At 50.2% G+C, this 68,618-nt stretch overlaps 4 protein-coding genes across 15 annotated transcripts in view; 2 read left to right on the forward strand and 2 right to left on the reverse strand.

Annotated features, from left to right (window-relative positions):
• Nucleotides 1-152, reverse strand: part of CACNA1F (calcium voltage-gated channel subunit alpha1 F) — a 25,777-nt gene extending 25,625 nt beyond the window's left edge. The window contains exon 1 of the mRNA XM_010350230.3: nt 20-152. The gene's annotated coding sequence lies outside the window, so the exon portion shown is untranslated. The remainder of the gene's footprint in view (nt 1-19) is intronic.
• A 3,991-nt stretch (nt 153-4,143) lies between these two features.
• On the forward strand, nt 4,144-19,974 carry CCDC22 (CCC complex scaffolding subunit CCDC22). Its single transcript, XM_039475528.2, has 17 exons — nt 4,144-4,359; nt 6,026-6,203; nt 10,358-10,490; nt 11,244-11,350; nt 11,476-11,542; nt 11,638-11,816; nt 16,012-16,206; nt 16,767-16,829; nt 16,921-17,040; nt 17,645-17,764; nt 17,861-17,977; nt 18,084-18,185; nt 18,268-18,375; nt 18,618-18,713; nt 18,959-19,018; nt 19,093-19,167; nt 19,599-19,974. Exons 1-17 carry the CDS (start codon nt 4,310-4,312, stop codon nt 19,710-19,712), a joined length of 1,884 nt encoding a protein of 627 aa, XP_039331462.1. The 5' UTR covers nt 4,144-4,309; the 3' UTR covers nt 19,713-19,974.
• On the reverse strand, nt 19,850-36,313 carry FOXP3 (forkhead box P3). 10 transcript variants are annotated; one of them, XM_010350237.3, is made up of 12 exons: nt 35,966-36,313; nt 34,949-35,816; nt 27,430-27,661; nt 26,799-26,903; nt 26,562-26,700; nt 25,886-26,147; nt 25,035-25,122; nt 24,742-24,822; nt 23,571-23,721; nt 22,797-22,873; nt 21,116-21,217; nt 19,850-20,950 (listed from the first exon to the last, which is right to left on the reverse strand). In XM_010350237.3, exons 3-12 carry the CDS (start codon nt 27,637-27,639, stop codon nt 20,801-20,803), a joined length of 1,365 nt encoding a protein of 454 aa, XP_010348539.1. In that variant the 5' UTR covers nt 27,640-27,661; nt 34,949-35,816; nt 35,966-36,313; the 3' UTR covers nt 19,850-20,800. The 10 variants fall into 10 exon arrangements, with proteins under 10 accessions (XP_010348539.1, XP_010348538.1, XP_010348536.1 ...); XM_010350236.3 differs by having other exon boundaries at nt 34,191-35,816; XM_010350234.3 differs by having other exon boundaries at nt 34,065-35,816.
• A 726-nt stretch (nt 36,314-37,039) lies between these two features.
• PPP1R3F (protein phosphatase 1 regulatory subunit 3F) lies at nt 37,040-57,349 on the forward strand. Of its 3 annotated transcripts, XM_074392287.1 has the most exons (5): nt 37,040-37,139; nt 37,559-37,784; nt 50,843-50,898; nt 51,422-51,501; nt 55,045-57,349. In XM_074392287.1, the coding sequence occupies exons 2-5, from the start codon at nt 37,741-37,743 to the stop codon at nt 56,299-56,301; spliced, it is 1,437 nt and encodes a 478-aa protein (XP_074248388.1). In that variant the 5' UTR covers nt 37,040-37,139; nt 37,559-37,740; the 3' UTR covers nt 56,302-57,349. The 3 variants fall into 3 exon arrangements, with proteins under 3 accessions (XP_074248388.1, XP_003939624.2, XP_039331421.1); XM_003939575.3 differs by lacking the exons at nt 37,040-37,139; nt 37,559-37,784 and adding an exon at nt 39,209-40,618; XM_039475487.2 differs by lacking the exons at nt 37,040-37,139; nt 37,559-37,784 and adding an exon at nt 39,211-40,618 and having other exon boundaries at nt 51,419-51,501.
• Nucleotides 57,350-68,618: the final 11,269 nt, after the last annotated feature.

A 68,618-nucleotide genomic window follows, 5' to 3' on the forward strand; every position in this document is an offset into this window, starting at 1 on the left:
GCCCCCCGCAGACGCGCACCCGACCACGACGATGATGAAGTCGAGTAGGTTCCAGCCATTGCGGATGTAGGCGCTGGGGTGGAGCACCAGCCCGTAGGCCACGATCTTGAGAACAGTCTCCACAGTGAAAATCACCAGGAATACATACTCTACCTGCTCCTGGGCAGAGGTGGGGGGTGGGGCGGGAAGGGGGCGGGGCGGGAAGTCGGGGAGTTATTTGAGGGCGGGGTTTGATTGGGGCGTGGGGAGCATAGTCGGGACTGAGGATGGGGCTGGGCCGGGCCGGGTCAACCGGGTCAGAGAGAGGGCGGGGTCTGGCTGGAAGGAGTGAGCTCTACCGGGGCTCTATCTGGCTGGGAACGGGCTAGGGCGGGGCAGGCCTTACTAGGTTGTGGTTGGCAGTGTTGGAGTCGTCCTCAGGGAAGGGGATGTAAACTCCCAGGGCCACGCAGTTGGCAAAGATGGTCAGCAGGATGAGGATGTCGAAGGGCCTCAGGTGGACACAGTCAAGGACCCTGGCAGAGTGGCATGGGAACCCCCTCACTCCCTTGGGGACCTCCCACCTAGTGCTGACCCTTGACACCCAAGGTGACAGGTCCTGACATTCTTGACTCCTGCCCTGATCAAGGCCTTGACTTTGACTCCCCTGGAAACCTTAACTATCCTCAACTCTTGCTGTGATTCACTCCTTGACTCTTGAACCCTGGTGACCTCAGCCCTCCTCCATTCCAGCCCTTACCCAATTTTTGACTCCTGGTACACTGATGACCCTTACCCCTGGGCCCCACCCCTGCTTTCCAGGATGCTTCCACTCCACGATGCTGATGCAGGACCGCCGCAGGGGATTGGCCAGAGTGAGGCAGAAGAGGGCCCGAGGTGACCGCTGGGCACTGGCCACTGCCACAGTCTTGTGCTTGCTGTGCTGGTTTCTTCGCTTCGGGGTCCCTAGGCCCGATGCCCCACTGCTTTCGCCTTCCACAGCTGGGGGCCCGGGGCACAACCCCCATTCGGGACCAGGGCCTGCCCCATTGGCTGGACTGGGCTCTGGGGTGGTGTCTGTATGGAGAAACTGAGTCAGGGAGGGACAGGGTATTGGGGCAATTGTGGCTGCTTCGTATCTGATCCTGTCCCTCTGTTTGAAGGAAGGAGAGAAGAGCGTGGAAAATCAGGGAGAGCTGGGAGTAGCTGGGTTAAGGACTGGGAAGTAAGAGTTGGTGTTCCAATTAAGATTAGGGCTAGAGTGAGACTTTACAGGGGAGTGAAGGTAAGATTACATTTCCAAGTGAAGTAGGATTGTTGTTTGAGTTTGGGGTAGAGTTTAAATTGCCATGAGGTGGGCCAATTTAAGGTTAAATTTGAGTGGTGGGGGCATGGGTTTAAATATAGGTAGGAGTGGAGCTTTGACTTAGGGTTAGGACTGGGTATTTGAATGAACTGGAATTAGGATTAGGATACAGGTTAGGGTCGAAGTTGAGTTTTGGGTGGGATTTGAATTTTGCATTGGGGTTTTCAGCTAAGGCCATTCCCAGATCCCATGGTCTTATTTTAGCCTCAGAGGGGCAGTAGATTGGCCTGGTTAAGATTCCCAGCTTTGGAGGAAACAAGCTGCCTGAGTTTAAATCCTGACTCTACCACTTGGTACTTCTGTGTTGCCTTGGGCAAAGCCTCAGTTTCCTTATCTGTATAATAAGGATGACAGTAAGAGTGCCTACAATATAGGTGTGTTGTGAGGATTAAATGATTTCAGAATGAAAAGAATCCCTGGCATATAGTATTATTCCCATTTTGCTGATGAGAAAATTGAGACGAAAAGGCTAAGTGACTTGATGAAGTGGCTGAATGGGGAGTCACACCAGGCAGACTAACTCTAGAGCCCTCATGGCTTACTATCTCTATCTCTCTCTCTCTCTCTCTCTCTCTCTCTCTCTCTCTCTCTCTCCCCTCTCCTAAAAAGCTCTGTGCACTTTCTGGAAAGTCAGAGACTGCACTCACTAACAGTACTGACATCCAAGTGTTGAGGCTGAGGTTAGGTGACTTTAGGTCTGTATCTGGGGTGGGGTTTGGACTCTGACAGATTTTTGCCTTCTGCATGGTAGAATTTGTGTTAGGTTTTGAGTGGGCGTTCAGATAGGGGTGAGAGCCAGGACTGAGGTTGGGCTTTCTTTGGGAACTAAGGCTGTGGATGAGGCTGAGAGGCCATGGGGGGGTGGTGTCTCAGTCAGGCTGAGCATTAGGGCTCTGGTGGCAGAGAGGCTGTTTGGGGCTGGCTGGGATGGGGAATAGAGTGACGTGGTTGTGGTCCCCTAGGGGCTCTCTGGGGGTGGGGTCTGGGTGGGCAGTAATGGGTGGGTCAGAGGGGCTGAGGGTGGAGCACAGCCCAGGCTTGCTCTGAGGGTCAGCAGGGGTGGAAGGATTCTCTCACCTTTCCCGCCTTCAGATTCCGACATCTTCCTTTCGAGATTGAAGGGCCATCTGCACACAACCCCCCTCACTTCCCCCAGCTTTGGAGGGATTAAGGCCACAGGGCGGGGCGATAACAGTGTCATATGGGCTGGTGGAGGGGGGCGCAAATGGGACATTTGTGGGCCAGAGTCTGACAACAGATGAAATGTTTACCAAATATATACCTACAGCAAACAGTCAAGCTAAAATAAGAAAATGATGTCATTTTCCAATAGTATATGGAATTCAAAGTATGTAGGAAAAACCTAATATATGTGTAATATCTCTACGGAAAGAAGATCATATTATCAATTATTATTATTGTTGTTGTTTTTAGAGACAGGGTCTTGCTCTCACCCAGGCTGGTGTGCAGTGGCACGATCATAGCTCACAGCAGTGTTGAATTCTTGGGCTCAAGTAATTCTCCACCCTCAGCCTGTTGAGTAGCTGGGACTATAGGCATACACCACCAGGCCCAACTAATATATATTTTTAAGAGATGGTGTCGCCGGGCGCGGTGGCTCAAGCCTGTAATCCCAGTACTTTGGGAGGCCGAGGCGGGTGGATCACGAGGTCGAGAGATCGAGACCATCCTGGTCAACATGGTGAAACCCCGTCTCTACTAAAAATACAAAAAACTAGCTGGGCGTGGTGGCGCGTGCCTGTAATCCCAGCTACTCAGGAGGCTGAGGCAGGAGAATTGCCTGAACCCAGGAGGCGGAGGTTGCGGTGAGCCGAGATCGCGCCATTGCACTCCAGCCTGGGTAACAAGAGCGAAACTCCGTCTCAAAAAAAAAAAAAAAAAAAAAAGAGATGGTGTCTTGCTGTATTTCCCATGCCAGTCTCAAACTCCTGGCCTCAAGTGATCCTCCCCCCTGGGCCTCCAAAACTGCTGGGATTACAGGTGAATGTCAATAAATAGTTACATATATTTTCTTTTTCTTTTTTTGAGACGGGATTCTCGCTCTGTTGCCCAAGCTGGAGTGCAACGGCGCAATCTCAGCTCACTGCCACCTTTGCCTCCTCAGTTCAAGTGATTCTCCTGCCTCAGCCTCCCGAGTATCTGGGACTACAGGCATGTGCCACCATATCTGGCTAATTTTTGTACTTTTAGTAGAGACAGGGTTTCACCATGTTGGCCAGGCTGGTCTTGAACTCCTGACTTCAGGTGATCTGCCCGACTCGGCCTCCCAAAGTGCTGGGATTACAAGTGTGAGCCACTGCACCCACACTGGTTACATAGATATTTGCCGTATATTCTTTGGAGTGTACAAATGTGTATCATATTAAAATAAAGCATTTTTGAATGCATAAATACTAGTAATTATAACTTACATAGTGTTTCCTTATCTTATGGGTCAGGCACATAGTACAACGTGCTTTATATAAATTAATTCTGTTTTAATCCTAAAAGCAGGTGCTGTCAATAGTCCCATTTTACAGATGAGGAGACTAAGACACAAGGAAGTAGTCGCTTTGTGCTAAAATTCTGCCCTTAATGGGTACACTTTATAGCCTAGAAGATGAACGCCGCCTTAAACGAATGACTCATGAAGACCCTCTCTGTCCAGCCCCTCCACTCCCCACCACACGGGTTGTTCCTTTTTCCCTTGGAAGAGTCCGCTTGACTGCAGGTCGAAGAACTACAACTCCCAGCAGCTGTTACAAGCTCAACCTCCGTGCACACTCACACCAGGCCTCACATCCGGCATGCGCCGTACTTGCTCACAGAACTACACTTCCCAGCTGTCCCCATAAGGCCCGTGACACTCTGGGACCGCGATCACAGAGCAGGGTTTCTACAGCTGCTCCCCACTTTCTCGGACCCGGTCCTGGACCCAGCCCCCAACTCCGACACGGCGCCACCATGGAGGAGGCCGACCGAATCCTCATCCATTCCCTGCGCCAGGCCGGCACGTAAGAACAGAGCCCCCGCCCACCCCCGAAGCCCACATCCGGGACTCCAAAGCCCAGGACCCCGTTTCCCCGGAACCTTAAAACCCTGGACCCTGATATTCAGGGATCCAACTCCAGGACCCTAAGACCCTCACCCCCTTACACACGCACACACGCCCACACCGCCCTCCCGGACACCGACATCAGGGGACTCCGAAATCCTTTTACTATCATATTTGGTGCACCCAAAACTCTGGGACCCAGACACCTTGAGACGTTACAATCTTGAAACCTCAAGACCCAGGACCCTGTAATCTGGGGATCTTGACATCAACACCCTGAGACCCCATTATTTGGAGACCCTAAGACACCTGTGCCCTGAGGACTAGGGAGCGTAAAACCCCAGGACCCTGGCACTCAGGGACTCCAAAAATCCCTGGACCTTCAAATTCCAGTTCCCCAAACACCTGGGGCTTTAAAAAATCCAGGATTGGCCGGGCGCGGTGGCTCACGCCTGTAATCCCAGCACTTTGGGAGGCCGAGGCGGGTGGATCACAAGGTCAAGAGATCGAGACCATCCCGGTCAACATGGTGAAACCCCGTCTCTACTAAAAATACAAAAAATTAGCTGGGCATGGTGGCACGTGCCTGTAATCCCAGCTACTCAGGAGGCTGAGGCAGGAGAATTGCCTGAACCCAGGAGGCGGAGGTTGTGATGAGCCGAGATCGTGCCATTGCACTCCAGCCTGGGTAACCAGAGTGAAACTCAGTCTCGAAAAAAAAAAAAAAAATCCAGGATTATTCCCCTGCTACCCCCCGCCCCCAACCCCGCCCAAGACGGAGTCTCACTCTGTCGCCTGGGCTGGAGTACAGTGGATCTCTGCTCTCTGCAATCTCCGCCTCCCGGGTTCAAGCGTTCTCCTGCCTCAGCCTCTCCAGTAGCTGAGATTACAGGTGCAGCCACCACACCTGGCTAATTTGTGTATTTTTAGTAGATACGGGGTTTCACCATGCTGGTCAGACTGTCTCCTACTCCTGGCATCAAATGATCTGCCCTTCTCGGCCTCCCAAAGTACTAGGATTACAAGCATGAGCCACCGAACCCGGCCAAAAAACCCCTCAGGATTCTAAAATCTGACGACATCAGCATTTGGTCATCCTGACTCATGAGGACTCGTCCGTTCAGGGGCCCTAAAAACCCAGTATGCCAACATCTAGGGAGTCTGATTTTTGTATTGTTTGAAACTAAGTTGTCTTGATATTTAGGGATCTTGATACTCAGGGTCCCTGACATTTGGAACTTCTGAAAATGGCAGCCTCATAAAATATAGTCTTCTCAAAATTCTAGCAGCTCAATATCTATGTAATGTGCTATCTGGGAACTGAGAAACACAGAGATTGTGCCACCTGGACTCTTTCACTTCCCAGACCCCCAAATTTTGATATTTTTCTAAACTCAGTTCTCTTTCATTCATTGTTCTCCTACTCCAAGGTCTTAGGACCTGAGGATTTCCCTAGTTCCTGGCTTTCCAAATGAAAGTCAGTCACCAACATCCAGGATCTGTTGAACTGCAGGCATCATCCCTGCCCCTATCTTGGTACTAGTGTTTCCAAAAGGCTGCAGGGCTCCGCCTGACCCTTGTTTGCTGACCAATTCCCCAATCAAGCCTGTCTCCTTCTTCTTCAGGGCAGTTCCTCCAGATGTGCAGACCTTGCGCGCCTTCACCACTGAGCTCGTTGTAGAGGCTGTGGTCCGTTGCCTGCGTGTGATCAACCCTGCTGTGGGCTCTGGCCTCAGCCCTTTGCTGCCTCTTGCCATGTCTGCCCGGTTCCGTCTGGCCATGAGCCTGGCTCAGGCCTGCATGGTGAGTGGCCCTCCTCCCAATGCACATATCCTCTTCCTTCCTCTTTTACAAAGTAACCAAGCGCCTTTGCAACATTTGCCTTTCCTCTGCTACTTTTCCTGCAGCTGAGCTTTCATTAGTGGTTAAGGTCAAACTGCCTGAGTAGTTCAGATCCTAGCCCCACCACTTTGTAACTGTGTGACCCTAACCCTTCTGGGTCCCAGTTTTCCTGTCCATGAAATGGAGATAAATGTGGGACTTTTATGAGGTGTAAATGAGTTTATACAGTTTGCTTATACAGTTTGCACCTGGGCTACTCCTGGCCTCTATGTTTAAAGCTTAGCTGCAAAATACCACCCCCACCCCATAGTATCCATTTCCCAGTTCCAGAAAACACCTTGTCTGGGTCCCATACTCACTCCTAATCACTGTGTGCTCTGACTGGCCCAGTCTGGATGACATGGTCATTTCTTTTCTTTTCTTTCTTTTTTTTTTGAGATGAAGTCTTGCTCTGTCACCCAGGCTGGAGTGCAGTGGAGAGATCTCGGCTCACTGCAACCTCCGCCTCCTGGATTCAAGCGATTCTCCTGCCTCTGCCTCCCAAGTAGCTAGGACTACAGGCGTGTGCCACCATGCCTGGTTAATTTTTGTATTTTTAGTAGAGATGGGGTTTCACCATGTTGGCCAGGCTGGTCTCGAACTCCTGACCTCGTGATCCACCTGCCTCAGCTTCACAAAATGGTGGGATTGCAGGTGTGAGCCTCCATGCCGGGCCAACATTGTCATTCCTATAGGACACTGCGATTAGCTGCTCCTTCAGGATCCTATGGAGTTGGGACAAGGATGGTTACCCAAAGGAAGGTATGCTGGTTACCTAAAAGAGTGTCTCTGCTTATTACCTCTGTGGCAACCACACATCCTGCGTCTCCTGAGAGCAATTCCAACTTTGTCTGTATGGGAGAATAAATAAAATACCTTTCTTTTTAAAAATATTTAAAAATTTTACTTTTTGTAGAGGTAAGGGTCTTGCTGTATTGCCCAGGCTGGTCTTGAACTCCTGACCTCAAGAGATCCTCCCACCTCAGCCCCACCAGTAGCTAGGACTATAGGCACGTGCCACCCTGCCAGAGAATCTTTAAATTTTTTGTAGGCATGGGGTCTTGCTTTTGTAGAGATGTTGCCCAGGCTGGTCTCAAGCTCCTGGCCTCAAGCAATCTTCCTGCCTTGACCTCCTGAGTAGTTGGGACTACAGATGTGCATCACTGTACCTGATAAAGAGCCATTCTGATGAAGCACTTACTCATCCCCGGTATAGAGCTGAGTCCAGTTCCTGTATTCAAGAGCTCCAAGTAATGCCACTCCTCCTGGCTCATTTGCTCTGTGACTTTGGGCCAGTCTCTTAACCTCTTGGAGGCTGTTTCCACATGTGTAAAATGGGTATAAGAATTCTAACTACCATATAGGGTTGCTGTGAGGATTAAACATGAGTTAATGTGTGAAAAGCTGGTTATAATAAGCTTTGCATAAATGGGATTACTATTAACGGATAGGTCTGATCTGGAACCTGTGGCTACGTAGTGAATGGGAACACTTTGAAATGACCCAGGAAGTATATGGTGGTGGAGGGACCATAGAGTAACTACTGTGAAAACTTTCATTTAGATGTAGGGGACTGGGTGAGTAGAGTTGTTAAATTTGAGCCTTGCTTGTGTAGTCTTTTAGCAACAGGCCTCAGAGCTCCATCCATCCCCTCGCTCTCAGGTGCACTCAGCTCTCAGGAGTTGTCACATTCTTCTCTCTGGGCTCTGGTGGCCTTATATGGCAGGCAGTCTGTCCCATGGCCCAGGACTGTATTCTTGAGGTCAGCACTTAATAAGGGGCAAGTTCTGTCTTCTGTGTGGGAGGAGAGTACACAGTGGGCGGTGTTGAGGTGGGGGCTCAGGCTTCCCACAGTTTCTGTTCCTCTCTCAGAGCTCTCTCTCTTGGATTTTGTTTACCTGCTTTTGCTTACACTGATCTTAGTGGGGGTTAATGATTATAGCTTTTCCAGTGGCCAAGAGGTACATGTGGGCTGGGCACCTTGGCTCTTGCATGTAATCCCACCACTTTGGGAGGCTTAGGTGGGAGGATCAGTTGAGCCCAGGAGCTTGAGATCAGCCTGGGCAACATAGTGAGACCCCCCCCCGCCATCTCTACCAAAAATTAGCTGGGCATGGTGGCACACAACTGTGATCTCAGCTACATGGGAGGCTGGGATAGGAGGATTGCTTGAGCCTGGAAGATCCAGGTTGCAGTGGGCTGTGACTGCGCCACTGCAGTCTAGCCTGGGAGACAGAGTGAAACCCTAACTCCAATAAATAAATAAATAAAAGGCCAGGCACAGTGGCTCATGTCTATAATCCCAGCACTTTGGGAGGGGGAGTAGATCACCAGAGGTCAGGAGTTTGAGACCAGCCTGGCCAACATGGTGAAACACCACCTCTACTAAAAATACAAAAATTAGCTGGGCATGGTGGCGCATGCTTGTAATCCCAGTTACTCGGGAGGCTGAGGCAGGAGAGTCACTTGAAACCAGGAGGCAGAGGTTGCAGTGAGCCAAGATCGTGCCACTGCACTCCAGCCTGGGCAACAGAGAAAGACTCCATCTCAAACAAACAAACAAGCAAACAAACAGAAGCTGGTACATGTGGCCGTTCGGCCCCCAGCAGCCTTGGCAAAAGGAGGCTCTCTTAACCCAGCTATGTGCTGTCCCTGTATCCCTCCTCAACTCAGCACTGCCGTGTTGTGGCATTTTCCTTTTAATATGCCCTTGTCCTGGCAACGGTTTCTGTACCTTAGCCACTTCCATATTTTGGCACCTTCCCCACTCCTGGAATGAGTGTTATCAGCCACAGCTCTTTGATTGCAGATGTTGGGAAAAATCCAAAGTAAAGTAGCTTAAAGCCAGTGTTTTTCATACTTGTTTGACCTTGAGCCTCCAAAATAAAAATACCTTGCATTGTGACCCAGTATACTCCTCAGTATAGAATAGTCATGGCTTCTAAGTGTACCCTGTGCCAGGCCCTGTGGTAAGTAACATGGTGTTAACTCATTTAATTCTCAGGACAACCTTCTGCTGTATGTACTATTGGTATCCGCTCTTTCAGGTGAAGAAAGTGAAGCACAGAGAGGTTAAGTGATCTGCCCGAGGTCGCATAGTTCGTAAGAGGCAAAGCTTGGTTTTGAATCCAGGAAGTGTGCTTTCAGAGTCTATGCAGCTCCAAAGCAGTGGCAATTCTGGAAGAAAAAGGCTTTCCTAGCCCGGGCGTGGTGATTCCCACCTGTAATCCCAGCACTTTGGGAGGCTGAGGTGGGAGGATTGCTTGAGCTCAGGAGTTTGAGTCCAGCCTGGCCGACATGGTGAAACCCTGTCTGTACTAAAAATACAAAAATTAGCCAGGTGTGGTGGTGTGCACCTGTAATCCCACCTACTTGGGAGGCTGAGTGGGAGGATTACTTGAGCCCAGGAGGCAGAGGTTCCAGTGAGCCAAGATCATGCCACTGCACTGCACTCCAGCCTGAGCAACAGAGCAAGACCCCGTCTCAAAAAAAAAAAAAAAAAAGAAGGAAAGAAAGAAGGAAAGAAAGAGAAAGAAAGAAAGGAAAAGAAACGAAAAGAAAGAAAGAGAAAGAGGCTTTCTTTCTCTCCTGGCCTGTTTCCCCAGTCCCCATCCAGAACCCTCGTGAGTCCTTTTGTTCTGAGCTATTGTGATTCTGGTCTTTTTTGCCTGTTTATTTTTAGGCACTCTTTCTATAATAGGTAGATTTGCTCTTCACCTATGATATGGGCTCCAAATATTTTTTCCTAACTTGTCATTAACTTTTGACTTTGCTTATTATATTTTTCTTTAAATATTTTCTTTCTTTTCATGTATTCAAAAATACCCATCTTTTCTTTTATGGCGTCCGGATTTGGAGTCATAGAAAGGCCAGAGCTTTAATCTTATTTCCTGTTCTCTGTATCGTTGACTGTCATCACTCTGTGGCTCCCTGGAGGGCCTGGAGGCCTTGGGGAGCTGGGGGAGGTTGGGAGGGTGGTGGTTAGTGAGAGAGAGAGAGAGTTTGCAGCATAGGCCCAAGTCTCCCAGGGCAGGAGGACCCTGTCTGCTGGCTGATGGCCCCCCCACCACCCTCAGGACCTTGGCTATCCCTTGGAGCTTGGCTATCAGAACTTCCTTTACCCCAGTGAGCCTGACCTCCGAGACCTGCTTCTCTTCTTGGCTGAGCGTCTGCCCACCGATGCCTCTGAGGACGCAGACCAGCCTGCAGGTACTGGGTGTCTGGGGTGCAGGCGGGGTGGGGGGGGCGGGGCGGTAAGGGGAGAGGAGGGCCTTCCAGGGCGCTGTAGGGGTTGAGAGAGGTAGAGGTGGTGAAAAGGTTGGTGGGTAGGGGTGGCAGTATGTGTCTTTAGGAGAGCTAGGCGGGAGGATGAGGCATCAGAGAGGGGCTACAGGGCAGCGGGCAGGGGGCTGAGGTTGAGCTGACCCCGGGTGGTACATTGGTGCTGGGAGGGGCCTCCTTGACTCAACCCCTGTGCCCTCTCTCTCTCTCATTCTGCTCTAACCAATTGGGCCCCCTGGGTGCTGCTCAAACACACCCCAGCACACTCCCACCTCCAGGCCTTTGTATCATGGGTTATCCTTCCCCTAGGTACCCTCATGGTTCACTCCCTTACCTCTTTGAGGTTAGCCTCCTCTCCACAGCCCCCTCCTGATCCCCGACTGGCTGCAGTCTGGATGGTACTCAGGATCCTATTCATGATCTCTCTCCTCTGCTAGCTTGCCGGCTCCCTGAGGGCAGGGACCTTTATCCAGTTTGTTCCACGAAGTAGCCCTAGTGTCTAGAACAGCGACCTGTACATAGTAGGTGATCAGTGTTTGTTGAATGACTGAACGTGAGAGCGCAAGCTGGATAAATGTGTATCTCTGGATGGGGGTCAGGAGTGGAGGCTGGTCTCCTAGGGAACGCCCTTTTGGATTTGCAGCATCGTCACCTGATTCACTTCCTCCCCAACCCCCATAGGTGACTCAGCTATTCTCCTCCGGGCTATCGGGAGCCAAATTCGGGACCAGCTGGCGCTGCCGTGGGTCCCGCCCCTCCTTCGCACTCCCAAGCTGCAGCACCTCCAGGTGGGACCCCCGACTCCAGTGGATCTTCTCTTGTCCCCATCTGGGTGCTCAGGGTTTTGACTCCCTCCCCCTGGCGACCCTCATCCCACTTCACCCTGGAGGTTCTGAGCCTGCTCTCCCACCAGGGCTCGACCTTCCAGAAGCCTTTCCATGCCAGCAGGCTGGTTGTGCCCGAATTGAGTTCTAGAGGCGGTGAGCATGAGGCTGTGGAGGGGTGAGGAGGAAGGTGGGGGAGACCCTCATAGCGTTGCCATGCAGCAGAGCCAGCTGACTCTTCTTGCCTCCAGAGCCACGGGAATTCCAGGCGAGTCCCCTGCTGCTTCCAGCCCCTACCCAGGTGCTCCAGCCTGTTGGAAGGGTGACCTCGCTCCTCGAACACCATACCCTGCAGCTCTGCCAGCAAACGGGCCGGGACGGGCCAGGGGATGAGGACTGGGTCCGCCGGGCATCCCGCCTCCCACCCCAGGTACAGCCGGATGCCTGGCTCCCTGCTGTCCAGGCTGCTGCTCAATGACATTCCCGCTGGTCCTCTGCCCCTCTCCTTTTCCACGTGGCCCCTCCGTTCCGTTGTTTTCCCTCTGTGTGCACTTACCCAGCTCCCCACCTGAAAGAACACTGGAGTCAGAAAAATGGAGAACCCGGGACAAGTCAATATCCCACCTCAGAACCTTGGTTTCCTGTGCTAAAAATCAGGTAGTAATACTGCTCTTCTCTCAGGGCAGTAGCTAGACTGGCTACTGTGCATGAGATTCCTGGCAACTGGAGCAATCCGGATTTGCTACCTGGCTCCTTTTTCTGTTTCCAAATTTTAAAAATTTAATTTATTATTATTATTTATTTATTTATTTTTGGAGGAGGAGTCTCTGTCACCCAGGCTGGAGTGCAGTGGCGTGATCTTGGCTCACTGCAACCTCCATCTCCCAGGTTCGAGCAATTTTCCTACCACAGCCTTCCCAGTAACTGGGATTACAGGCACCCACCACCATACCTGGCTAATTTGTGTAGTTTTAGTAGAGACAGGTTTTGCTGTGTTGGCCAAGTTGCTCTTGAACTCCTGACCTTAGGTGATCTACCTGCCTTGGCCTCCCAAAGTGCTGGGATTACAGGTGTGAGCCATCACGCCTGGCTTAATTTTTTTTTTAGAGAGTATCTCAGTCTGCCTCTAAGACTTGAGTACAGTGCTATGATCATAGCTCATCGCAGCCTCAAACTCATGGGCTCAAGTCATCTTCCCATCTCAGCTTCCTGAGTAGCGGCGACTACAGGCACATGCCACTAACTTTTTAATCTTTTGTAGAGATAGGTTCTTGCTGTGTTGTCTAGGCTGGTCTCAGACTCCCAGCCTAAAGTGATCCTCCTGCCTCAGCCTCCAAAAGCGCTGGGACTGCCGGCGTGAGCCACCATGCCTGGCTTTTTATTCTTGTTACCATGCCTTTCCTCCTGTCTCTGAGCCTCTTACTCTTTCTGTTTCTGCACTTGGCACTGATGTTCCTTTTTCCTGTTTCTAGGTTTTTGTACAATCTCTGCCTGTTCCCATCATTCTAGTTCTATGTTTTTGCTGCTCCTCTTTCTTGCCTCTCTGTCTCCTCATTTCTGTACTGAATTTCTCTCTCTCTGTCTGCTTCTCTATTTGTTCCCCCTTCTCCTCTGTCCACTTCTTTATCTATCCCCTTATTCTGTGTGCACCTGTGTATCTGTGTCCCCTTCTGCTCTGTCCACCTCTGTATCTGTCCCCTCTTCCTTGCTGTCCACCTATATATCTGTCACTCCTCTGCCTCTCTTTTTTTCTTCACCTCTCTCCTTTCTCTCTGTCCACCTCTGTATCTGTGGCCCCTTCCCCCTCCACTTCTTTATCTGTCCTTTCCTTCTCTCCGTCCACCTCTGTATTTGTCCCTCCTCCCCTTCTGTCCACCTCTTTATCTGCCCCCCCTCTTCTTCTCTCTCTTTTTTTTTTTTTTTTTTTGAGATGAAGTCTCGCTCTGTCGCCTAGCTGGAGTGCAGTGGTGCGATCTCGGCTCACTGCAACCTCCGCTTTCTGGGTTCAAGCAATTATCTTGCCTCAGCCTCCCAAGTAGCTGGGACTACAGGTGCACACTGCCACACCTAGCTAATTTTTTGTATTTTTTTTTTAGTGGGGATGGGGTTTCACTGTGTTGCTGAGGCTGGTCGTGAACACCTGAGCTGAGGTAATCTGCTCGCCTCGGCCTCCCAAAGTGTTGGGATTACAGGCGTGAGCCACTGTGCCTGGCACTCTCTCTCTCTCTCTCTCTCTTTTGAGACAGGGTCTTGCTCTGTCACCCAGGCTGGAATACAGTGGCATGATCGGGGCTCAAGGCAGCCTGAACTTCCCAGGCTCAAGCAGTCTTCCCACCTCAGGCACCTAAGTAGTTGGCATTATAGGTGTGCACCACCACATCTGGCTAATTTTTGTATTTTCTGTAGAGATGGGGTTTTGCCATGTTGGCCAGGCTGATCTCGAACTCCTGACCTGAAGCCATCCACTTGCCTTGGCCTCCCAAAGTGCTGTAATTACAGGCATGAGCCACTGTGCCCAGCCCCCTCTTCTTCTCTATCCACCTGTTTGTCCCCTCTTCTTCTCTATCCATTTCTGTGTCTGTCCCCTCTTCCCCTCTGTCCACTTCTTTATCTGTCCCCTCTTCCTTTCTGTCCCCCTCTGCATCTGTCCCCTCCTTCTTTCTACCTCTCTGTCACCTCTCTCCCTCTGTCCATTTCTTTATCCATCCCCTTTTCCTCTCTGTCCACTTCTCTTTCTGCCTCCCTCCGTTCTGCCCTCCTATTTCTATCCCCTCTTCCTCTGTGTCCACCCGGGTATCAGTCCCCCTCCCCTTCTGTCCACCCTTATATCTGTCCCCTCTTCCTCTCTGTCCACCTCTGTATTTGACCCCCCTCCCCTTCTGTCTGCCTCTTTATTTGCCCCTTCTTCCTCTGTGTCCACATCTCTGTCTGGCCCCTTTCTCTGTCTTCACCTCTGTGTTTTTCTTTTTGTTTTTTTTTTGAGACCAAGTCTCACTCTGTTACCAGGCTGGAATGCAGTGGCGTGATCTTGGCTCACTGCAACTTCAGCCTCCCGGGTTCAAGTGATTCTCCTGCCTCAGCCTCCCAAGTAGCTAAGACTACAGGTGCCCACTGCCATGCCTGACTAATTTTTGTATTTTTAGTCAAGACGGGATTTCACCATGTTGGCCAGGATGATCTCGATCTCTTGACCTCATGATCCGTCCACCTCAGCCTCCCAAAGTGTTAGGATTACAGGTGTGAGCCACCGTGCCTGGCCGTCTGTCTCTGTTTTTATAATCTATAGTAATTTTCACACATAAATGTGGAGAGAATATTCTAATGAATCCTATGTACCATTTTGCCAACTTTTTTTCATCTATTATCTCCCAACTTTTTCTTTGTTGCTGTATTATTTAATTTATTTATTTATTATTTATTTTTTTTTTATTTTTTTGAGACAGAGTTTCGCTCTTGTTACCCAGGCTGGAGTACAATGGCGCGATCTCGGCTCACCACAACCTCCGCCTCCTGGGTTCAGGCAATTCTCCTGCCTCAGCCTCCTGAGTAGCTGGGATTACAGGCACATGCCACCATGCCCAGCTAATTTTTTGCATTTTTAGTAGACACAGGGTTTTACCATGTTGACCAGGATGGTCTCGATCTCTTGACCTCGTGATCCACCCGCCTTGGCCTCTCAAAGTGCTGAGATTACAGGCTTGAGCCACTGTGCTTGGCCTTGCTGTATTATTTTAAAGCAAATCCCAGATATCATGTGATTTGAACTCTAAATACTTAGGACTACATCTCTTCACTCCTAAGGACTTTCAGTTTTCAAGGTAACCACTGGGCCATTTTCATGACTAATGAAGTTAACAGTATCTTTTTTTTTTTTTTTCTTTGAGACAGAGTCTCACTCTGTTGCCCAGGCTGCAGTGCAGTGGCATGATATCAGCTCACTGCAACCTCCACTTCCCGGGTTCAAGCTATTCTCTTGCCTCAGCCTCCCAAGTAGCTGGGATTATAGGTGCACACCACCGTGCCTGGTTAATTTTTATATTTTTAGGAGTTAGGGTTTCACTGTATTGGCCGGGCTGGTCTTAAACTCCTGACCTCAGGTGATCTGCCTACCTTGGCCTCCCAAAGTGCTGGGAATATAGGCATGAGCCCACTGTGCCTGGCCAACAATAATATCTTAATACCATCCGACACTGAGTTCGTAATCAGATTTTCCCAGTTATCTTGAAACTCTCTGTTCTTGTCCCTCTCTTGCCTCTCTCTCTCTGCCTCCTTTTGTGCCTGGCACCTTGGACTCCCCGTCTCTGCCCTGTCCCCTGATATCCTGTCTATGCTTCTCTTGGATTTGGGGGCTGTAGGCTCACTCTCCTCTCTTCCCACATCATTCTCCAGCATGGGAGCTAGTGGGTGGAGAGAAGTATGTCTGTGAGCAAGAGGAGACCCCTGTCCTCAGGGAGATCCCAGGCCGGTGGGGCAGGAGAGTAGGGCAGGGCCTGCTTTAGTGGGAGAGCTGGAGAGTGGGGGTGACTTGTCTGTAGCCCTTTGTCAGGGGGCCGTTGGAGGAGGCAGGGCCTTGGAGGCTAGGCAGGCCCCTACACTCTACTGCTTCCCCTGCCTTTTCTCCCCAGGAGGACACACGGGCTCAGCGACAGCGGCTGCAGAAGCAAATGACTGAGCATCTGCGCCAAAGCTGGGGTCCGCTTGGGGCCCCCACACAAGCCCGAGACTTGGGAGAGCTGCTGCAGGCCTGGGGTGCTGGGGCCAAGACTGGTGCTTCTAAGGGGTCCCGCTTCACACACTCTGAGAAATTCACCTTCCATCTGGTGGGTGCACCTGTGGACATGGGATATGCTGATGGGCGTGGCAGGCTTGGAGGGTGGCTTTTTGCATATGCACCACCCCTTTATCCACACGGGGTCCTGTGTTCTCACTGGACAGGCCCTCGCCCCACTGCGGGGTGGGTACCCAGAGGGGTCCCCTTGCTTTGCAGGGACTTGAGAAAATGTGGATAGGTGGGAACCATGCAAGGCTGTGAGGGCGTTCTTAGGGCAACATCCCCTTGCCCTAGGTAGTTTCCTCTGAGCGTATCTTCTCTCCTAAGATGTCCACTCTGAGGGGCCCCCGTCCTTCTCATGGGCATTTGAGGCTTGAGATATGGGGCAGGTAGGTAGGAGCTGTATCTGGGTCAGGGAGCTTATTCCACAAGCAAGCACTCCGGCCTGGGGTTGCAGATGGTGCCTTTACCCTCAGAGTCACAGGCCGCCATCAGTGGTTGAGTGGGCATGCATGCAGCACCAGGGACAGTTCTCAGGGGAGGCTGAGGCTGGGCCACATGAGGAAGGGCCTTCCCTGACAGCCAGGATGCCCCTTGTCACTCCCTCAGGAGCCCCAGGCCCAGGCCACTCAGGTGTCAGATGTGCCGGCCACCTCCCGGCAGCCTGAACAGGTGAGCAGATCGGGGTGGAGGGGTGGTGTCTCAGCCCCTTGCTTGTCTACTGAGCCTGATACCCCAACCCTGACTGGCCTGGGCCTCCCAGGACATGTGGGCAGCTCAGGAACAGGAGCTTGAGTCCCTTCGGGAGCAGCTAGAAGGAGTGAACTGCAGTATTGAGGAGGTTGAGGCTGACATGAAGACCCTGGCCATCAGCTTTATGCAGGTGAGGGGCGGGGCAGGGGCTGTGTGTTGGGGTAGGTCAGAAGGAGGGCCTCGGGGTGTGAGGGACTAGATGGGGCAAGAGGTGCTCTGTAGAGGTCTGCAAATGGCAGAAGGGTTCCTGGGAGCTGTTGGGGATCTGTGGGGCTCTTGAGGGTGGCTGTGAGAATCAGGCCAGGGTGAGGGTCTGTGAGCATCTGTGGGGCACTGTAGGCCTGCATGGGCAAGGGATTGGGGGGTCCTTGGAGGGTCTGTGGGCATCTGTGGAGCACTGTGGGCCTGCATGGGCAGGGGATTGGGGGGGTCCTTGGAGGGTCTGTGGGCATCCGTGGGGCACTGCGGGCCTGTGTGGGCAGGGGATTGGGGGGTCCTCGGAGGGTCTGTGGGCATCTGTGGAGTACTGCAGGCTGCATGGGCAGCAGATTGGGGGGTCCTCGGAGGGTCTGTGGGCATCTGTGGGGCACCACAGGTCTGCAAGAACAGGAGATTTGGGGGTCCTTGGCACCAGTGTGGAGCTGTTAGAGAGGGCTGTGGGGGCCACAGGGGTGTATAGTCATCTGTGGAGCTCCATGGGGGCTGTGGCGTGTGACCGGGTATCTGTGGGTCAGGCAGAGTCTGAGTGCCGGCAGAGTGAGCTCAGCACAGCGGAGCGTGAGCAGGCCCTGTGCCTGAAGAGCCGCGCAGTGGAGCTGCTGCCTGATGGGGCGGCCAACCTTGCGAAGCTGCAGGTGGGTTTGGGGCTGTGGCTGGGCAGGGAGGGGTAGGGTGGGGTGGGGCGGGGTTGGAGGGCCTAGCCTGTGTGACACATACCCACCCCCCACCAGCTTGTGGTGGAGAGTAGTGCCCAGCGGGTCATCCACTTGGCGGGTCAGTGGGAGAAGCACCGGGTCCCGCTTCTCGCTGAGTACCGCCACCTCCGAAAGCTGCAGGATTGCAGAGAGGTAAGCAGTGGGGCCCTGGGCTGTGGGTGGGCCAGGGCAGGCTCGGTCCCTCTTTAGAGGCCATCCCTGTGCTCTGCTCAGTCTTCTGCCTGTGGGCTTCTGGCAGCTGGAATCTTCTCGACGGCTGGCAGAGATCCAAGAACTGCACCAGAGTGTCCGGGCAGCTGCTGAAGAGGCCCGCAGGAAGGAAGAGGTCTATAAGCAGCTGGTACGGCCTGTGTGAGGGACCTGGGTGGCTTAGGAGGGTGAGGGGTGGGTCCTGGGGGAGTGCCTGCTATGTCCCTGCCTAGGTGTCAGAGCTGGAGACTCTGCCCAGAGATGTGTCCCGGCTGGCCTACACCCAGCGCATCCTAGAGATCGTGGGCAACATCCGGAAGCAGAAGGAAGAGATCACCAAGGTACACTGCCAGGGCCATGGAGGGTGGGTCATGTGGGCTGTCAGGCGTAGTGTGGCAGCACGGGGACCTCACACCCCCAGGTAGACAGAGCTGTCCAGCCACACCCTGACAGAACAGTCACACACAATCCATCCCAGTCACCCCTGATGATGACACAGTCCCTGTCTGCTGCACATGAGCACCCTCTACTGCCAGCCACCCTGCCCCAGGCAGGGGCTCATGGCTACGATGGTGTCTGCCAGATCTTGTCTGACACAAAGGAGCTTCAGAAGGAAATCAACTCCCTCTCTGGGAAGCTGGACCGGACATTTGCAGTGACTGATGAGCTTGTGTTCAAGGTGTGGGGCAGGCTGGGTGGGGGTGAGTGGGGTGAGGCTGGGCTGCTGCCTGTGCATCTGCTCACGGGCTGGCTGGGGTCCAGACCCGGGCCCTGTGCGAGGCTGGAGGTGCACTGATGCCCAGGGCTGGCTTTGTTCCATGGAGGATGAAGCTAGTGGGACTGTGGGAGAGGGTGGCCTTCTTGGGGCATAGAGATGGTCGGGGGCAGCCCACTGATACCTTCGAGGTCCCTGTGTCTGGTCAGGATGCCAAGAAGGATGATGCTGTTCGGAAGGCCTATAAGTATCTAGCTGCCCTGCACGAGGTGAGGGAAGTGTGCCTGGGGCGGGACCACTGGGGGTGGGTGGGGCTGGGTGCAAGCCTTTTTCCTGTCCCCAGAACTGCAGCCAGCTCATCCAGACCATCGAGGACACGGGCACCATCATGCGGGAGGTTCGAGACCTCGAGGAGCAGGTGAGGCCTGGGGGCAGGATAGGGAGCCAAGGCAGACCAGGGACAGTTCCTCAGGTTACGCTGAGAGAGGCCATGGAGTCAGACAGCCTACGGTCAGAAGCCCAGCCCTGCCCCCTAGTGCCTGTGCCTGTGACCTAGGACAGGCAAGTGGCCTACTGTGAGCCCCAGCTTCCACCCCAAGGGCCCTCCTGCCTGCTTCCCAGGGCCATGAGCAGAGGCTTCAGCTTGAAGACGTAGGGGGAATCCTGCCAGGTGGCGAAGGATGCTTTGGGTGGAGGGAACACCACGTGAGAAGGCCTGGGCATGGGACAGAGCAGGCTGTGGTTGGAGGCGGTGGGAGGGGCCCAGAGCAGGCTATGATGGGGGCTGGCGAGCAGGAGCTGGGAAAGGGGCTGTGTGTGCTGAAAGGGCATGTGTTCACGTTGCCTCAGATCGAGACAGAACTGGGCAAGAAGACCCTCAGCAACCTGGAGAAGATCCGGGAGGACTACCGAGCCCTCCGCCAGGAGAACGCTGGCCTCCTGGGCCGGGTCCGGGAGGCCTGAGGAGCCGCCGGCAGAGGTCTCTCCCCAGCCTCAGGCAGGGATTTGGGGTGCTGGAGGCAGTGGCCAAGCACTTGCCTTCGCTACTCCCTCTGCTGCCCAGTTCCTTCTGCTGCCGCCTTGGACCCAGACCCCTGCCCACTGACCACAGCCCTTATCTGGGGTGATAGTCCAGCATGTGGGGAGCTCAGCTGCAGTTTATTGGGGAGGGTACTGTGGGTTGGGGGCCTTGGATCCCAAATAAATGAGTTCCTCTGCAGTCTAAGCTGAGGCATGGATCAGGGCTCAGGGCATGGGAGTGAGGTGAGTGGCAGGGGAGACAGGGTATTTTTGGCAAGTCAGTGTGTGTGGCTATGTGTGTCTGCATGGGACTCAGACCCACTGGGGGGCTGTGTGTGTGCACATGTGTGAGATATGCAGGTGAGTTCTAACGGGCCATGTGTGTGACCGAGCATGTGTTGGGAGCTGCATGAGACCATGTATGAGCAATTATGTGTCTGTGTGGCTTTGTGGGACCTGAGATCCTGAGGGTACTGATGCTGCTTCTGTGTAGGCCTCTGGGCACACCCTTGTGTGACAGTGCCCCTGTGGGACCTGAGGCTGGCTGTGGGTGTGTGCCTTGGGGTATGTGGGTTGTCAGGGCCAGGCTTGTGTGTGATTGTGTGATGACGCAGCTTTGAGGTTGTTCGAGTGTACTGAGGCAGGCTCTCTGTATTTTGGGATTTGTGTTGAGTGAGGGACAGGATTGTGACATTTTGTGTGTCTGTGTGACTTTTCCAGCCCTGAAGTCATCTGTGCGAGCAGCTGAGGCAGGCTGTTTGGCTATAGGGCTCGACTGGGGGGTGTCTGGGGTAGAGGTGGGGGCTGGGGCTGGGACTGGAGCCCCTCTGACCAGCCTTGGGGCAAAGGATATGATGGGGGAGGGGGTGGCTGCCAACAGGGGAACAGGGGCCCTTGCAGGCAAGATGGTGGAAACCTCGCTTCTTGGTCCCTGTGGGCACATCCAGGGCCTGTCATCCCTGTCCCCACCACCTCTGCCTCCCACCAGTTTGGCCCCTGTTTTGTCCATCCTCTTTTCCTTGGTCCTGAGGTCAGGGGCCAGGTGTAGGGTTGGAACACCTGCTGGGCCTCTGGCTCCGTTTCTTGCGGAACTCCAGCTCATCCACGGTCCACACAGCCCCCTTCTCACTCTCCACTCGCACGAAGCACTTGTGCAGGCTCAGGTTGTGGCGAATGGCGTTCTGTGGAAGGCCGGGTGGGTGTCAACCTCTGAGGCCAGCAGCCGCCAACAACCCACCTCCCGATCCTCCCCAGTGTGCCTATCAGCCCAGCCCCAGGCCTGCTCACTTAGAGCTGTGGTGGCATTCGAGGCCATCCCAGCCACCACCACCTCCAGAGGAGCTCACCTTCCAGGTGGCAGGATGGTTTCTGAAGAAGGCGAACATGCGTGTGAACCAGTGGTAGATCTCATTGAGTGTCCGCTGCTTCTCTGGAGCCTCCAGGATGGCCTGGAAGTTGGGGGGTGGGGTAAGGGGCACGTTCCCCAAAGTTGGGGTTTAGAAGGGCTGTGGCCTACCCTGAGCCATCTGACATGGGGGTGGAATTGCAGGGACAGGTGATCAGGGACAGGACTAGATGTGGGGTAAAGCACGGAGTCAAAGATGGTGTTAGAAAAGGGGTAAAGTGTGGGGCCGGGCAGGGTTCGATGCAGGGTGTGGGTATGGTTGTCTGGGATTAGGTAAGGGATCGGGGCTGAGGTTGGGAGTGGGTCTTGTTCAGGGCTCAGGCTGGAGTGAGGTGAAAGGTCTGGGATGGAGTTGGAGCTGGGGTTCTCCATGGGGGTGACATTTTAGGGTTGGGGAAGGTAAAGGATCAGGAGTGGGGTCAAGGATTTGGAAGGGGTAAAGGGCCAGGCAGACTTAAAGGTCAGGGAAGAGGTGGGTTAAGAGTCAGGCTGGGAGTGGACTCAGGTGGGTCTAGGGCAGGCGTCCCCAAACTTTTTACACAGGGGGCCAGTTCACTGTCCCTCAGACCGTTGGAGGGCCGCCACATACTGTGCTCCTCTCACTGACCACCAATGAAAGAGGTGCCCCTTCCTGAAGTGCTGCGGGGGGGGTCGGATAAGTGGCCTCAGGGGGCCGCATGCGGCCCACGGGCCGTAGTTTGGGGATGCCTGGTCTAGGGGTTAAGGATGGGATGACGTGGCTTTAGGTCAGAAGCCAGAGATGGGTCGAATTATCGAGTATCTTACATGTCAGGGACATGGTTAGGTGGTTAGGCTTGGGGCAAGGATGAGGTTAGTTGTGGGGTTTGGTGTGGAGTGAGGCTGAGGGTCAGATAATTTGATCAGTTTGGATTCAGGAATGGGATTACAGAGTTAGCGATGATGATTGCGGTAAGGTCGTGAGCCAGGATGGGACTAGGTTAGGGCTTCAGTTCAGAGACAGTTGGGGAATGTCTGGTATCATGTAGGGGTTAGGATCAGGTTTGGGATTAGGTGTGGGGCTAGGATGAAGTTTCTGAGAAGGCACTGGGGAGGCTGAGATGAAGGAGTTGGGATGGGGTGATGAAGTTAAGGGTCAAATGGGTGTTATAAGGAAGGGTTGGGGATGGGGCCCAGCCGGGGGTATATTGACATACTGGGGCACATTGGGGCCAGGGAAGGAGATGGGGTTGGGTTGGCATAAAGGCAGGGGAAGGAGTTAGAGTAAGAGCTAGGGTATGTCTATGGCAAAGGGCAGAGATGGGGTTAGTTTGGGGCTATTTTATAGATCCAGAAGAGGGTTAGGTATGGGCCTGAGGTGGATATCTGGAAAGGGGTAGGTTTAGGGTCAGAATTTGGCGTGCTCTGGCCTGGATGGTGGTTTAGGTTTGGATTCGAGGACAGGATCCTCTGTGAATCACTGTTTAGGGTGAAGCCAGGAGGAGGGGTCACATTTGAGGCATGGCTTGGGGCTCCTTTGGGCTGGGGCTTGGAAATGGAGGAGCCCACTCTGAGGGCACTCAGAGAGAGACAGGAGTTCAGGAGTCAGGTCCCCCACCCTGTCCTTCTCTTCCTCCTCCTTGGGGCTGAGCTGTTCTGCTTACCCAGCGGATGAGCGTGGCGTAGGTGAAAGGGGGCCGCATGTTGTGGAACTTGAAGTAGTCCATGTTGTGGAGGAACTCTGGCAGAGGGTGGGGATGAATCAGGCCCCATGTAGGACCTCCTAGCTAGCTCCCTGTCCCCTCCCCCTACAAGGTGAGTCTACAGGCCTGAGATCCCACCATCAACACCTGTGTCCATGGGCACAGGTACTGTCTGCTGAGCACCTGACATAAGTTGTATATTTTTTTTGCACCACTTCCGCCAAAATAGTTCTTCCCAAGGTTGAAAAGAAGCGGAGTAATGTGGACACCAAAGGGATACAAGAGGTTAAATGGCAGAGCCGGGATGCCAGTCAAGGTCTCTGATCCCTGCTAAGCCCACAGGCCAGGCCTGGTGGAGAGCAGTGGATTGGTGAGCTTGGGTGAAGCCATCCCAATTTTCCTTAGTCAGGGGAGGAAAGGAGGTGTCCCTGTGATTCCTTAGCAGGGCCCTCCCTTCTGAGGACTGAATGGAGTAGCAGGAGTCCAGAGTGGGTGAGGCATGACCTCAATCCCCAACGGACACAGGGCTATGGCAGGACACTTGAGACTCTAAAAGGTCGCGGACATCCTGAGAGGAAGCTTTTGTGGGCGGATGCATTTTCCCAAAGACTGAGTGGTGGTAGCTGCGGTGGTGGTGGTGGGAAGGGGCAGTATGGAGCTCCTTTGCACCCTCCTCCCAGAGCCGGTCAGGATTAGGAGCTTGGGGACACTGTGTAGCGCAAGGACTATTCTTACCTGGGAATGTGCTGTTTCCATGGCTGCCCCACAGGTGCCTCCGCACAGCAAACAGGCTGTCGGGGGCCTCCCGGGGGCCAGACCAGGCTGGGACCATGCTGCCTTGGCTGCCAGCAGCTACAATGCAGCAGGAGGCCTTGTCAGATGATGCCTGGGAGGGGAAGAGGCTGGTGACCCAGAGGCTTAAACTTTCCACTTTTTAATTTTTTTTTTTTTTTTTTCTTGCTCTGATTGCCCAGGCTGGAGTGCAGTGGTGTGATCTCAGCTCACTGCAACCTCCGCCTCCCAGTTTCAAGCGATTATCCTGGCCTCAGCCTCCTGACTAGCTGGGATTACAGGCACCCACCACCACATCTGTCTGATTTTCGTATTTTTAGTAGAGCTGTGGTTTCACCATTTTGGCCAGACTGGTCTCGAACTCCTGGCCTCAGGTGATCCACCTACCTCGGCCTCCCAAAGTCCTGGGATTACAGACCTGAGCTATTTCGTCTGCCCCCACTTTATTTTTAAAACAGTGTTTTGCAAAGCAAGGACGCCCTCTTCTCAATTCCAGTCTGAGGTAGAATCCCACAAAACAGCATGAGCCGTATTTATTAGAGCAGGGGTGCGGACGCCATATGTGGCCACCGATGCTGGGACCATGAGCTGGGGTTGAATAGGGGTTTTTACCACCCAACTGGGACCTTGGGAAAGTCACCTAAACCTCCCTGCCCTCAATTTTCCTCATCTGTATATTGACATCCTGAGAAATAAATTACCACCAGCAAAGCGCTCAGAAACAGTGCCTGGCCCCCATGGCGGCTTCATGCGCATGTGACCTGTGTGGTTATGTGACACCCTGTGCTTTGTTTAATGCTCTGTGGTTGCCATCTTGAAATCTGAACAAGGGGCCCTGTAGGTTACATAGCTGGTCCTGCTGGCACACAGCCTGCGTCTTTGGCTATTTGCATTTGCTTTGACAACTCAGGATCACAGTGTTTGGGAATCTTGGGGTCAGAGGGTTTGTAAGTGGAGGGGGATAGATTTCTAGGTCCGGGCATGTTTGGAGCCGGGGACAGGGGCCCCTAGCTCTCAGGGCCTGCATGTGAGGTTAGGTTCCCTGCACCCTGCAGGCCTCCTCCCTGCCCCCCAGCAGTCTGAGTCTGCCACCAGCAGGCCTGGGGTTGCTCACCACAGATGGAGCCTTGGGCACTGCCATTTTCCCGGCCAGGTGGGCCTGCATAGCACTCAGCTTCTCCTTCTCCAGCACCAGCTGTGAAATGGCACAAACATGAGGCCTCAGCCTGGCCTTTCTCTGCCACATCTTTGCCCAGGCTATGGTCTTCCATGGGAGTGCCTGCTCCTCTTCCTTCCTTTATACTAGCCCTCGTCCCAGGTGAACTTGGTTTCTGGCACGTGGTGGACAGAAGGTTTTCCCCACTATCCCTATTCCCTGTCCCCTATCCCCCACTGACCCAGAATTACCTGTTGCTCCAGAGACTGTACCATCTCTCTCTGGAGGAGACATTGCGCCCTGCCCTTTTCATCCAGAAGATGGTCCTCCTGGCAGTGCCTAAGTAGGGAGAAGATTCTATGCAGGTGACCATGACAGGGCTGGCCTGGCTCAAGTGTGGTGAGCTGAGATGGGGCCAGGCAGGTGAGAGTGGGTAAGACACTCTGGGTGGAGGGGACAGCCTGTGCAAAGCCTGGCTGCAAGGACAGGACATTCGAGTTGCTGCTAAGGATCGTGTGTAGTGTGTGTGTGTGTGTGTGTGTGTGTGTGTGTGTGTGTGTGAGAGAGTGAGAGAGAGAGAGAGAGAGAGAGAGAGAGAGAGAGAGAGAGAGAGGGAGGGAGAGGGAGAGGAACTGAGAGGAGGCAGCAGCAGCCATCTGGAAGAGCTGGAACTTTGGGGACAGTGGAATAAGGCTGGCATGTTGGCATGAGGAGTAGCAGGGCAAAGCAGTTAGGAGTTCAGATTCTGGAGCCTGGCTGTGTGGGTTCAAATCCCAGCTCTGTCACTCAGGAGCTGGGAGATTTTGATCAAGACACTTAACCTCTTTGGCCTCAATCTCCTTGTCTGTAAAATGGAGATAAATAACAGCATAAATGTTTCTTATTACACATGAGGAAACTGAGGTCCGGAGAAGCTAAGTAACTTGTCCAAGGTCACACAGCTAGTGAGGGATGGAGCTGGGGTTTGAACCCACAGTCTCAGAGTTTACCTCTTTTGTCTTGCCCTCCCTTCTGATGGGATGAGGCCTGGGCTAGGATCTGCACCCCAGACCTCCCTCCACAAGCCAGGACTGGTGGACTGGCACAGGCCTGGGCCACTCACTTGAGGAAGTCCTCTGGCTCTTCGAAGACCTTCTCACATCCAGGCCACTTGCAGATGCCATTTGCCAGCAGTGGGTAGGAACTCTGGGGTGTGGCCGAAAGGGTGCTGGGGGAACAAAGGGTGTCAGGGGAGGGGATAGAAGGTCGAGGATCCTTCCCAGCCCTGTCCACTGACCTGTCCTTCCTGGGTGCACCGGGATTTGGGAAGGTGCAGAGCAGTGTCGGCTCCCTGGACAGCCACTCCACGCTGGCCACATTGATCCCTGTGGATGGGGACAGGGCACCTTTGGGGGCTGTGGGCTGGGCTCTGGAGCTTGGCCCACAAGGCCTCTCATTTTGAGCTTCCCACCCTCCTGAGCCTCGAAAACTCTGACTCCCAGGGGCTCTGCTGTCCCCAGATTCCCAGGCTTCTGGCAGAGAAGCTCAAAGACGGCCATTTGCAGGTGCTGACATTTTGACTAGCTTTGTAAAGCTCTGTGGTTTCGTAATTTTGACATTCGGCATCTTTAAGGTTCTGCACCTGACGTTTTTTGGAGGTTGGAGTTTCCAAGCCTCTGAGACCTGACACCTTTGACGTCCCAGAGGACTGCAATTCAGAATAGCCTACACTGCTCACGGCCAAGTATCTGGAAACTCGGGGGTTCTGTGAAGCCATGGGGTACGGGCTGGGGTGTTACCAGGTGGGAGGCCAGGCCGGGCCTTGAGGGAGAAGACCCCAGTGGTGGTGGTGGGCTGCGGGAGGCTGATCATGGCTGGGCTCTCCAGGGGGTGCACATGCAGCACAGGGGTCCGGGCGTGGGCATCCACTGTGGAGAGCTGGAGGGCACATGTGGGCTGTGGCTCAGCCTGACTTGGGGCCCCTCCCCACAGTTTTCCCACCTGCTCCCTCCTCCCTGCCCATTCATGGTCCATACCTGGTGCATGAAATGTGGCCTGTCCTGGAGGAGTGCCTGTAAGTGGGGCAAGGGGCCCAGCCGTGCCCCGGAGGGTGCCACCATGACTAAGGGCAGTGTGGGCAGCTGGGCAGAAAGGCAGGTGGGTGAGAGGTCATCCTCATCCTCACTGTTCTGTGCCTAGTTCATATACTCTGCACTGCAAGCCCACATGGTAGATACTATGATCGTCCCCCTTTTACACATGTGGAAACTGAGGCTCATGGAGATCGAGTGATTTTTTTTTAAGATCAAACAGCTAATAAATGGCAGAACTGGCCTCAACCCTGTCACCTCACCTCCTTGAGCCCCAGTCTTCTCTTCTCACATGGGGATGGGGACACATAGCGATGCCCATGGGACTATGATATGGTATCCTCCTCTCCTGAGACAGGGATTGGGAGGTCGGGGAGAGCCTCCGATCTCTGAGGCCTGGCAGGTGGGGACTTTCTTGGCCCTGCAACATCTGCATAAGTCACAGACTTGCCTGGGACCCAGAAACCACTTCCTGTGCCCCAGCCAACCCCCTCCCGCCTGGTGCCACAGTAAAGGTCGGCACCTGTAGGCCCAGGTACCCCACCCTGCCTGCCCCATCCTGGGCCCTGGGCCTCACCTGCAGCTGCGATGGTGGCATGGGATTCAAGGAGGAGGAGGAGGCATGGGCCCCGCCTCGAAGATCTCGGCCCTGGAGGGCTCCCCCTGGGCCCCGGGCTCCCAGCAGGTCTGAGGCTTTGGGTGCAGCCCTCCAGCTGGGTGAGGCTCCTGGGGATGGGCCAAGGGCCAAGGAAGGGGCTGAGGGCTTGACTGGCCTGGGGTTGGGCATCGAGTCCTTGTCCGAGAGCAGGCTGCATAGACATAAGGGAAAGGAGTCACACATGTGCCGGGGCAGTATGAAATACTTGACCACCTGAACCACGTGGACACCCCTCTGGTCAGAGTAGGCATTGGCTGGGACATGTCTCAAAGGGCCTCACAGCTGCACTCCAGCTCTGGACACACACACACACACGTGCGTCAGGAACATAGGTACACGTGGACACCCCTCTGGTCACAGCAGGCAATGGCTGGGACATGTCCCGAGGGGCCCCACAGCTGCATCCCAGCTCAGGACACACACACACACACACACACACCCCACACACGTGTGTCAGGAACATAGGTATACGTGGACACCCCTCTGGTCAGAGCAGGCATTGGCTGGGACATGTACCGAGGGGCCCCACAGCTGCACCCCACCTCAGGACACACACACACACACACACACACACACACACACACCCCCCACACACACGTGCGTCAGGAACATCGGTACACGTGGACACCCCTCTGGTCAGAGCAGGCATTGGCTGGGACATGTCCCGAGGGACCCCACAGCTGTACCCCAGCTCAGGACACACACACACACACACACGTCGGGAACCCAGGTACACGTGCATACCCACACACGCCCCACATGCACAGGTCCAGCACCTGGCTTGCCTGCCCATGCCAGCACAGCCCTGGTGTGTACAAGGGCAATGGTTGTTTCTCTTTCCACTTGAGAGCTGTCTTCAAGCCTCAGGTCTCCAGCCCTCCCTGCACCCTGCATAGGCTGCCTTTGCTTATCTTGCTGGACCTAGTCTCAGACTTTCTCCTGGGAGTCCTATTTTGCCCTGTGACTAAGCATGGACTCAAAAAATTCATCTGGGTGCTGTGAGTGGGGCTAGTGAGGAGGCTATTGCAACAGTCCTGGCAAGCGATGATGCTGGCACAGAACGGGCTGGTGGCAGTGGAGAAGGTGAGAAGTGGGTAGATTCTGAGACTAATCTGAAGCTGGATCGGGAGCAGTGCAGGCAGCTTGGATGTAGTGGGTAAGAGAGGGAGGGTCAAAGTGACATGGGTTTTAGCTTGAGTAGCTGGAAGGGCTGAGCGGACATTACCTGAGATGGGGGATATGGCAGGGAGTGGGGTTAGGGGTGAAAGTGCAGCTGTGGATGGACATGAAGAGTCTGGCATTAGATGTGTGAGTGGAGAGGCTGAGGGAGCAGCTGAATAAGGGAGTCTGGATCTCAGGGCAAGGAGGCGAGTCCAGAAGTGTGATCATGCATGGATCTAGCACGGCAGGTGCCAGAGAGGAGGAGAGATGGGCTTTTTTGAACTGGGGCCTGTGGAAACTCCTCAGCCCAGCCCCCATCAGAGTTCACCTCAATTTCTGGCCCTCAAGCCTGGCTCATGCTACTTGCCCTGCCTGGAATGCCCACTCCTTCTCCTCTTCCCCTGTCTAAGCCATGCAAGGCCTGCTCTTCTATTGTCTTCACCTTGAAAGCTCTCCACAATGGCTCCAGGTCCCTCTGCTGAACCCCAGAACATTCCACTTCCTGAGGGAAGCCTTGGCTTTTCGGGATCCTGTAATCCTGGCCTTAGAGGAAGCCAGGGCTGGAAGGGACTGCCTAGCCAACCCCATTTTACGGAAGGGGATGCTCAGATGCTGAGTTTCATAGTCTCACAGCGATTTGAGAACTCTACTTTCTTTAGGAAGTGTGTGTCCATGTGCACATTTTACAAACTCTCCGGTGTGTGTGTGTGTGTGTGTGTGTGTGTGTCTGTGTCTGTGTCTGTCTGTCTGTCTTGTCTCCCTGTCTCCCCGTTCCACCTCACAACACTGAGTTGGGCACACAGCTGCCGACAGCAGCCTGGGGGAGTATAGAAGGGTTGTGGGGTGGCAGTTGTCCCTTCCTTTCTTTGCTGTCACCCCCTGGGGGTTGTCAGAGCTGTGGTGCTGAGGGAGATGAGTGTGAGAATACAGGTATTAAGTTCTTACTCTCCTGGGGGCTTAGAACATTACTGTGTGAGAATCCAGACTGTGGGTGGAGGCTCCGAACAAGGGTCTGTGAGAGTACTGATGAGATGATGTGAGTGAATGTATGAGTGAATGAATGAAGCCAGAGATGGGGTGATGCTCCTTCAAGCCAAGGAATAACAAAGATCGCCATCAACGACCAGAAGCTGGGGGAGAGGCCTGGAACAGCTTCTCCCTCACGGCCCCCAGAAGGAATCAACCCTGCCAACACCTTGATCTTGGACTCCGGCCTCCAGTACTGTGAGATAATCAATTTCTGTTGCTGAAGCCACTCGGTTGTGGTACTTGGTTACAGCAGCCAGAACAAACTAATACCGATTTTGGTGCGAACGGATGTTTTCCATCATTCTGGTCTGGCCCACGCAGCTGGCCTGCGGTCACTTCTGAAGCTGCCTGGACATGTGGCCAGAGCTAAGAATTCTCCCCAACACATGTGGGATGGCCTGACTCAGCGAAGCATAGATACATTCTCAGACAAGGACATGGAGATGATCTGTCTGGGAGTAGGGGACCTGGAGGGTCGGGCTGGGCAGCTGGCTTCCTGCACTGTCTGTTGGGACGTCCCTTTCTGACTAGGTTTCTCAGAAGCTGAATGGGGGATGTTTCTGGGACACAGATCATGTTTTCATATCGGGGTCTGCATCTGGGGCCTGTTGTCACAGCCCTTGACTTGCCCAGATTTTTCCGCCATTGACGTCATGGCGGCCGGATGCGCTGGGCTTCATCGACACCACGGAGGAAGAGAAGAGGGCAGATACCCCACCCCATAGGTTTCGTTCCGAGAACTGTCTGCCCTGTCCTGTAGCAGGCTTGGCCCAGGTGGGGTGACGTGGGTGCTGGTGGATGTGGTAGGTGATGTCCATCTGGCCACTGTGACAACCCCCTGGCTCTGTAGGCCTGGCCCTTCTTGAGTTGTAGAGAGGATCCAGGTTTGAAGCTCTGAGAGTACCAGGCATGGGACCCCTGGGGTCTTCAAATAGTATAACACCAGGACCTCAGAATCATAAAACAGCATTCCTTCGATTTAAAGGATCCTAGAATCTCAAAACCACAGACTGTGGGGTCTACAGTCCTAACTTCTCAGTATGTATATAGGCCAGTGTCTCTGGTGTCCAAACTCCCTGGAACCACCTGAAGGTCAGGCAGCTCGCTGCTTCATAGGGCCTCTTGCCTACCAGGCCTGGAACCACGGCCAGCCTCCGCAGGGCCTGTCTCTCTGTCTACTCTGGAACAACATTCCCAAATTCATGGCCGTTCCGCCAGAGATGGCAACACGGGGAGGAGGAGGTTGAGGCTGGTGTGCCTTTGGCCTGGGCCTCACAGGGGGAGCTGGAAAAGCCTCCACCTTTGCCAATACAGAACCCACCACCAAACTCTCTGGACGGGCCCCACGATCAACATTCTCAGAGACCAGCACCAGCTCTGGGGACACAAAACCTGACTGACGGACACGCTTCCATCATCACCATACTCTGGTCAACTAGGCCTCCTGACCTATGGGGCCTGGGGCCTCACCTAGCCCAGCTCTTATGAGGCTGGGCCCCATGCTGTGATTGTGGATCATCTAGTCTGTGAGAAGTTAGGGTCCAACATGTGAGAAGGCAGAAGGGGGAATGGTGGCCCAGGTCCCCCTTCCCCTTATGGGTGCTGAGGGGTAAACAGGCCTGCAGTCGGGGAGAGAGCCAGAGCCAGGATCCTACCTAGAGTCGTGAGATCTAGGCTTGAGTTTCAACTCTGCCGCTGCATTTCAGTGAGGCCCTGGGCTTTCTGGTCCTCAATTTTCCCTTCTACAGTGAATGGGGAGCGGTGTGGGGTAGATGAGGGCCAGGGCCCTTCTATGCTGTGTCCGGGTAAGTCATTAGGTATCTTCAGGGATTCAAGTTGACAAGTGCCCCTCTATCTAGGGGACTGGTAGGGATACATAGAGATAAAGAGATACATACAAAGAGTGAGAGAGAACAAGAGATGGTGAGAGACATGGAGAGAAACAGAGACACGTAAGAGAGCAAGAGTGCACGAGTGCGAGAGGATTTCCTCAAATAACATTTTCTGGTCTCTGGCTGGTTCAACTGATGCTGCCTGAAATAATAACGAATAAAGAAAGGCAAGGTGCCAGGGGCACCCATAGTTGGGTGTTGAACTGTATTGCAAAGTAACAATCAGAAAAACAGTGTGGCCCTGGTGTAAGAACAGATACTAGGGAAGAGAACAGAATAGAAAGCTCGGACATGGACTCACATATGGAGAGAACTGAGTTTGTGCTGAATGTGGCACTTCAAACTGGAGAATCATAGAGGGTGGATTGTTTAACAAATGTGTCTGAGATAATTAGGGAGGAGATAAAGTTATTGACTGAATAATCAGTCCATTATCCCAACAACCCTTCCTTGCCCAGTTTGAAATGGCACATCATTATATACCCTAAAATACTCAGATCCATTCAAGATATACATTTTAATACCTAATGCTGATCTTGGGTTTATTGTGTGTCAGGCCTTGTGCTAAGTATTTACTGTGGTTAAAAATTTCAATCTATAACAAAGACTACTGAGGAAGGTACTATTATAATCATCACGGTACATATGAGGAAATGGAGGTAAGGAGAGGTTAAGTGCCTGGCTAAAAATCACACACAGGGTTTGGGGTGACGCTGAGTTTGTCCCAGACAGTCTGGCTCCAGTACCCACATTCTTAACCTCTACAGTAAATGGAAAAAATGAAGCCATAAAAGAGACTAGAAGCCAAAACAGGTGAACATTTATCTGATTTTCAAGTGGGAAAGGACTTTCTAAGCATAAAACCAGAGACAGAAGCCACAGGAAAAAAAGACTAACCTATTTGACTATATAAAACCATCATAAGCATCACAAAAAACACCATAAACAAATAGAATAAAACAGATGATGAATTGGGGAAAATATTTGCTATATATATGTATGGCTGATGAAAGGTTAATAACCATTCCAAATAAAGAGTTGTGGCAAATCAATAAGAGAAAAATAAGATGAACACACTATTGGGAGCAAAGACATAACCAGACAACCAAAAAAAGAAAAGAAAAAAAGGACAAATGGCTAATAAACAGTAAAAGTAATCAAAAGATGCAAATTTCAACAATGCGATAATGTGTTTTTCTTACATTATCTTATCATGGTGGGAAATAATTAAAAAAATAATACTCACCCAAGGTTAGCTAAGTAGAGGGAACATAAAATAGGATAACGTTTTGGAAGGACAATTTGCAGAGAGGGTCGTAAAGTTTAAAAATGCCCAACGCCTTTGCCCCAGAAACTCCCTTTTCAGGAATCCAAGGAAGCAGTCGGGGATGTTTATAGAAAAAAAACGAGAAACAACCGGAATGTCCAACAATTGGCACTTGGTCAAATTAATCAAAGTTCATGCTGATGTGAGGACAGTCTTGTCCATCATGAAAGATCACATGTTTAAACCATTATTGGTAAGTTTCAAAAACACTACTGTTAATTGAATAAAGCAGGAACAAAGCCAATATATAGGATGATTCTAATTTGGTTACAGAAATACTAATAGTTAACACTTCGCGAGCACTTACTGTGTGCCAAACGCTTTGCTAAGCCTGCAGAATCGAGCTCACCCCAGCCGTGAACAACCTGCTCGCTTCCTGAACATGGGCTCTGGTCACACACATGCAATCCTGGGGTAGGTCCACACAGCTAAACCACGGTTGACAATGGCGTGAAGTGCCCCCAGTCCCCCCACCCCCCACAGAGGATCTCCTCTAAAGTGATACAAGCAAAGTTCAGTTAAGTGCTCAGCTTGCCCCGGCACCTCGCAATCCTCCTGCTACCAGGGTGAACAGAACTGATGCTCACTCTCGTAAAATGTAAAGGTCCTCAGTGACATTACTATTATTAAGCGCCAGCTGTGTACAAAGCTCTAGGCTGGATGCTGGGTGAGAAGGCAGGCAGGGGAAGGCAAGAAAAGAGAGCGGGAAAGATGGAGGAAAGGAGATCGATGGAGTGTGGTCAAGATGGAGGAGACACAGACAGGGAGATGGTCAGAGGCCAGGAGAGATGCGGGGAAAGAGTGTCTAAGTGGAGCGACAGACAGATGGTGGGAGAAAGAGAGGTAGAGAAACATGTAAAAGAGCGAGACAGGGTGAGCATAGAGACAGAAGAAGGACGAGAGGCATCAAGAGCTAAGAGACAAAGAGATGGGAGAGATGCAGTTGAAATTTCCAGTCGCACCTGGACAGCATTTCAAGTTGTTCAAAGCTCTGAAATCCATAAAGACTGGCAGCTGATATATTTAAAAAAATCCTACCCATCTATGTATCAATTGATGAATTTATTTAGCTTTGCTCCTGATTAAGTACTTCAACTTTAAGTCTTCTGGCATTTATTCTATTATTATTTTCTTAAAGACCTTACCTGGCTGGAATCATGGTAGCTGGGTGCATCCCACTGTATCAGAGGGCCCTGACCCCGCAGTGCCTACCTCTCTGCCATCTCCTCCAATGGGGCCCACATCTGGTAGTGGAGAGCGGGGACACTCACCTTGATAAAGTGGACCGACAGAAAAGGATCAGCCTGGCTTGTGGGAAACTGTCACGTATCAAAAACAACTTTGCTTTTATACCGAGAAGAAAAACCACGGTGTGGAAGCCACAGACCTCTCTCTTCTAATAATCCAAATTTTTTTTCGATGAGTGTGTGCGCTGATAATCACGGGGGGGGGGGGATTCTCATAGTTCTCTCTCTCTCTCTCTCTCTCTCTCTGTTTCTCTTTTTCTTGATTATGAGACTTAAACGGAAATTTTCAAATTTTGGGTTTTTTCTTTGCCCTTTACGAGTCATCTGAAAATATGATTTCTTCCCTTCACCACAGAGGTGAGAGGTATCAATGAGATAACAGGGCTCTCATGAGAAACCACAGTTTTTAAAACAAAAGTGTGTAAAGTTTGAAAAAAAAAAAAAAAAAGCAACCAGGGAAAAGAACTAAAATAAATCACAGGGCCATCCTGAAGCAGGCAGAGACACCATTCTGTGAGTGAGAGGATATTTGAGGGTCTCTGGGGAAAGAGAGAAACTGAAGCCCTATGTGTGGATGGGAAATGCCAGGGAAAGGGACAGGACTAGGGCTGGGTTTCCATAGGCCTCGCCCTGCTCCAGGCCTCAGTTTCCCCATAGATGGAATTGGTATGGTCCCCATTGCTCTACCCAGAGAGGGGAGTTCTGGACCCTCCTGCAACAACTCTCCTACAGAGGGTGAGAGCCATGTAAGTTACTTCACAGAGGAGAAAGCGGGAGCCCACCGTCATCCCCTACAATTCACGGAATCGAAGAGTCGGAGAATCACTGGCTCCCAGAATCCACTGACAGTTACCGAATGAGGAAAGAGAGGAAAGTCTTGCCTCATCACGCTTTAGGGCTTGAGTGCCCTGACCTAGCCACCGCCCCACTGGGAAGATCCCCAGTATTAATGCGTCCGTCCTCACGAAGAAGCCCAGAGGCCCACTGGGATCCTGACCCTCTAGTTTCAGGAACATCATGGCCTGATGCTTCTGAGGCGCTCAGCCTTTGGGATCTTTTACTTCGAAAAGTCCTAGTTTCCAAGGATTTAGGATTCTATATATCCACCATCATCTCAGTAGCTGATGTTTATCTTGAATTTTCCGTGGGTCAGATACAGCGCTGAACACATCTCACAAGTGATCACGTTCAAACCTCACCATGGCCCCTTGAGCTCCATCTCATCATTATTGTATTGCTGTTATACAGATGAAGGAAATGGAGGCTTAAGTAGTCAAGCAACTTGCCCAAGATCACAGAGCTGACGAGTGTGGGTCCTGCTTTCTTTGGTGCCAGGTTTTGAAACCCCCAAGTTTTCTTGAAGTTGATGGTCTCAGGTTTTAAATTCTAGGATGTGATGACAGGGAGATTCTGGGATTTGGAGAGTCATTGGAGACTTGAAGCTTGTGAAGTTTTTAGGTTGTCCAGCAATTAGCGGCTACATTTCTTGACCTCAGCAGGCACAATCTCCAACCACTGGTCAGCATGGTAGACCAGCCCCCAGGGGCTTCTCCAGGCCATGATGGAGACTTCCAGCTCCCAGCACCCTGCAAAGCCCAGGGTTCTAGTTGTCCACGTCCACTCCAGCCCTTTACAACACTGGCTTCAGACCTGGGGAAGAGAAATTGGAAAAAGCTTTTTATTTACATGGTACAAATCTGGTAGCCAAGACCCACCCCTTCACGCTTTTGTCCCCTTTCCTCCCTCTACCTTCTAAGCCTTCATAAAAAGGAGGGCCTGCTTCCTCAACTCAGACTCACCCTTCTGGAAAAGCCCAGAGTGGGCCTGATGGCCTGGCTTTGTGAAGACAAGAAAAAAAAGCTCAAATAGAAAAAAAAAAAAAAAAAAAAAGACCTTAAAAAAATCAGCCAACAACAACAATTAAAAAAAAAAAAAAAAAACCCAACCCTCTCTACCATTAGTTCAAAACAAAACTTTCGCTGGTTGAGGCTTCTGAGTTGGTGGGACACATCTGAGATTCAAAAAATGGCATGTGTTCGATGTGTTGGACAGCTAGGGGAGGGACAAAGGTGGGATGAGGTCCCCTGCTTGGAGGCTTGCAGGGACCCTGTGAACAGCAGGTGTCTAACAGATGTCGCAGCATGTGGGAGGGAGCAAGGGAGGGGGTAAAGGGCATGCATGTCAGGAAGGAGACCTGGGGAGCTGACTCTAGTGATGCCCCCAAGGTTAATGACCCCTTGCAGTGATGTTCCCAAGGTTAATGACCTCTTGTTCCCTGCAGACTTGGGTCGGAATGTTCCCTACATGTCCTGTGTAATGATAAACCAGGCCAGTTCTATCAGCAGAAGCCTTGTTCCCTGCCCCCACACCTGTCCCTTCCTGGAAAAGGGGGCTAGTTTTCTCTCTCAGGATCAGAGGTGTGGGCTGCATCCTCCTTACCCCTTCTCCAGACCATCCATCCCTTACTGTCACTCACTCCATGAAAGAGAGTGGCCAGAGAGATAGGAGGCAAATGGAGTGAGGGTGGTGGCCCAGAATGTCGGCCGGCCCCTTGGGTAGGGCCCAGGGTGTGAGAAGGAGATGCTACTACCGTTGAAAGCCAGGATCCTTGCAGAATGGGGTCTGGGGGTTAGGACCTCCCCTCTATACTGGACTATATCCTCTTTCATGGAGGGCTTCTGGGCTAGGAGTTGGGGAAGAGTAGGAAGGACTAAACAGGTCAGGAAAAGTCCCCAGAGACAATGGGGGCCTCTGACAAAGACTTGAAGGAGATGAGGGAGGGAGCAGCTGGGTATCCGAGGAACTCCAAAGGAAACAGCCAGGGCAAAGGTTCTGAGGTGGGAGTGTACCTAATTTGTTCAAAGTCTTCAAGAAGGCTGGTGTGGTTAGTGTGGCGAGAACAAGAAGAGAAATTGGAGGTGAGGTCAGAGAGGGGACTCGGAGGTTGGACCATGCAGGACCTTGTAGGCCATGGTAAGGACTTTGGCTTCAACGCTGAGTGAGGAGGAAGGCATGAGAGGGTTGCAAGCATAGGAGAAACATGAACTGTGTTAGAATTTAACAGAAAGCCCCTGACTGCTGGGTGTCCAATGGGGTCTAGGGACTGAATGTGGAAGGAGGGGACCAGCAAGGAGCTGGCTACTGCAGTAGTCTAGGTGACTGGTGATAGTGCTGGCAGTGGAGGTGGTGAAAAGAGGGGGATTTGGGAAAAATTTCTGATAGAGAGCCAAAAGGATTTGTTGAAGACTGAGAGTCTTGGGGCCAGATCAGGACAGACAATACCCAAACCAGGTGGGCAGGGAGGAGTCCCCGGACTATTTGCCAGCTTGAATTTTTAGGTGAGAAAAAAATAAAGTTCTACCATTATTTTATGATTTTTCTGTTAATTGCAGCTGAACATATTCCTTTCTAACTCATGGACATCCTGGACATGGAGACCTGGGGAGAGGGGCTGCTGGAAAGATCACCTCCCTCCTAGGAAGCTGTGAGATTCCAATGAGATAACAGCAGGCTCAGAACCTGGCACTCAGTAGGTGTTCAGCACATCTTCCCAGGATGGAGGAGGAATGTATGAATGGATGTGTTCAGTGGACAAAAGCTACAGTTGAGTTCCCACAGGTGAGACTACAGAGGGGAGAGTAAAAGGAGTTTACAAGATGGAAGCAGCAGAAAGAACAGCACTCTTGGGAGAGGGAACAATAGGGGCAGAGAAAGGGGGGAAGTGAGGCCCCTGTGGGGTGTGGAGTGTCAGGTTGGGCAAAAGACAGGGCTTTGATTGTGATTCTATTAGTCGGAGGCTACCTATATGCCCAATGAACTTCTGGCAGCACAGTCAGGCTCAGTGTTTAATGACCTGAAATTTTAAAAAGTGAATCCTTCAGAAAGTTCAATTTCCTATTTGGCTATTCATTCAACAATCGTACCAAGTCCTGGAGAGTGCTTGGGGCTGACAATCAGGGGCATTTTTTTTTTTTTTTTTTTTTTTTTGAGACGGAGTCTCGCACTGTCGCCCGGGCTGGAGTGCAATGAAACAATCTCGACTCACTGCAACCTCTGCCTCCTGGGTTCACACGATTCTCCTGCCTCAGCCTCCGGAGTAACTGGGATTACAGGTGCACACCACCACACCCGGCTAATTTTTTAATTTTTTAGTAGAGATGGAGCTTCACTATATTGGCTAGACTGGTCTCGAACTCCTGTCCTCGTGATCTGCCCGCCTCGGCCTCCCAAAGTTCTGGGATTACAGTCGTGAGCTATGGCGCCCAGCCAACAATCAGGGACATTCTCGGCGTGTGGCACTGCTCAAGCAAAGGTTAGAGTTGGGCAGGGAGGACCCAGTAAGTAACTGCAACAGGATAGTCCTTTTCACTTTCTTAGGTCACACACCAGGGTGTAGTCTAGGCCTTCAGGGGCTCTGGGTATTCCTGGGGCAATAGGGAGTCACGGAGGGTTAGGGAGAGAGAGTAACCCCATCCCTGAGAGGCACATTTTTCCTAATCCGACCACCCAATAGCTCAGACTCTGCCTATACAGCATCCTCCTCTCTGGCCTTCTTATTGGCTACTCATGCCTCCCTCACACCACCTACACCATCCGCGCCGGCTTTGCTTTTTTCCCCGTCTCGCCTCCAAGCCCACCCTCCGTCCTACTACACCTTCTAGCCTCGGCATTGGTTCATGCCGTACTAGCACTGCCTTTTGAGGGCTCGCCGCCTTCACCCTGGCTCTCTCATTGGCTATCCGCCATCTCTCTTCCTCACTCCCGCCTTCAGCCTCCACCTCCATTGGCTCGGCCACCTATGGTCCCACTTCCGTGGCCGCTGACACACCCGCCTCTTGGGCTCTTTTTAGCTTTCATATTGGCTAGTTCCTCCTCGACACCGCCCCTTGAAGCCCTAGTGCACGCTCACAAGACTCCCAATTGGCTCGCTGTAGCCATTAGCGTCACTCCGCGCGCGGCTGTTCATTGGCTGTTCTCTGTCTCTAGCTTCCGTTCCACTGCCTACGCAACCCGCGGGATCTCCCACTTTTCGGGCCTCTGCGTTACTTCCCGGCTGCCCTCATCGCCTGTAGCCATTCCACTTTTCCCACCGCCCACATGTCGCTCTCGCTCAGACTTCCGCATTAGCTGCTCTGCTTTTGCTATCTTCATCCTGGATCCCGCACCACCCTATTCCGGCCTTTTCATTGATTCCCCGATCATCCCGCCCCCTACACCGCCCACTCCCGGGCATCCCCATTGGCTGCGTGCTTCTCCGGCTCTCAATTCACTGCTACGTCATCCGCGCGTGGCTGCCGATTGGTTCGCTGCTATACCTGTCTTCATCTCGCCGCCTACGCCCCCGTGAGCCGTATCCTCCCGCGCTGGCCTTCCTATTGGCTGCCCGCCCCTTCAGGCCCTGCCCCCGCCGGTCCCGCCGCCGGTGCCGTCGGTGCCGCCGCCGCCGCCGCCGCCGATATGGCGCGTACGGCCCCTGTGGAGCCCCCGCTGCGGCATCCCGCGCCGCCCTCGCCAGCCGCGGGTGAGCCCCGCACCTCGGTCGAGGCGGCGGTGGCCCCGCGGAGGGTGCTGTTCGCCGACGAGGCCCTGGGGTTGCCGCTGGCGCAGTTGCGCCGCTACCGGCCGTGGGGCGGGCCCGGGGCGGGCAAGATGGCGGCGGCAGCCGGGCAAGATGGCGGCGGCGGCGGCGGGGCCGACGAAGACGACGATGTCGAGGATGGGGATGAAGGGGAGGAGGAAGAGGAGGCTTGCCCCGAGCCCTCGCCGCTGTGCCCCGTCCCCGCTGGCGGGGGGTTTTACTTGGTCCCCACATTTTCGCTGCCGCCCGCGCCGGGCCGTCTGGAGCGCTTGGGGCGCGTCATGGTGGAGCTGGAGGCGCTGCTGCCGCCTCCCGGAGCGGTCCCCGGGGGTGCCGGGGTGTGGGTGCCTGGGGGCCGCCCGCCAGTGCTGCGCGGGTTGGTACGCGTGCTGAACCGCTCCTTCGAGAAGGCGGTGCACGTGCGGGCCTCACACGACGGCTGGGCTTCCTTCTGCGACCATCCAGCGCGCTACGTCCCGCGCAGCCCGCCGTGGGCAGGAGCGGGAGGAACAGGAGCAGGAGATCCCATCCTGGATCCGGGGCTCGGCCTGGGCCCCGGCCAGGCGTCCGCCTCCTCGCCCGACGACGGCGGCCGCACTGACCGCTTTGCCTTCCAGCTGCCCTTTGCTGAGGGCGCGGGCGATGGGGCGCGCCTCGACTTCGTGGTGCGCTATGAGACCCCCGAGGGCACTTTCTGGGCCAACAACCACGGCCGCAACTACACAGTCCTGCTCCGGATCGCACCCGCTCCCACACCCACTGATGCCGAAGGGCTGCCCCAGCAGCAGCAGCTGGAGCCACAGCCCGAGTGCCAGGGTCCCGTGGAGGCTGAGGCCAGGCAGCTGAAGAGCTGCATGAAGCCGGTGAGGCGCAGGTAATGTCAGCCAGCGCCACCTCCGCCAACGCAGGGCTGTGTCTGGGATGGAGGACAAGCATTCCGACCCAGGAACCCCTCAGGCCTGCTCTCCAGGACAGGGAGGAGGGTGCATTGAGTCAGTTAGTCAAAGAGTGATGGAGATCAAACATGTGCTAGGCACTGTTTAACTGGGGTTTTATTCATTCATTTGTTGAGTTCCACTGTAAAGCCCTGTACAAGACAGACATCTACCCTGCCCTCAAAGATTCATATAGGCTCCTGTGGGAGACAGTTTGAACAAACAAGCGAGGAAGCAGATAGGATAAATAGGGACAAAGTTAGCTGCTCAAGGGAGTAAGGGGATAGGTTGGGAGGGAATGGCTGTGTTAGACATGCTGTTCTTAAAGGGAGGGCCTTTGAGGAGGTGAGTCCTAAATGATGATAAAGAAGAGTTATGCACAGATCTGGTGGGGAGTTGGGGGAGAGTTTGTAGAAAACGGAACAGGGAGGACTTTTCTGAGGAGGTTTCATTTAAGTCCTGAATGATGAAGAGCAGTTATGTGCATATATGGAACAAGGGTGTGCTAGGTAGAGGAAACAGCAAGTGCAGAGGTCCTGGGGTGGTAATGAGCTTGGTGTGAATGATCAACAGTGTGCTAGAGTGGAGAGAACTGGCTTTGCCAGTGAGGGTAGACCTGATTCTCTTTCTGACAGAGCAGGAAACTAGGGTTCCAGAGGTGGAGAAACTGGTTGAGGCAGTGATGGCACCTGGCTCTTCCAATTCAACCATGCCTGACCTTGAAACCTGTGTAGTCTACTGTTACGCTGTAGTCTATTCTGAGTCCTCCTGTGGAGGCGAGGGGCTGAGCCCATGCTCTCACAAGGAAGCAGTGGCTCTGGGAGAGAGACAGAACCAGATGGGTACTGAACTTGAAGTTCTTGTCCCTTGTGTTTGGCCACACCACCTGTGATCATTCAGGGACAGGAAGAAATAATCAGTTATACCCCAGGAGGCCCTGGTAGAAGATTTCCATAGGTTTCCTCGATCCAACTATGAATTTTTCGGGGGCAGCAGCTAGGCCTGATTCCTTTTGTGGTCACGTAAGTCTGGCCTGCGATCACTAGATTCTCAAAATGCACACATTTCCCTGCTCCTGGGAGGACTGGAAATGGAAGTGGGAAAATGCTTTTTGGACCTTGTATGTGTATGCTTGGTCAAAAGCCACTGGCTGCAGTGAGACATTTGTGGGATCTGGTAAGGCCTTAGCATGTGAGTAGTTGAGAAAAAGATCTAGCTCGGGGCTGGTGGGCAGATGTGCCTGGGTAACTGAGCAGGCAGGCAAGCACCCACTCACCCACCTGTGAGTCCACCATAACCTGAGACTTCATCTAAAGGGGGCAGGCAGCATGGCTTTTCTTACAGCATTAGGAGTGTGGATTCTGGCATAGATTGCCTGGGTTGAAATCCTGGCCCTGCCACTTATTGGCCTTGTGAGCTTGGCCAGTGCATTTAACCACACTGTGCCTCAGGACCCTCATCTGTAAAATAGAATTTTAGCACGCACTTTATGGGATACGAGTAAAGGTGCTCAGAACCAACTCTGGCTCAAAGTGGTATCATACAGGTGTTAGCTAGTGTTAGTATTTAGGGAGTCACATGTACAGTTTCCTGGATTTCTCTCCTAAATTCGGCTCCGCCCATCAGCTCTGTGGCCTTGCCTCCGTTTCCTCTGCTAAGGGGAATGATAGTCACTTTGCATGGTTGGATTGGATACAGCAAACATGAGCAAGGTAACTGAAGCATGGTGGTAGCTGCAAAACATAACTGGCCAGCATTTACTGATTTCTTTGCTGTGAACATCAGATCCATTCTCTCTGTGAGGCCTGCTATGCATGCTGTGTTGTGTAGGTGCTATGATTATCCCCATTTAATAGAGGGGAAACAGGTAGCTCCGAGAGGTGAGCCGGCTTGCTCAAAGCCTCTCAGCTAGTGAGTGACACGGCCAGGGAAGAAATGCCAGGGACATTTTCTTTTTTCTATTTTTTTTTTTTTTAAACTATGGATCCTCTAGAAAACTTGGCATGATTCAGGGTAAATTCTGGATTTCACTCTTGGTGTTCCCAGCATGTCATGCTTTCCTTTTACCTTTTTGTTTTCTTTTTGGTTTATCAAGGTATACCTACATAAAGTGTACTGATCTTCCATGTACAGCCCAGTAGATTTGTACATATGTATGCACTTGCGTAACCACCACCCAGATCAAGATACTGAGCAGGTCCAGTGCCCCAGAGCCACATTCATTTCTATCACTTTCCCAAGCTGTCATCCCCGCCGGCTGTCATGGGAACTCTGTCTGTAAGATGCAACAGTTTGGGTAAAGGAGTTTGGTCATTTTAAAGAGTGTAAAAGACAGAGAACAAAGAAATCAAAACCTTGCAGGGACAAGGTGGGTGGAGAGGGTGTTTTTCTTTTAACATACATGGGCGGTTTTAAGGAGAAATTGAAGCAGCTTGTTCAGACAATTGTTTTGGTATCTGGCCCCAGGTCTGTGGTTCCTAACATGACTTGTGATATTATTTTAAGTGGGCAGATGGCTTTTTGATAGCTTCTTTATCTTTCGATCTCAGCTCTTGCAAAGGGGAGGTTGGTGCTCATTGCAAGATCAGCGATAAGGGTTTCTTTGTAGGTCGGTGGCTTTCTTGGCGAGTACATTTCAACTTGTTGTTTTAGAACCTGTGTACTGCCGGTGTCTTGCAGTGCTGTTGAAGAATAGCCACCCTTTGTGACCTAGCCCTCTTGGGAAATGGTGGAGGATCTCGGGATATCCCTTACCTGTGGGCCCTATCATAGAGGGCTTCCTGTTTAGGAAATGTTGGCTGCAGGCCCACTGCACTGAGCACAGCCACATCAGGTGGGGGCATAGGAGAAGTCTGTGGTATCCATCTGGACATAGTTCAGAAACCCAAATGACTGCCTTCCCTGGGTTGGTGGACCAGGCATTTGATAACTCTAAAGCTTAGAGATGGTCTGATCCATCAACAAGCATTTATTGAGGGCCTACTATGTGCTGGGCACAGTGCTAGGTTTCGGCAGGTAAAAAGATGCAGAGTGGTCCTAAGATGTCACAGGGCTTGTGGTACTATGGGGTACAGAGGGTTTGTTGTATGAGACCTGGCTGAGCCCCTGCTCTGCACCAGGCACTTCACTGAGTACTGTATTTTCATACGGTCTAACTTAATTCCGACAACATTCCCTGTGAGTAGAGCAGTTTAAATTCCTCTTTCTTGGATGAGCAAACTGAGGCTCCCAGAGTCCAAAGTTCTAGGGCTGGTGTGGGGAAAAGCCCTCCTGATCTTCCTTGGCACTTGAAACTACTCTTTGGAAGTGTCCTGTTCCTCTAAAAGACCAAGAAAGCCTCACTGTGGTCTTCAAGCACCCTCCCATTCCATCCGCCCATCTGGCCTCCACTGGCTTCGAGTCTTACATCAGTGCCTCTTTCTGAGCTCCTGTCATCAGGGTCTTTCTGTTACTCCAAAGGGTCTTCCTCCTTTCTGCTGCAGGCCTTTGCCCCTGCTGTTTACTTCACCAGGAATGTTTGTCCCATACCCCTTGCAGTTTCCTCCAGTGTTGACCCCTCAGTTCTAAGAGGATTTCCTCAGGGGACCTTGTCCACCCCAACGTCCTTGGGCCCCCAGCTTTTTCATAGCACTCATCAGCCCAGTAGGTGCTAAGCTTGGTTGGAGAAGGTCCCGTGGCAGAGCAGATGAGTGTTGCTACCAGTTGAGGGTCATTGGCCACCCTGCCTAGCAGTTCTGCTATATTTTTCTGATCCACTCTTGTCTCTTCTCTGCAATGACTCTTTCAAATGTTCTTTACCTTCAGACTTTCTCTTGTGCTTCAAAAAACAAAACAGAAGCCATAGCAATAGAACTCCCTACAACTTGTGGCCCCCAAGGCTGCATGCTGATTTCCCTCCCCTGTGTTAAAGATGAGGAGTCCCTTGGTGCTCAGGCCACTTCCTCCTCCTATGCTTTGGGTCCCAGTTTCTGCTGCTTGCTCTAGAATCTGACATCATCAATCACCTTTTCTCTCCTGGCAGGTTTTCTGCTGCCCTCCTTGCTCGATCCTCTGTTGACTTTGACCTGTGCCAGTGTCCCTTCTGTCTTTGCTGACCCACCTCTCCCTCCTGCTCCTGGCCAGCACCCCATCACCCTCCCTTCACTGCCGACCCCTGCAAAGAGTTGCCTGCATTTGCCTTCTGCACTTGCTCACCCCTATGTAAGCATTAACCCCCAGCATCTGCCAGATTCTGCAGGTGGTTTTTTGGTTTTCCTCTTGAAGTGGTTGACCACTGCTACTTCGTCTTTCCTTGCCTTGAGACCATACTCTGCTGCTTTTCCTCTTAACTCTCTGGCCCTTCTCTTTCTCCTGGCTCTTCCCTTAGCTTTATGTATCCAAACTTGGCATCTCCACTTGACTGATGGCCCAAAGAATTCCTCAAACTCACCTTGTTGGGGACTGCATTCATCACCTACCCCGTTGTGTTCCCAAGCAGCCTCTCACTGCCCTACCCCCCGACTTGCTTGTTTTGCTTTTCAGCATCTTTAAGCCCTTCCTGACCCTGCAGTTTGGGCCAGGGACCCTTATTGTAGGATATTCTTTCTATTTCTAAAGGCACTGATCACAGTTTGTAGTTAGACCTTTATTAGGGGGTTGCTGGATGACTCTCTGCCCTGCTAGACTGTAAGCTCCGTGAGGGGTAGGGACATGGTCTGCTTTCGTTCACCACTGTATTCCTGCAGGCCTGCCACAGTGCCTGGCACTTAGCAGGTGCTCAATAAATGTTTGTTGAAAGAATGAGTTTGAGTATTTTTTTAATGTCTTCCTCCACACTGAATTGTAAGCTTCCTAGTTGGGTTTGCTCACCATGGTGTCTCCAGGGTCCATCACTGGGGCTGATGCACAGAAAGGCCCCAGAGTCTTCAAGTGCACCTAAAACTGAAGGGATGGAGATCCAACCTGCTATCCAAATTGGCAGCCTCAGGGGAAACCAGAACAACTGGCAAGTCAGGGGGCATCTTAGTTGTCTGGAGAGTGAGGGATTAATGTGAATGTTATCCTCTTTTATGCCACAGAAAACTTGGTATGGCATTGTGGTTAAGGACATAGGCCTGAGGCCATGTGCTAAGAAAGTGGCAGAGTTGGGATTCGAGCCTGTGTGGTCCTGCTCTAATGCTCCAGCTCTTAGCTAGTGTACCACGCTGGGTGATGCATTTTACCAGCAGGGCAACACTGGGCAAGTTGCTTCCCTTTTCTGAGCCTCAGTTTCCCTCAGTTAAAATTTGGAAGTGGTTACTGTTAAGCGCTTTATAGGTGCTTTTTGAAATATTTATTTGATTTGCTGAACAACTCACCGATGTAGGTATTATTATCCCCTCCTTACAGATGAGGTAACTGAGGCACAGATAGCTTAAGTATCTTGTCCCAGGTCACACAGCTGATAGGTGGCAGAGCTGGGATTGTTCAGAGTTGCATATTCTAACCCTTTATTGAGATGTGAAGTCAATTTACTGGATTTCAACCAGCATTAAAAAGAAAAAGGAAGTAGCATAAGAAATGCCAACGTATCACCACATGCAGTAAAGGTAAGTATTGTTTAATTCAAAGAACAACCGTTTTTCAGTTATATATATATATATATATATATATATATATATATATATACATATATATATATGTATATATGTCTATCTATTTACACGTGTGGGTGTGCTGGGTTATGATGTAGAATGGATTTCTTACTGTGGGTCATGGACAAAGAATGAAGTCATGGCTGTTGAAGAAGCTCATGGCACAAGAAACTGCTCTCCTCCCTCTATCCTGCTGGATCGCCCACAAGTCCCAGAGTTGAGGCTGACATACTTGTTGGGGAAGGCACAGCAATGCCCCACATAACTTGGTGGCTTTCGCAGCCACCTTCAAACCCTGTTCTTTTCAGAAAGCAAATGGCTCAGGGTAACTCCAATTCTGAGTATCTCGGGGCAGGTTTCTGAAGCCACTCGTCCCCCCAGAAAGTCAGCATTATCTTCAGGTTGACTACATGGGAGCTGGGGTCTGCTGAGTTTCCCTTTGGGTTTCAGCACCTGACCCACTTTGGGCTGGCAAAATTCTTTGAAAACATGAATGCTCCAGAGGACTCGGGTGGTGGTGGTGATGGCAGTCTGTGACTGCTCTGAAAGTTTGCTTTGCTTTTCTCCTTGGGGCTTGTCTGCCCTTGCCTGCTCGCTCACACTGTGACTGGCAATTCACCTTTCTGTTCTCTCTCAGCTGGCCTAGGCTTGGTCCAGTGCCACCTCTTCCCAAGTCCTCACCATCTGGTCTCCTCGGGGACTATCTCAGCTTGGCAGCCATTATGTTTCCTGATGGCCAGAGGAATTTGCACGCCCAGGAGACTGGCGTGCAGGCCTGAGATGGCCCCTTTTAGGCGACACCGGCTTGACTAGTGCTCACTAGCACCCAAATAATACATGTCCAAGATGTCCCAGATATGTGTGCCCTGGCTCCTACGGCTCACTGCCCTTGAGGGGATGCCACGTGGTACTTGTGGGGCTGGTGCCAAAAGAACAGGTTTCCTTCTTGAAAATGAGCAGGCATACTGCAGGTACAGTTTTGTTCTTAATCTCCCTCCCCATTTTTCTAAGAACCCCTCTTCTCTGTTACTGTCAGTGACTCAGTATACATTTGTACTTGATTTCTCTTACTATCCTCATGTTGATTGAAGTCATAGCTGCCCTTGAGTTTTTACTGTGAAAGACTGTTCAAAGATACTTGTTTCTTTTTAAGCCCACAATTTCAAACTCTCTTCAAAGTGGAGCCCTCCTGGGATGTTTGTGATCAGCGTGGTTGTATAGTCAGTTAATAACTGAGTGTAGAGACACAGTTCCTTGGGTTTTAGTTGTTGCATTTGTAAAAAGGGAAGGGTGTTGTTTTGAAGGATGGATGTGAAGGTTTTCAAATGCCTTGGTGTATCAATGAGAAGGGCTCAGGGTGGAGGAGGTGAACAATACATGCTTATGCTTTCTGCTTTCATATCTCACTTTGGAGAATGACATGTTTGCTTCCGCCAATGTTGCGGATCTTGGGATTGGCTCAATTGCGTGACCCACTTTTCAGATGTTCTTGCCTTCCTCAGCCGTGGAACGGGTGCTCTGGGGGCTGAGGTATTGATTTTGTATTTGTTTTTCTTTCTCTTCTTCCAACTGAATTGTGGAGTCCTTTTCCTGCTGGCTGGCTGCTTCCTGAGTGTTCTCCTTTTTCATTCTCACATCTATGATTCTGTAGCGGGTTTTAGAAGCCTGATTGTAATACATGTTGGGACTGGGCAAGATGGAGGGCAAGGCTTGTCTGCTCCTGTGCACAGGTGGGAGGGCTGGCTTTCTGTCTGTCTGTGGGCCTTCTTGAAGAGGCTTGGTTTAGAAGAACCTGGGAGGAGGATGTTTTCTGTCATGAAGGACTATGCTGGCAAAAAGAAGTAAGTTAAGGCAGCCTGGCAGAAATCATGTAGAGACATAAGTCCAAAGACCTGGATTTTAGACCTCTGGAGGGGATTAGTGTGGGACCAGGCTGGTTTGCTCTGAATCTCTTTCTCGTCTGTGATGTGTGGGAGATGGCAGCTGGGCTCCCAGATTCGCCCACCCTAGGCCCTGTAATATTCTGACTCAAGTACTTCTGGTGAGATTTGTGAGACCTAGACAGTAGAGAAAGACGGTTTTTTCTAGACTCTAGATCCATATATATGGTTCAAGCGTCTTCCCTGAGGGTGTTTATAGCAGTTCTTCTTGCAGCCACTCTGTGTCTAGTGGTCTCCTAGCCACACACGTCCCAGGCTCATGGAGGTAGGGAAATGGGGAATGAATATGTGGGCAAAGGCAGGCCCTAAGAAAAGCCTGCATGAAGGAGAAGGGAGGGATCCTGTCTAGTATTGATGCCTCCCTCAATCTAATTCTAGAAAGGATGGATATGGGTTGGGTAAGACCCCAGTCCCTCATCCAAGAAGCAGCAGCTGATTGGGTTTTGAAGTCTATGACGTTAAGCCATCTCCTCAGCCTCTGTTTTATCCTCTGTAAAATGGAGGCAGTAGTACTACCTGCTTCAGAGGATTATAAGTACTTGTCTTATAGGGTGGTTATGAGGATTGAATTAACACATGTTGGCCAGGTGCACTGGCTCATGCCTGTAGTCCTAGGACTTTGGGAGGCTGAGATGGAAGGATTGCTTGAGCTCAGGAGTTCAGGACCTGTTCTTGCTATGATCAACACAGCAAGATCGCATCTCTCTGAAAAACAAACAAACAAACAAAAAAACCCACCAAAAACTTCTTTAAAAAATGTGAAGCACTTAGAGCAATGTGTAATGCCATAGTAGGTACTACGTAGGGGTCAGATGATGATACTCCGTTTCTGTGAAGGTAATTGGTTATGGGTTTTCAAAACGTTTCAACCAGGCCAGGTGCAGTGGCTCATGCCTGTAATCCCAGCACTTTGGGAGGCCAAGGCAGGCAGATCACCTGAGGTCAGGAGTTTGAGACCAGCCTAGCCAACATGGTGAAACCCCGTCTCTACTAAAAATATAAAAATTAGCTGGGCATGCTGGCGAGTGCCTGTAATCTCAGCAACTTGGGAAGCTGAGTCAGGAGAATCACTTGAACCTAGGAGGCAGAGGTTGTAGTGAGCTGAGATCATGCCATTGCCCTTCAGCCTGGGCAACAGAACAAGACTCCATCTCAAAAAAAAAAAAAGTTTCAACCATTGCCAGAAGTATCAAGAATGTCACATTGCCTCTTAGGAAGACAAAGGTGTGGGCAGTTGCCCCAGCTCCTCTCAGGTCTCTGAACATGTTTTAGCCAATGCTTCCTTCATTTGCCTTAATCTGTAGATACTTAATACTTATTTTCAGAATAAGAACAGTGACTTCTCCATGATTAGGTCCCCCCCAGAAGGACCCACCTGAAATGCACTTGGCTTATGCCACTCAGGGATCTGACTGGCCTGGCGAAGGATGAGCAAGACCCATAAATACCTATGGTTGATTCCATCTTTGCTGTGTGTTAGGCCCTAATTTCTGGCTGTCCATCCTCATTCCTCTTGACTGCCCTGTGCTTAGTGCATGTCCTGACTCCCTGCAGCTCTGTTTTATGTTTTGTGAGTGAGGAGGTGAAGTGACCTGCCAGGCTGATGTGGGGACAGGGGAGGGCTAGCATAGGGACCCAGGCCTCTCTGACCTCCCTCCCAGTCTCCATTCGCATTCCTTCCTCTGCCCCACAGTCTTGTCCACCTGCCCTTTCTTAGAAAAGTGTTTTTTTCTTTTCTTTTCTTTTCTTTTCTTTTCTTTTTTTTTTTTTTTTGAGAGAGAGTGTTGCTCTGTTGCCCAGGCTGGAGTGTAGTGGCGTGATCTCAGCTCACTGTAATCTCTGCCTCCCAGGTTCAAATGATTCTCCTGCCTTAGCCTCCCAAGTAGTTGGGACTACTGGCATGCACCACCATGCCCAGCTAATTATTTGTGTTTTTAGTAGAGACAGGATTTCCTCATGTTGCCCAGGCTGGTCTTAAACTCCTAACCTCAAGTGATCTGCCCACCCTGGCCTCCCAGAGTACTGGGATTACAGATGTGAGCCACCACACCTGGCCAAAAAGATGGGTTCCTCTATCTTTTCTCTTTCCACAGCCAGGAATATATCCTAAAGAAATGATACAAATGTCGATAAAATTATGCCCAATGCTGTTTGCTGGTTTGCTTTGCGACCTCTAAATGAAAGAACCTAGCTGCTCAGTAGGAAGGAAATGGTATGATACGAGTATTAAGCAGCCACTGAAATGTTTGCAAAAGTATATAATGATGTTTCTTACTGTTAAATGGACAAAGCTAGCTGTGAAATTATGTCTGTAGAATCTAAATGATTTCATAGAATATCTGGAAGAAAATTTTCCAAAATGGTAACAGTAGTTGTCTCTGGCTGATGTTTGATTGTTTTTCTTGCTTCTTTATACTTTCCTGTATTTTGTGAATTTTCTGTAATGAGGGTGTAGGACTTCTGGGATGAGGGGATAAAAAAAGGCAGCAGAAGAGAAAACAGCAGCTGTAAGGTGAAGGTGGGCTAGCACAGAGGCTCAGAAGGTACCGGTGGGTGGCAGAAGTGACCACTCAGGGTATTAGCTCCATGTACTCTCTCCTCTGCCCCACAGGCCTGCCGAGGAGGAACTGAAGACGATGAACGTGGATGATAACACCCTTGCCATGGGTAAGCAGTTGGTCAGCTTTGGGAGTTTTAGCTTGTATTTACCATGTCTTTCCTCCTGTTTTTCTTTCTATAAAAACGAAAAAGGCTGGGCTCAGTGGCTTATGCCTGTAATCCAGCACTTTGGGAGGCCAAGGCAGGAGGACTGCTTGAGGCCAGGAGTTTGAGACCAGCCTGGGCAACATAGTGAGACCTCATCTCTACAAAAAAGAAAAAAATAGACAGGCTTGCTGGCATGCACTTGTAGTCCCTGCTACTCGGGAGGCTGAGGTGGCAGGATCATTTGAGCCCAGGAGGTCGATGCTGTAGTAAGCCATGATTGTGCCACTGCACCCCAGCCTGGGACATAGCGAGACCCTATCTGAAAAAAAAAAAAAAAAATGAAGGGTACCCTCTGCCTTATATTGTCACAGAAAGCTTCAGAGGCAAAACTGCCAGTTGGCTAGGATAGCAGATTTTCTTAACAAACCCATACCTACTTGTATGCCTGTCTTGTCTAATGCTGCCCTTCTCTTCCCTCTAGCAGAGCACCCTGATGTCCAGGAGTCAGTGGGTCCCCTGGTGGCCCCCACCCCTCTCCGTCCATGGCCCCAGATGACACTTCAGGTAAGTGAGTCCTTGCAACCTTGGAGTGGACAGCCCAATAGGAGGCTCATAGTGTGACTATTGCTGGGCTGGGTGGTGGGGCCCACTAGCTGTGGGTCCTCCCTGGATTGGAGGGAAGGCACAAAACTCAGAACCTGATGGGGGAGGGGGAGAATGTAGTTACTCACCTGGGCTTGTAGAAATGTCATTTGTTAATTTAGCAGATATTTATGGAGTGCTTGCTCTGTGCTAATCACTGTTACAGACATGGAAAAATTCTCTTCGAGGGGGCTTATCTGTTAGTAGGGTGAGTCATGATAAAATAATAGTTAGAATGTATGGTACTTCAGGTGATGATAAGTGCTAAGGAAAAATATAAAGGGATAGGGAGTGTGTGAGACTGTGTGTGTGTGTGTGTGTGTGTGTGTTGCGGGGGGGTTGGAACTTTAGATTGGGTGGTCTGGGAAGGCTTTAGTGATTAGTGAGATCTGAGCAAAGATCTGAGGAAGGTGAGTGAGCCATGTGGATAATGTGGATAACTAAGGGAAGAGCATCCCAGGTGAGTGTGAAGTTCTTGAGGTGAGGCCATGACTGATGTGTGTGAAGGACAGTGTAGAAGCCAGTGTGGCGGGGGCAGAACAAGGAAGGGGAAGAGTGGTATGGGTTGAGGGCAGAGAGGTGGCTGAGGACAGATCAGGTGGCGCCTCACAGGCCATGGTGAGGACTTTGGCTTTTACTCCGAGTGAGGGGGAGCCACAAGAGTGTTGTAGGCAGAGGAGGGACTTGATCTGATTTAGGATTTAACAGGCTCCCTCTGGCTGCTGCATGGAAAATAGACTCTGGAGGGTGGAAACAGGCAACCAGTGAGAGGGAGGCCACTGCAGGGTCCAGGCAAGTGTGCTGGTAGGTAGGGGCGGTAGAGACATTTTGGAGAGGGGTGTGTGTGTGTGTGTGTGTGTGTGTGTATGTGTGTACTTTTTAATTATAAAAATTTTCAAACATATATAGAAGTAAAATACTATAACGAACCTACGTATACCATCCCCCAGCTTTAGTAAATATCAAAACTTATTTAAAATTCTTATTTTAGCTATACCCCATCTCCTCCCATTCCCTCTGGAATTATTTTGAAAAACACCCAGACATCATCCTATCCATAAATACTTCCGTTTTTATCTCAGATAATTTGTTTTTTTCTTTTTGAGATGGAGTCTCTCCCTGTCACTCAGGCTGGAGTGCAGTGGCGTGATCTCGGCCCACTGCAACCTCTGCCTCCTGGGTTCAAGCGAGCACATCTGGCTTATTTTTGTATTTTTAGTAGAGATAGGATCCGCCGCTTTGGCCTCCCAAAATGCTGGGATTACAGGTGTGAGCCATCACGCCTGGCCACAAAATTAAGAATTCTTAAAAATCCCCACAATACTATCATCATACCTCAGAAAATAAATGGTAATTCCTTAGTGTCATCAAGTATTTGGTTAGTGTTCAAGTTTCCTTCTCTCATAAATGTTTTAGGATCCAAACAAGGTTGACACATTGCATTTGATTGATGTGTCTCTTTAGATTTTTTAAATCTCCCCCGTTTTCTTTCTTTGCAATTTGTTGGTTGAAGAAACTTTACTTGTCCTATAGAATTTTCCAGTCTGGGTCTGGATGATTACATCCAGGTGGAAATATGTTTCTTACTCCATTTTTATTAATTTATTAATTCTATTAATGTAATCTTATTTAATTAATCAAATTATTAATGTTATTAAATGAATATTTAATCTTTTAGCTAGAATTAACTCTATTTAATTCTATTATTCTCACTTCCTTTATTAGCTAGAATTTGTCTCTAAAGAAAAACTTTCCCACACCAGCTATTGGGCTATCTTGAGATACAGTTTTTGCAGAAAAAGTAGTGTAAATATTTAATTTTTTCCATTTTATTTACCAGTTTTCAGAGGAAGTACTACTACAAAGGTGACCAGTAAAAGGATTTTTGGTTTTATGTCATTATAAATTCTATGAATTCTAAACATATTTGATGAGTTTTAATCCATTGCACTTATTTGTTTGTTTTTTTGATGCTTAAATTGAACTATCCCTGGCCAGTAGGAGCTCATTGAGATGGGTTCCTCTGTCCTTTTGACAATATGTTCTAGGCTCATCCTGTACTCTCCCTGCCCCCAGCCTGGAAACAGCCATTTCTTTATTTCTTTTTTTGTTTGTTCGTTTGTTTGAGACGGAGTCTTGCTCTGTCGGCCACGCTGGAATGAAGTGGTACGATCTTGGCTCACTGCAACCTCTGCCTCCTGGGTTCAAGCTATTTTCCTGCCTCAGTCTCTCAAGTAGCTCGGATTACAGGCACATGCCACCACACTCGGCTGATTTTTGCATTTTTAGTAGAGATAGGGTTTTGCCATGTTGGCTAGGCTGGTCTTGAACTCCTTATCTGCCTGGTGATTCACCCGCCTCGGCCTTTCAAAGTGCTGGGATTTCAGGAGTGAGCCACCGTGCTTGGCCAGAAACAGTCATTTCTCTAAGGAGCACTGTTTCATTTCAGTATAAAGTGGCATTCAGAGGCCAAGGTTTGGGTGCTTGGCATGCTTGCTGCTACTAGACTGGTCATTGTTTCTAGGCCCTTTCAAAAGATGGAGCTAGGAAATAATTTTTTTTAAAAGAAAAGATAATACATCATGGATTCATATGGAATCCTGGCTATGTTTTGGGTGTTTTTCTGCATTTTATTTTTATGTTTCTCAATTTTTTTATTTTTAATTTTTGAGGGGACATAGTAGTTGTATATATTTATGGAGATGTTTTGATATAGGCATGCAGTGCATAATAATCACATCATGGAGAATGAGGTATGCATCTCCTCAAGCATTTACCCTTTGTGTTACAAACAATCCACTTCACTTATATTCCTTTTTTTTTTTTTTTTTTTTTTGGAGACAGAGTCTTTCTCTGTCACCCAGGCTGGAGTGCAGTGGCACAGTCTTGGCTCACTGCAACCTCTGCCTCCTGGGTTCAAGTGATTCTCCTGTCTCAGCCTCCTGAGTAGCTGGGACTACAGATGTGCACCACTTTGCCCAGCTAATTTTTGTATTTTTGGTAGAGATGGGGTTTTACCATGTTGACCAGGCTAGTCTTGAACTCCTGGCCTCATGTGATCCAACCACCTTGGCCTCCCAAAGTGCTTGGATTACAGGTGTGAGCCACCGCGCCTGGCCACTTATACTTTCAGTTATTTTAACTGGCTCTGTTTTGAAGGTAAACCAGCAGTATTTAGTGATGATCATTCACCAAATATTCACACCCACTAAATTCCTCAGCTTTGTAATCTGCAAGAAGCATCGTTTTACTGCATCCAATTGTGTTATTTTACCATAGATGACAGAGTCTTTGGAGTCTAGATAGTGATGGAGGGCGCTTTAAGGCATTTTTATGTAGAAACCCCTGTGGGGCTGGCTGTGGGCTGTCACACTTCTTACTGTCTCTGCTTGTTCCACCCATCTTCTACTTCATTCCCTTGCTTTTTCTCCCCCCATCTCTCCCCCACCCTGGCCATGGCTCCAGGTTTCTGACGTTTCGATGACTGGCAACCCTCCAGAAGAAGGCGACATCCCCAGAAGCAGTCCACCTGTGGCTTTTACAGAGGTCCTCCAGGCACCGGCCATCAGGATCCCCCCCTCCTCCCCTCTCTGTGGCCTGGGTGGCTCCCCCAGAGACCAGGCCTCAGGGCCCGATTCGAGCGAAGGGGCCAGTGGGCCTTTCCTGGAGCCCAGCCAGCAGCAGGCAGAGGCCACGTGGGGAGTATCGAGCGAGAATGGAGGGGGGCTGGAGGCCGTGAGTGGGTCGGAGGAGCTGCTTGGTGAGGACACCATCGACCAGGAGCTGGAGCAGCTCTACCTGTCTCACCTGAGCCGCCTACGGGCTGCTGTGGCTGCAGGTGGGGCAGAGGGTGTCGGGGAGGGCTCCACAGATGGGGGAATGTCCCCCAGCCATCCCCTGGGCATACTGACAGACCGTGACCTGATCTTGAAGTGGCCCAGCCCTGAGCGGGCCCTGAACAGCGCCCTGGCTGAGGAGATCACGCTGCACTACGCCCGGCTGGGGCGTGGCGTGGAGCTCATCAAGGACACTGAAGACCCTGATGACGAGGGGGAGGGTGAAGAGGGGCTCTCTGTCACACCCTCCAGCCCAGAAGGGGACAGCCCCAAGGAATCGCCTCCGGAAATCCTCTCCGGGGCCCGTTCTGTGGTAGCCACTATGGGAGATGTGTGGCTCCCATGGGTAGAGGGCTCGGGATGTGACAGCCCTGTGGTTCTGGGTACAGAGTGTCAGTTCACTGGGGATCCTGAGAAAGGGACGGGTAAGGACACCAGCTCTTTGCACATGAATACGGTGATAGCTGGGGTGACCGAGTCCCTGGGGGAGGCCGGGACAGAAGCCCAGATGGAGGTCACCAGTAAGTGGGCAGGCAGCTTGGATCCCATATCTGGCAAGGAGCCAGCTGTTCCCATCCTTTTGCAGGGGCAAAATCCCACCCTCCTTGGTCCCTTTGAGGCCGAAGTCTGTCTCTCTAGCATGGCCGGGCCTCATGTGAGCTCCCAGGATGAAAAGGATGCAGACCCAAGCCTTGAACCCCCAAAGAGTTCTCCCACCATAGCAGCCCCTGCAGAATGTGTGTGTGTACTGCCGCCTCAGCTCCGGGGGCCCTTGACCCAGACTCTGGGGGTCCTGGCTGGGCTTGTGGTGGTCCCTGTGGCTCTAAACAGTGGTGTGTCCCTCCTGGTGCTTGCGCTGTGCCTCTCTCTGGCTTGGTTCTCGTAGGCTCTGCTTGTGGGATCAGCAGAGGCTTGAGATGGGATACATGGCCTATGCAGTGAGGGGACCTGGGTCCTTTACTTCTGAGAATGCTCAACTGAAAGAGAGGCCTTCCCATTCCCAAGCTCTTTAGTCAACACAGGGATCCCTGTGGTGACACCAGTGGAGACGAGGGGATGGGTGGATGGTGTGAGTGAGGGGAACTTTTAGAGTGGAACTGGGCATGTTGTCCCCCTACCCCCCGAGCCTGTATTTATTTTTGTATAATTCTCTGGACGAGGGAGAGTGGTCATGAGCTGGTCTTGGGGCACAATTACCCAGAGATATATTTATTAACAGCCAACCTGTGCAACCTGCTGGAGCTTTATTTTTAATTTAATTTATATAGAGTACTTATTATTATATGCCTCAATAGAGCTCTATGAGAAACATGTGTCTTGTGGTGTAGTGTTCTCCTGTTTGGGCATGAGTGTGCAGGGTGGTCACTTTCTGTGGGAGGATCACAGTGGAGAGTTGGGTGTGAGATGTAGTCGCCTGCTGCTGCTTCAACACGTCTATCCTTGAAGATCTGTGTCTCTTCATCTCGTGGTCCTAATCCATACGGTTCTTTGTCTTTTCCATGTTCTGCCTGTGGGGCCCTGCAGTATCTATTTGGATGGTGGTGGTGGGAGCCAGGGAGGAAGAGCAGCAGCCACAAGAGGGTTTGGTGTCAGTCACATGGTTGCAGTGGTGGCTGTGGTCTGCTGTGGATGTGGGGACATCAATTGTGAATCAGCCACAAGGTTTTGAGGTTACTGAAAAAACAGCCTTTGACACCAGCAGGGGGACCCCTTAGCCCCCGAGATAGGGAAGGCCTAAGAAAGGAAAGAGGAGTTTACGCACTGTGAAACATTTGTAGCACAGTTGCTGTCCACAGACATCACATTTCTACTAAAAACAGGAAGCCCAGAAGCTTTGAAAGAAAGAGATACATTTATTGCATGCGAATAAACTGCTCAACAAAATAAATTTATTTATTTACTTCCCTTTACAGAAAAACTTATTGAACGAAATATTTACATGAGCTTTCTTCAGTTTTTCTCCGATGCCTTTCTAAAATAGCCCCAATCAGATTTTTTTTACCCAACCATTTCAGCAAAACTGCTGAGGATAATCACATCGTTATCGCCACGGTTAAGTCTCAGACCTCATGTTACTTGGACTATTGGCAGCATTTGACATGGTTGATCATCTCTACCTTGCAACACTTTCTTCACTTGGTTTCCAAGACACCACACTCTTCATTTCCCTTCTTCCTCACTGGCCACTGTGCAAAGCTGTCATTTTCTCTTGAAACTGTTTTGTGGGTTCAATGCAAATCCAATCACGATTCCAATAGATTTTTGCGTGTGTGTAGATCATGACACATTAATTCTTAAATTTATGTAGAAGTGGCAAGACTAGCTAGGACACTGATACTTATTGTATGGTATATCAATTCAGATGGGACGATATTTTTGCAAGAGTAGACAAATAGACCAATAAAAGACTAGTGATCTCAGAAACAGACCGACTCATGTGTACACACAGAACTGGTGACCAACGAGGTGTTTTGGACCAGTGGAGGAACGATTGGACTTTGAATAAATAGAACAATTGGTTACCCACATTGAAAAATATGAACTTGGATCCCTACCTTACAACACAAATAAAAATAATTCTAGGTGGATTTAAAGCCTAAATGTGAAGGGCAAAACCAAAGAGCTTTAGGAATACAGCAAGGCAAGGCCAGGCACCGTGGCTCACTCCTGTAATCTCAGCAGTTTGGGAGGCTGAGGTGGGCGGATCACCTGAGGTCAGGAGTTCGAGACCAGCCCTGTCTCTACTAAAAATACAAAAATTAGCTGGGCATAGTGGTGGTGGATGCCTGTAGTCCCAGCTACTCAGAGGCTGAAGCAGGACAATCACTGGAACCTGGGAGGCGGAGGTGCAGTGAGCCAAGATGGCACCCCTGCCTTTCAGCCTGGGTGACAGAGGGAGACTCCATCTCAAAAAAAAAAAAAAAAAAAAAAAAAAAAAAAAAAAAAAAAAGTACAATAAGGCAGTACATTCATATACTCATGGTAGTAAAGCTTTTCTTTGTTATGACAAAGGAACAACCATAAATGAAAATTATGAGACATCCAGTAACCTTAAAATTAGGACTGTCCATTGATCAAAAAGCACCATAAAGAGAGTGAAAACGTTATGTAGTAGGTTGCTATGAGTAAAAGCAAAACAAAAAAGAGCGTAGAGTGAAAACACAAGTGACAAATTGGGAGAAGATAATGGAATCACATATAACTGATGAAGGGCTCAAACCTGGAAGACATTAAAAACTACACATAAAGAAAAACTAGCTGTGCCAATAAGCATCTAAATAGTGTATTCACAGAATGGAATATTCACACAATGAGAATGGAAGATCCATATTGCATGAAAGCATACGGATGAATCACAAAAAGCCAAACAAAAGCTTCCACACTGTGTGACCCATTTATGCAAAGTTCACAGGCAGAACTCATGAATTACCACCTAAGTGGTGACATTGTAAAGAAAAGTGAAGGGCTGATTATCAGAGTCAGGATAGTGTTCACCTCTGGCAGAGGGAGGGATGTGGTTGGGAAGGAGCCTGGAGTACTTCTGGGATGTCAATAATGGTTCACTGCTTAACCTGGGAGATTGTTTATGGATGTGCAATTTATTCATCATCATTAAAACATAGATTTACGGGCTGGGTGCGGTGGCTCACACTTGTAATCCCAGCACTTTGGGAGGCCGAGGCAGGCAGATCACTTGAGGTCAAGAGTTTGAGACCAGCCTGGCCAACATTGGGAAACCCTGTCTCTACTATAAGTATAAAAACCAGCCTGGCATGGTGATGGGCATCTGTAATCCCAGCTACTTGGGAGGCTGAGGTGGGAGAATCGCTTGAACCCGGTGGGTGGAGGTTTCAGTGAGCTGAGATCACACCACTGCACTCCAGTCTAGGTGATAGAGTGAGACTTTTGTCTCAAAAAACAGAAACAAACCCCCTATCCCCCTCAACCCTCTCCATACATTTAGGTTTTATACACTCTTATGCACAGACCTCACAAGTGAGGCAGAGTGCAGTAGGAAATAGGAGTAGGGTGAGTGTCCGTGACTCCTGCGCACAGGCTTGCAAAGACCCCAGCCTCCTGGTGTGGATCATGCAGTGTAGGTGGCCTCCTTACTGCAGAACCACCCCTGGGCTCCGGGTCTTGCCTTCTGTTTGTGGAGATTGTCTGTGTCTGGTGGGGAATCCTCTATCGTGTGCCCCTGACACCAGCCATAGAGCGGGGACACTGTCTTTCGGGTTAGATGTGACCTGCCCATTTTGTCCTCAGATGTTTGGGTCTGTCTCCCTGAAGGCCTTATTTACACCCACAATAGTGCAGGACACATGGGCTTTGAGACCTGGCAGGCCTCATAAAAGCTTGAAACCCCAAGTCCTGGTGGTATGACCTTGGGCAAGTCACCTGTCCTTGACCAGCCTCAGTTCCCCATTCATAAAGGGGGCTAATGCCCGCCAAGCAGAGTAGATGCAGGCTTTGGGGAAAACGTGTACTGCCCTCCTCCTGAGCCCACATTGGACGAGTCAAGTAGTTGAGGCAGGGTAGCAGGGTGGACAGGAGCAGGGGCTGGAGCAACGCAGGTTGGGACTAAATTGCTTTGGGTCACACGGTGGGTAAGTGGCTTAAGCTCTCTGTGCTTCCCTTTGCTCATCTGTCATCAGGGTAATAACGTTTCCTCCTCACAGGGTTAAGTGAGGGAGAGGTGAGATGACTCTTGGTCACTGAGCAGCGCCAGGCACAGGGCAAGACTGAGTACACGCCTGCTGTCATCCCCCTGGCTGGAGCTCTTGCAGTCACTGTTACTCACGCCCCTACTCTGCCCTCTCCCATTAATCTGTTAATGTGGTGAATTATACTGATGTTTGTACAACTATCTTTTAAAATTGAGATGGAATCTCGTTCTGTCACCCAGACTGGAGTGCAGTGGCATGATCACAGCTCACTGCAGCCTCAACCTCCTGGGCTGAAGTGATCCTCCTACCTCAGCCTCCTGAGTAGGTGGGACTACAGGCACATGCCACTATGCCTGGCTAATTTTTGTATTTTTGGTAGAGATGGGGTTTCGCCATGTTGCCCAGGCTGATCTCGAACTCCTGAGCTCAAGCGATCCACCTGCCTCTGCCTCCCAAAGTTTTGGGATTACAGGCGTGAGCAGTTTTAGGATTATAGGTGTGAACCACTGCATCCAGCCTTGCCTTTCCTTTCCTTCCTTCCTTCCTTCCTTCCTTCCTTCCTTCCTTCCTTCCTTTCTTCCCTCTCTCCCTCCCTCCCTCCCTCCCTTCCCTCCTTTCTCTTTCATTCTTTTTCTTTATTGACACGGAGTCTTACTCTTTGGCCCAGGCTGGAGTGAAGTGGCACGATCTCAGCTCACTGCAATCTCCGCTACCTGGGTTCCAGCGATTTTCCTGCCTTAGCCTTCTGAGTAGCTGGGATTACAGGCATATGCCACCATTCCCGCTAATTTTTGTGTTTTTAGTAGAGATGGGGTTTTGCCCTGTTGGCCAGGCTGGTCTCGAACTCCTCACCTCGGTTGATCCATGCACCTCGGCCTCCTGAAGTGCTGGGATTACCATGTCCGGCCCTACTTTTATTTTTAAAAATGTTAGTGGCCAGTTACTAGATAAACTCTACTTCTATCACCCATTTACAGGTGAGAGCCTTCCATGTTCTCACTGGCCCCGAGCAGTCCTTTGCCAAGGCATTCCTGGTCTGCCTCTCCCTCCTCCTCTTTGTGACTAGGGCCAGCATCTTAGTCTCACAGTGGCCTCTTCTCTCTTTCTCCTCAGCCCTCAGCCCTGCTGTTAGCCACCCACATTCTACAACTCCTCTGCTTCCCCTCAGTGTTTTTTGTCCAGGGTGAGACCAAGTCCAAACCTGAGCTTCCTGGTAAGTCGAAGTGACCTTTTCTTTTCAGTCAGGGAGCCCTGACTGAAGCCTTTGGTCCTATGGTGCGGTCTAGGTGTCTCCAAGAACAGCGCAGCCATCATGGCCACCTTACAGCAATACCTGCCTTTGCCAGCAGGGGACATCTCATCTCCAAGGCCGGGGAAAGCCTCAGAGAAGACAGAGAACAGTCTTAAACTTTCACTGCTTGTGAGGTCACAGGCCTCAGGGTGCTTGAGTTCCAGGCTGGGTGTCCCTTGGAGTCTCCCTCTCTGCATGTGGACAGGTGTGGGCAGCCAAGGGCCTGGGTTTTATTGCTGTTCGGGGTCTTCTACAGATGTTCCCCCTCCTCCTCTTCCTCTTTTTCCTTCTACCAGAAACTTGTTTCCATCACTAAAGAGAGAGTCTCATATTTTTTATCTTCTTTATTTCACTTAAAGGCTCCATTACAGGATTCTTCCATAAGATGCACTGCTCTGAGGCCCGTGCTTAGGGCAGGTCAAGCTATAGGTTGGTTAGTCCTGAGCACACCAGCCTAGATCCTGAAGACACTGGGGACAGACCCCAACAGAGCCTGGGGCTCAGGAAAAAACCACCAACTCCCTAGCCAGATCCTGGCCAGCTGCCGGCTCATCCTCCACCCAGTCCTCTCCCAGGGCCTGAACTCCGGGTCTAGAAGCTCCAGGCCTGGTGGTCTGGGGGAGACACGGGCCAGGAGGATCCCTTAGGAGAGGAGGCAGCAGACAATCCCCGTACAGCTTGAGGGAGTGCACAGCTGTGGGCTGAGGCACGGCCCACCCAGCGCAGGCCCACTGACCTGCTGTGCAGCTGCAGACCCAGCTGCCGCCCTCTACAGGCCTCAGTCTCCTCACCTGCGCAATGGGCATCATCACACCCCCAACATTTAGGGGATGCTCATGAATGGAGGGGAGCCGAGCTGTGGAGAAAGCAGATTTGGCCCAAGAGGAGGAGGAGAGGGTCAGGGTTGGGGGAAAGGATAGATGCGGCCACCTCAGGCACGGCCGGGAGCTGCCTTCCTGGAAGTGCTCAGGACAGTCAGGCGGGGGAGTTCTGAGGCTGTGAGCAGATCCGTGGGCTGGGGACCAGGAGAGGTTGTCTCTGTAGTGTGCTGGGGTGGCCAGCCACCGTGTCACTGTTCCTTCTGGTTTGTCCTCATCTCTGCCCACGCGGAGCCCGGAGATGAGCCCACTGAGCTCACTGTGAGTGACTGCGACCCACATGCAGTCATTAGATCCGTGCGTCATCATCACAACAGCCACCAGGCTAACACTGGGATAATTGATCCAAATAATGACTCACCTGTTCTGACGTGATTTGGATCATATGCCATCATTTATTATTATCCTCCTATTGGATGTTTAGGTAGTGTTCGATTTACTTTTTGCCACTATAAACTACCTGTGGTGAGCATTGTTGCTCATACATGGAAACTTGGGAGACACACAGGAATGTTTATTTAGTAAAACTATTTGCAGTAGCAAAATACTGGAAACAGCCCAATTATACATAATCAGGAAATGCATAAGTAAATTGTGCAGTGTTGACACCATGGAATACTACATAGCTATGAGATGGAGTGAACTAAGGTACACCCAGACACAATGTTAAGTGAAAAAAGCCAGATGCAAAAGAGGACACAATATATGAATCTTTTCATATATGGCTCAAAACCAAACAAAACTAGTATTTAGGCATACACACGCCTGTCTTAAAAGAGTTTTACAGAAAATGAGGATTCTGGCCAGGCGCCGTGGCTCACGTCTGAAATCCTAGCACTTTGGAAGGCTGAGGTGGGAGAATCGCTTGAGTCCAGGAGTTTGAGACCAACCTGAGCAACATGGTGAACCCTATCTCTACAAAGAATACAAAAATTAGCTGGGCATGGTGGCATGCGCCCATAGTCCCAGCTACTTGGAGGCAGAGGAGGGAGGATTGCTTGAGCCTAGGAGGGAGAGGTTACAGTAAGCCAAGATTGGGCCACTGTGCTCCATCTTGGGCGAAAGTGTGAGACCCTGTCTCAAAACAACAACTAACCAACCAACCAAACAAAACCCCACACAAAGATTTTCAACGGCTTGATGGATACAATTTAAAAATTTATTTAAAAAATTATCACAGTAGAATCGACTTTGGGGGAGTTTCTGTAAATTTTAACGTGTAGATTTTTTAACCACTACTGCAATCAGTATTCAGAACAGTTCCATCACCCTAAGGAACTCCATTGTGCCTCCCCTTACAGTCACTCCCTTCCCTCGCCTCCTCACCCACGAAACATTCCATCACTACATTTTTTTTTTTTTGAAATGGGGTCTTGCTCTGTTGCCCAGGCTGGAGTGTAGTAGTGTGAGCAATGGCTCACTGCAACCTCGACCTCCTGGGCTCAAGTGATTCTCCTACCTTAGCCTCCCTAGTAGATGGGACCACAGACAGGTGCCACCACACCAAGCTAAATTTTGTATTTTTTGTAGAGATGGGGTTTTGCCGTGTTGCCCAGGGGTCTTGAACTCCTGAGCTCAAGTGATCTGCCCACCATGGCCTCTCAAAGTGCTGGGAGTACAGGTGTGAGGCACTACAGACAGTCAGGCTTTTCAATTACAATGTTGAATAGCAGGAGTGAGAATGGACATTCTTGCCTCATTTCTGACCTTAGGGAGAATGCATTTAGTTTTTCCCTATTAAGTGTGATCTAAGCTATAGGGTTTTGTTTTGTTTTGTTTTGTTTTGTTTTTTTTGGTGGATGCTTTATATCAGGTTAAGGAAGTTATCTTCTTGTTTGCTAAGAGGGTTTTTGTTTGTTTGTTTTTGATGGGCAGAGTCTCATTCTGTCTCCTTCAGTGATGTGATCTTGGTTCACTGCAACCTCCACTTCCCGGGTTCAAGTAGCTGGGATTATAGGCGCGTGCCACCACACCTGGCTAATTTTTGTATTTTTAGTAGAGACAGGGTTTCACCATGTTGGTCAGGCTGGTCTTGAACTCCTGACCTCATGATTCGGCCGCCTTGGCCTCTCAAAGTGCTGGGATTACAGGCATGAGCCACCACACCTGGCTGCTAAGAGTTTTTGTTTTAAGATCTTGAGTCAACATTGAATTTTGTCAAAAGCTTTTTCTGCATGACTTGATATGATTATGTGGTTCAGTTACTTTTGAATGTCAATATGGTAGATGGCATTTATCATTTGTTTTATTTTATTTTATTTTATTTTGAGACAGAGTCTCACTCTGTCACCCAGGCTGGAGTGTAGTGGTGCTGTATCAGCTCACTGCAACGACCTCCCGGGTGCTAGCAATTCTCGTGTCTTAGCCTCCCAAGTAGCTAGGACCACAGGCATACATCACCATGCCTAATATTTATATTTTTAGTAGAGATGGGGTTTCACCATGTTGGCCAGGCTGGTCTCAAACTTCTGGGCTCAAGCTATCTGACTACCTTGGCCTCCCAAAGTGCTGGGATTACAGGCATGAGCCACTGCACCTGGCCACATTGATTGATTTTTGAATATTGTGTCAGTTTTGCATCCCCAGGATAAGCCTCACTTGATCATGGTGTCTTATTTTTGTATATTGGATTTAATCTGCTAATATTATGTTGAGGATTCTTTTTTGCATCTATGTTCATGAAGGAAGTTGGGCTGTACTTTTCCCATACTTTCTTTTTTTCTGGTTTTGGTATCAGGGTAATGCTATTTGAGAAGTGTTCCTGTTTTCTATTTTTTGAAGAGATTTTGTAGAATCGGTATTATTTTTTCCTAGCTGTTTGGCACAATTTGCCAGTGAAACCATCCGGGCCTGGCAACTTTATCTTCTTTAAAAAAGAAAACTTTTTATTTTTAATTTTTTAATTTTTTTTTATTTTTTAAAGAGCAGTTTTAGGTTTACAGCAAACTTGAAAGGAAGGTACAGAGATATCCCATATACCCCTCACCCCCACACATGCACAGCCTCCCCATTATCAGTAACCCTCACCAGCATGGTGCATTTGTTATAATTGATCATTATCACCCCAAGTCCACAGTTTACAGGAGGGTTTCACTCTTAGTGTTATACATTTTATGAGTTGGCATAACTGTATAATGACATGTTTTTACCATTATAGTATAATACAGAGTAATTTCGCAGCCCTGAAATCCTCTGTGTTCTGCCTATTTATCTTTCCCTCCCCTCTAACTCCCAGCGTCCGCTGATCTTTTGACTGTCTCCATAGTTTTGCCTTTTCTAGAATGTCATCTATAGTTGGAATCATATAGTATGTATCTGTCACTTAGTCATATGCATTTAAGTTTCCTCTATGTCTTTTCATGGCTCAATAGCTCATTTCTACTTAGTGCTGAATTCTCCTTATATCTTACTTATCCATTTCCCTACTGAAGGTCATCTTGATTGCTTCCCAATTTTGGCAATTATGAATAAAGCTGCTTCTTCAAACATCCATGTGTTTGCAAAGGTATAGACTAGAAGATGAAACATAAATAAACAAACATCCATGTGCAGGCTTTTGTGTGGACATTTAAATTTTCAGCTCCTCTGAGTAGATACCAAACCAGCATGATTTCTGTATAGTATGGTAAGACTATGTTTAGTTTTTTTTTTTACAAAAATCATGGACTTTATTATACATTAAAAAATCTAACAACTTTTTTCCTGAAGCCTTGTCAGTAAATACCTATTGTGTGACAAAATGAAAAAATAAGTTCTCCACCCCACATGTATACCATGATCACAAAAAGTTGAGTTCTTCAAATCCAATTAAGTGAAACATTGCATGATTAATACTATCAGTGAAATAAAAATTAACCAATTCACTTACATTACGAAATCACCAAATATACAAAGCAATTTTGCACATTAGTTACAACTTAATCCCCAGTCTCATATTAACTGAAGTAAATTTTATATGAGTGAAGCCACAGAGATTGGTTAAAAAGTATAATATAGTTCCAGTTTCAAATCTTTATGTATTACTAATTAACATAGAAAAAAAAATCTTATGGGAGAAGAGTAAACCAAACTTGCTAAAAATAAAGGGTTGCTTGCTACAATTGGTATGTTTAAATATTTAAAATACAATCTGAATGCTAAGAGGTTGAAAACCAACATTAATATTTTCATTTTATTCAGGTGGCAGGTTTTACAATATACTAGCTCTTAGGATCTCTCTCAGCAGGCTCCACAATCTAGGGGCATTCTAGGGATGACAAAATCCTATATGGTAAAGGCATCTGAGTTAATTTTGCATTATATTTAAGAACCATAGTATTTAAAATTTGACTATGTTTAGTTTTTAAAGAAACCACCGGCTGGGCGCAGTGGCTCACACTTATAAGCCCAGCACTTTGGGAGACCAAAGCGGGTGGATCACAAGGTCAGGAGTTCGAGCAGCCTGACCAATATTGTGAAACCTTGTCTCTACTAAAAATACAAAAATTAGCCGGGCATGGTGACACATGCCTGTAGTTCCAGCTACTTGGGAGGCTGAGGCAAGAGAATCACTTGAACCCAGGAGGTGGAGGTTGCAGTTAGCTAGGATTGTGCCACTGCACTACAGCCGGGGTGACAAGAGTGAGACTCTGTCTCAAAAAAAAAAAAAAGGTTTTCAAATATGAATTCAATTTTAAATAGATACAAATCTATCCAGACTGTCTGTTTCTTTCTGCTTTCTTGCTTTCCTTTGGGTTACTTGAACATTTTTTTTCTTTTCTTTTAAAAAATTTTAATAAAAATATATACAATTGTTCACTTTTTTTTTTTTTTTTGAGAGAAGGTCTTGCTCTGTAGCCCAGGCTGGAGTGCAGTGGTGTGATCAGGGCTCAGTGTAACCTTGACTTTCCTGGGCTCAAGCAATCCTCCCGCCTTAGCCTCCCAAAGTGCTGGGATTAGAGGTGTGAGCCACCATGCCCGGCCTGAACATTTTGAAGTATTTCTTTTTATTTTATCTATTGTGTTTTGACTCTATCTTTTTGTATATTTTTAAATGTGATTCATCATCTAGGAATTAAAATATACATACTTAACTCTTCATTGACTACTTAGAATAAATCTTTTACTATTTCACATGGAATGTAGAAACCTTACCACCATTTAGGTCCCTTTAGTCTTCCTGCCTTTATATTATAATTATCTTATACATTATATCTACATACCTTGAAATCCCATCACACAATGCTTTAATGAATGAATGAATATATATTATATAATATATATATATATTATATAATATATATCTGAGATGGAGTCTTGCTCTGTATCCCAGGCTGGAGTGCAGTGGTGTGATCTTGGTTCACTGCAACCTCCACCTCCCTGGTTCAAGCAATTCCCCTTCCTCAGCCTCCCACCCGAGTAGCTGGGATTACAGGAGTGAGCCCCTGTACCTGGCCAATTTTTATATTATTGTAGAGATGGGGTCTCATTATATTGCCCAGGCTGGTTGTGAACTCCTGGCCTCAAGCAATCCATCCAACTCGGCCTCCCAAAGCACTGGGATTACAGGTATGAGCCACCATGCCTGGTCTGTGTTTTAATTTTTAAATTTTCCTTAAAAACTTTAAATATGTTTTAATTAATTCAAAAGGAGAATAATAGTCTATTACATTTTGCTAAATATTTACCATTTCTGTTTTGCTCTTTCTTTATTCCTGAAGTTCCAAGTTTCCTTTTCAGATCATTTTTCTTCTGTCTGAAGAACTTTCACTGCAATTCTTTTAGGTCTGCTAACAACACAGTCTCTTTGCCTTTATCTGTGACTGTCTTATTTATACCTTAATTCCTGAAGGATACGTTGCTGGACCTGGGCTGACAGTTCTTTTCTTTCAGCACTTAAACAGTGTTGAGACAGCCTGGACACGGTGGCTCAGGCCTGTAATCCCAATATTTTGGAAGGCCAAGGCAGGAGCATTGCTTGAGCCCAGGAGCTCAAGACCAGACTGGGAAACATAGTGAGACCTCAGCTCCATAAAAATTTTAAAAAGCCAGGCATGGTGTCATGCACCTATAATCCCAGCTACTTGGGAGGCTTAGGCGGGAGGATTGCTTGAACCTGGTTTGAGGCTGCAGTGAGCTAAGATTGCACCCACTGCATTCTAGCCTGGACAACAGAGTGAGACTGTATCTCAGAAAAAAAAAATATGTTGAGACAGTTCCTACGCAAGTCCATGGTTCCTGATGAAAATTCTACAGTGATTTTAATCATGGTTACCCTAAAAGTAAGGCATCCTTTTCCTCTGGAGGCTTTCAAGATTTTTTTTCTTTGTCTTTAGTTTTCAGCAGTTTGATCATGGAATGTCTGGGCATGGATTTCTTTGGGTCTACT

Source organism: Saimiri boliviensis, chromosome X, assembly GCF_048565385.1.
Source record: "Saimiri boliviensis isolate mSaiBol1 chromosome X, mSaiBol1.pri, whole genome shotgun sequence".
Classification (NCBI taxonomy): domain Eukaryota; kingdom Metazoa; phylum Chordata; class Mammalia; order Primates; family Cebidae; genus Saimiri; species Saimiri boliviensis.

What these genes read in the sequence shown, in the direction of transcription:
- PPP1R3F (XM_039475487.2), top strand. Translation starts at nt 39,624, where the DNA reads ATGGCGCGTACGGCCCCTGTGGAGCCCCCGCTGCGGCATCCCGCGCCG. An exon ending in TGATAACACCCTTGCCATGG is followed by an intron (nt 50,899 to 51,418) that starts GTAAGCAGTTGG and finishes TCTTCCCTCTAG; the next exon opens with CAGAGCACCCTGATGTCCAG. An exon ending in GGCCCCAGATGACACTTCAG is followed by an intron (nt 51,502 to 55,044) that starts GTAAGTGAGTCC and finishes CCATGGCTCCAG; the next exon opens with GTTTCTGACGTTTCGATGAC.
- FOXP3 (XM_074392234.1), bottom strand. Translation starts at nt 27,693, where the DNA reads ATGTGTGACTCCTTTCCCTTATGTCTATGCAGCCTGCTCTCGGACAAG. An exon ending in GAGCCAGAGGACTTCCTCAA is followed by an intron (nt 25,123 to 25,885) that starts GTGAGTGGCCCA and finishes CTCCCTACTTAG; the next exon opens with GCACTGCCAGGAGGACCATC. An exon ending in ACGCCACGCTCATCCGCTGG is followed by an intron (nt 21,218 to 22,796) that starts GTAAGCAGAACA and finishes CCCAACTTCCAG; the next exon opens with GCCATCCTGGAGGCTCCAGA.
- CCDC22 (XM_039475528.2), top strand. Translation starts at nt 4,310, where the DNA reads ATGGAGGAGGCCGACCGAATCCTCATCCATTCCCTGCGCCAGGCCGGC. An exon ending in GGACGCAGACCAGCCTGCAG is followed by an intron (nt 10,491 to 11,243) that starts GTACTGGGTGTC and finishes CAACCCCCATAG; the next exon opens with GTGACTCAGCTATTCTCCTC. An exon ending in CTGATGAGCTTGTGTTCAAG is followed by an intron (nt 18,714 to 18,958) that starts GTGTGGGGCAGG and finishes GTGTCTGGTCAG; the next exon opens with GATGCCAAGAAGGATGATGC.